This window comes from Calonectris borealis, chromosome 5 (assembly GCF_964195595.1).
Source record: "Calonectris borealis chromosome 5, bCalBor7.hap1.2, whole genome shotgun sequence".
Classification (NCBI taxonomy): Eukaryota; Metazoa; Chordata; class Aves; order Procellariiformes; family Procellariidae; genus Calonectris; species Calonectris borealis.
The window spans coordinates 47,424,514-47,494,222 of record NC_134316.1 but is presented as its reverse complement, the minus strand read 5'-3'; the positions used below and the strand labels follow the sequence as shown (position 1 = coordinate 47,494,222).

The 69,709-nt window shown below is 53.4% G+C and overlaps 2 protein-coding genes across 2 annotated transcripts in view; one reads left to right on the top strand and one right to left on the bottom strand.

The window, feature by feature from the left end:
* EXT2 (exostosin glycosyltransferase 2) overlaps positions 1-9,914 on the top strand; it is an 81,565-nt gene extending 71,651 nt beyond the window's left edge. Inside the window, exons 13-14 of the mRNA XM_075152352.1 lie at positions 704-786; positions 7,058-9,914. Of these exons, the coding sequence (XP_075008453.1) occupies positions 704-786; positions 7,058-7,196 (222 nt within the window). The 3' untranslated portion in view covers positions 7,197-9,914. The remainder of the gene's footprint in view (positions 1-703; positions 787-7,057) is intronic.
* Positions 9,915-19,925: 10,011 nt separating this feature from the next.
* On the bottom strand, positions 19,926-59,145 carry ALX4 (ALX homeobox 4). Its single transcript, XM_075152354.1, has 4 exons — positions 58,740-59,145; positions 30,513-30,823; positions 22,536-22,664; positions 19,926-20,508 (listed from the first exon to the last, which is right to left on the bottom strand). The coding sequence occupies exons 1-4, from the start codon at positions 59,143-59,145 to the stop codon at positions 20,185-20,187; spliced, it is 1,170 nt and encodes a 389-aa protein (XP_075008455.1). The 3' UTR covers positions 19,926-20,184.
* Positions 59,146-69,709: the final 10,564 nt, after the last annotated feature.

The following is a 69,709-nucleotide window of genomic DNA, read 5'->3' as shown; positions in this document are numbered from 1 at the left end:
TTTCAGGTCTGGACATTCACTCTGTACATTCATTTCAAAGTGTGTCAACTTGGAATGAGATTTAGAGGCTACCAGGCGTTACTTCAATTAGCAGGGTCCATTTTCCCATCTGTCTATCATCATTTACTGGGACTGGTGGCTGCATTTCCTAGAAAAGTCTTTAGAAGATAAAGTGTGTGTTTTTGCTGAAAACGTTTTTGAGCTGTATGAGGGCACAGCAGAGTAATTTGGCACCTCTGTGATTCGGAGAGTCTCGCAGAGTTTGCCAGTCAGCCATTAACTGGAGTGAGCAAAAGAGCGTCTGTTGGATTAACGTTACGGTGAAGTATGGGAAGCTATATTTCATCGCTGTTATGGCTGCAAGAACAAATGGTGTTTATACAGGGACCTTGGCAGTGAGAAAACAGTCATTAAACAGGAATTAAGGAGCTTGTCATCGCCACTTCTTTTCAGTTACAGAAGGAAAAACCCCTCCAAGCCGTTTTTATTGGGCCCCTGTGAATTTTGCAGTCAGCCGGGCCAGATGGAGCTGAATGGAGGAATGGAGTGGCTTTTTTTTTTTTTTTTCTTCTTTACCCCCCCCTTTTTGAGACAGCTCAGCTTACACTGCAGGCATGTTCAGAGGTATTGCACTGCTCTCTGTGCAAGGAGATTAATGTCCCTTCTGTTGATATTTGATGATATCTGGCGTGCCTTTCTGCAGGTGACCCCACGAAAGAAGTTCAAATGTCCAGAATGCACGGCAATTGATGGGTTATCACTGGACCAGACACACATGGTGGAAAGGTGAGTGCCCACCCTTCATTCCTCTGATTGCCTTGTTTTGATCCCTAGAATCTTATCCTGTGTCTCGTTAAATTAGGATCAAAAATGGTCACTGATTGTGTTTCTGTAAATTACTAATTTTGAAAGAATGTCGCATGGATTTGATCAGCATAAATCATTCCTACAGTGGATGATGTGACACTGAAAAGTGGACTACTATAAGAAGAGGACTTTAGAAGGGCACAACTTTTAGCAGTTTTGCTGTAAAGCGTATAGGACACGTGTGAAATTCAGGTTGTTGGCAGTACTTTCAGTAATACCACATTTCTGTTTTGCTGTGGAACATCAACTGTAACGAGTATGAGATTTATTTTTTTAAACCAGACAGTTGCTAGCTTACCAAAGAGTAACAAGGATATAAATTATTAATACTGTTATTTGAATTGATGTTTGTATATTGTCTTTCCTCCAAAGATTGTGAAGCACATTGCTTCCACTAATGAAGGGCATTTGCCTGCACAATCGCATGTCACATTTTTTAACGATGGCAGCATTACTATATTTTTGTGAGGATTTAATTTTGAAATGAAGTATGTTTTTGGAAAGGCAGTGAATGTTTAGAGTGAAATACAGAAAGTTGGTAAATACAAGAGTTGCATTCCCTGCTTTACAGTAAAATGGCTTCCCAGCCTTGACCGAGACACTGAACTTCCCTCTGCCTTGGCTTCTGAATGTGTCAAATAAGGGAGAGTTTCTTCACTTTTACAAAGCTGTTCAACACCCATGTTTGAAAAGGGCTATCTGACAATAAATGTACATACTAGTTATTAGGTGGAATTCACCTGAGATCTAGGACTGACAAAGGCATTTCATCGTAGGCTTCTTGGGCTGTTGCATCTCTCCTGCAAACTTTGGGAAAAATAATTTACAGCCATAGAATTGATGGGGTAGGTAACCAGGGGTAGCCATAGTGCTGGAAGAAAAGGTGTCAAAATAAAAAAAAAAGTGACCTGCATTTAAAGTAGGCCATTTCAGGTTTGGACTGAGACACATAACATGGTTATCTTACCAGTTACCATGGTTATCATCTTAACAGTGAGCTTTTTTATGTCCTTCTCTGCAGTACTCAGCAAATTTTATTAAAGTGTTGTATCTATTTACTGGCCTTCATGTAAATGATATTTATGTATTGTAATCTATGCAGTGTAAAACTGGTTAGTAGGTTGGGTGCTTATTTGCAAGAAGAGTCATACATGTGTCTGTCTGATGTGTAAACACACATTACACAACACACACAAACACATATATACTTTGGCTGATTGATTATTAACCAGGCATCATGCCAGGCATTGAAGAGCATTAACCGCCAAGGTTAGTGACAAAAGTATTTAGCCTGGATGTATAATAAGGCTGGATTAAGAAAAGGAGTATTGCAAGTCAGATGTAAAACGTACCCCATGAAGATGGTAAAAATTACTCTGCGGAAAACTTCTTAAGGAAGGGGCTGGAAGGTTTGTAGATCTTAGATGTTAGCTGAAGGGGAAGCACAAGAGGTTGTCCTGTGTCTAGCAATTCTGCCCTGGCTTACAGGATGGACTACCTGAAGCCAGTTGAGCTTTCCTGTGATCATCCTAGTAGCATTACAACAGCACACAGGAATTTTGGTCGTGAACTAGGTTCTCATTAAGGTAAACACTATAAAACAGAAGATGAAACAGTGCTTTTTGCTCCGAAGTGCATTATAATGCAGGGTAAAGGTCATGTTTCCATGTCTATAGCAGTTCTTGTATTCTCAGAGTAAAGTACCATTGACAGTTTATTGAGAACATGTTTAAACTGTTGCTTTGCTTCTCTGTAGTTTCCAACAGTGGAGATAACTGGGTTGTGGGAAATGTTAGATTGACTGCAAATCCGCATACTTTTATCTGCCCAGCCAAAGGAGTACATGCTGGGATAGAGTCTGGGTGCAGGAGAAAATCTGGGGGGGTATACAGGCTTCATTTTGAAGATCATTAAGATCATACTGAAACTGCATGCTACACCTAATACCTTCTCGCCCTGTGTGGTTATTACCTACCTTCAATATAAGGGAGTTATCTGAAAATCTGAAAGGGTTTATTTTTTTGAATCTTCTAAGCTAGCTATTCATTTTAAGTGGATAATAAATGATAGCAACTCCTAGAGCAAATTTTCCTAACTTAGCAGTGAGTAAGGCTCTTATGGCTCATATATATATATGTATACACACGCTAGCTATTTTCAGTGTCAGGAGAGAAGCTGAATGGAAAAAGTTCATGCATTAGGGACTCCTCGTCATATTATAAAAGAATAACTTTGTACAGATAACTTTACAGTGTTGGGTACCAAGAACAATACCTGGGGTATCAGGCAAGAACCATTATCAGCTTCACGGGCAGCTTCCCAAAGTGCCCAACTCCTTGGTTTTTAGCATTCAGAAATAGCGAGCAGGTAGTCCGAGCTAAGTACTTACCCAGATATCCAGGGATCAACCTACTGTTTGTGAAACAAACAGTTTATCAGGGTTGTCATGGGCATGCACAACATCTAGTGTTAGGTTTCTGGTTCACAAATAGCAGAGAGATGCCCAGCAACTGCCTGATGATTGTTTTGTGAGTGTAAAAGGTTTGAGAAGTCAGTTGTGGAGATCTGTCCGGGAGAGACATGTACCTAACCAGTTCTGTTGGGCCTTTTGTTGCTCCCAGCAGAGACAAAGGAAAGATGGTACAATTGAACTCTGTCTCTTGTTAAGAGATTTTTTTTTTTTACCAGTACTGAAGGATATTTACAGTGAATCACGGGAAAGCCAACTTGGCTATTCTTCCTGCTGTGTAATTTCTCTGAGATAAATAAGACTTCAGTCCCCAGGGTTATCGAGCTCCATCATTAAAACACATTAACTAAAGAAAGCTTTGAACCAAGAATCTCCTTCTTGCCCTAGGTTAGCCTTTACATGAGGACACAGAAGAAGCTGTAGGGAGATCTCATAATCCCTGTATTTACAGGTGCTGTGTAAGTAGCAACAAGTTTTCTGCCTTTAGCATCTTTGCATCTGGCTCTCAGAAATGGAGAACTCTGTCAAATGCAGCCTAGAGGGCAACTGCCTGTACAATAAATACAACAAAGGGCTGAGCTGCTTCTGCAGCAGCATTAACAGCAGTGTCTTATTTAGGACATGGAGGTATTTGTTAGAGTCAAAATAGGAAGCCATTCCCTTAAGAGGCAAACTGGCCAGGTAACAGTTGGCCAAAGGCTGCAGTGCAGTTTTACCCTGCCAAAAAATGTTTGGGTTATAAGGGAGAGGAAACTGATTGAGAGAGACCTTAACAGACACGAAGTTCACCCAGTCTGCCAGCGGCAGCAGGACTCTCAACTGTGAGTTCACACAATCTTAATTCCTTGTTGAGCACAACTGCATGTTGTCGGCAAAGCAAGGAAAAAAAAGAATAATTCTTGGAAGCAAACATGCCTCTGTTAGTGTGAATTTGCAAAGCTATCGACACAGCCAAGAAAAACACCTTGCCTCCATATTAAGGTGACATGTTACATTCTCTTGGCTACCTAGCTTTGAATGTTTAATGCTCTAGATATCCTTTCTGGTTTATATTGTCCAAAAGTGGCAATGGCTTTGGAATTCAAGTGATTTAGTTCAATGCAGGAGATAAAATTTTTGGAAGGAGGCAACTTTCCTTCGAATACATTTTGTGGCTTGTGTATGACATTTCTTTCATCTAAAAAAGCCTGTTTCTGATCTTTGAATTTGATATTTCCTGAGGACTAACTTTTCTGATGCAGCCAGAGTGATTAGAACATACTGATTTTTCCATTTTTCATTTTTTCATTTCTTTGACAATTAAGTGGTTTCTTGATGGTTAAAGATATTGTACTGGTATGCTTGAATGGTCTTGCCACCAGAATAAGTTTGGCCGTAGAAGGATTCCATCTTGATATTTTCTCATAAGACCTCACTTTTGATTTGGGAGTATAACCTCTGGAGGGAAGAGGTCGATTTTGTCTCCACTACCCATTTAGTTTTGTCTTTTGCTCTGAGGGTGCCGCTTAGTTCCATTTGGGACAATGGCTGGACTGATGTGGACGCCTGCCTACCAGGCAGCAGGCTGAGATAACTAACTCATTTCACACCAGCCACCAAGCAGCTGTTGCATTACAATGTCTTTCAGTCATTACTGGCAGGATTTGAACCAGTAGACCAGAAGAAGGAAAGTATTCCAGAAACCAGTGAGGGCCAGCAGCTGTGCAGACTTCTCACGCACATCTCCCCGTGCATCCACCTCCTCGCCTGTGAAGTTTTGTGCTTTTCCTGCCATGAGACTTCTCCAATACACATAACTTGGATTACGGTTAGCCACGTTTCTCAGAAGTAACAGATGATTTGGAAGTCTGACCTTATCTGAAAATCAGAAGTCTTTAAAGGTGTTGGGCATCTCGAGGAGGCAATAGAAACTGCTTAGTGTTCCTGGAGAAAGCACTCCATTCCTGTTCTCCGTGTTACCGTAACCTTTCTGTGCCCAGGGCCCAAAGCTCACCCTCCTGATGGTTCACCTTGTTATTGCAGACGTTGAACAGCTACTTGGGTCTCTTTGCTTCAGTCCCGACTGATGGCTTCTTTGCTGTTTCGGATCTGTGCTACCCTGGAGCAAATTGTGCTTGTGCCAGGTCTAGAGGTTGCTTCCCTCTGCACACGGTTTCTTCTTACACCCTGAATTCCTTTTCATTTGCTTCCTAGTCCAAAGATTTGAATCTGGAGGTAGGAAGAAGAATGAGGGGATGAGAAGGTAGCAGAAAGTGAAATATCTGCATTTACCTGTATAAATATTTTTTTCAAGCATCACCCATATGAAGCAGTTTTCTGACACGTTTCTCAGGCCAGAAAATGGCCTGAAATATGGCCATTCTAGCTTGAAACAGCTATGTAGAGATGTAGCACTTTTAACAGCCTGGGCTTTGTGTTTTCCAGTCATTTAGTCTAGTTAAGGAGGGAGTCATGGGATGGCTCAGAGGCTGAGGAATTAATTTTGAAAACCAGTCTTGCTGTCCCATCTACTTCAAAAGAGTGTTTGGGGCAGTGTTGAGCAGTCCCCATCACAAAACTGTCACACTCAGTTGGTGTGATTGACCGGGTCTGTTGAGGAAAATTATCCTGGAGCCGTCGTGACCCCCTAATGCTTCGAAGGGGTCGGGAGAGGGTGCAGTGGTTGGAGAGCGAGAGACCTGCTCTGGGACCGCCTGCAGCACATCAGCACATAGCTGAGTCCAAGTACTCATTTCTTTTTTGTTTTCCCTTTTGAGTGGCAAAAGAAATGTGACCTGTTTTCTGGTAGCCGTCTCTGTTATGTTGTGTGTTGGGGACTGTTGTCAGGATTCTTGGTGTCCGAAGTTCTTAAAAGCTGTTTTATAAAGTACGCAGCTAATGTTAGCTGAGCGCTGGCTGAGGTGAGATGAGCCGAGTTTTCCCTGCCTTGCTTCCACAGGTACTGTGCTTTTCAGTGAAAGAGTTAAAGGAGCGGTGTAAGGTTAAACATCTGTTTGCTTGTTTTCTGAAGCACATGGCTGTTCCCTTCCACAGCATTACTGACACCTGAGATTATTAAAACTGAAAGAGTTATCAATGGTCCGATCTTTTTTGTGCTGATGTGATGCCTTGCTGCTCAATATCTCTTTATTTAGACAAGGAAAATAAACTAGTTGGTTTCATTGTATAGATCTTTTTCAGCTTCACTTTTAAGTTACAGTACAATCAGTGCTGCCTGTACACTGAGGCGTGTTTATTTTTGTGGGAAAAGATAGAGCTTCTGAAGAAGCCTGAAAAAACCCAGGCTTTTTTTTTTTTTTTTAGAACTCCGTTTTCACAAAGGCTTGGTTTTTTACCTTCGTTATGAGCCAAATTGACCCAACAGTGGCCCTTTAAGAGACATGTTGGCAGTTAATCTGTTCTGGTTTACAGCATGTACATTGCTTTAAGAATGACTGGAATTCTAGGGGGAGGGAGAAGGGAAGCTTTGACCTCCATGTGCACATGTGCTGCTGCCAGCATCCCCTTGCTCGTCTCTCTGATTAAATGGATAAATCAAAGAACATCAGCTTCTTTTCAGTTCTCTCTGCAGCGAGGCTCTCTTTTTATTTACTGGTAGCCAGCATGGCCGAAGTACTTCCAAGCGCAAGAGGGAAGGTTTCTACCAGTTATGTTGGTGTGGGAGCTGGTAGCCAGCCCAGTTGTTGGGGTTCTTAATTACACTGCTTTCCCTTTCACCAGATCTGAATGCATCAATAAGTTTGCCTCTGTCTTTGGGACCATGCCTCTGAAAGTGGTGGAGCACCGTGCTGACCCTGTCCTGTACAAAGATGACTTTCCTGAGAAACTGAAGAGCTTTCCCAATATCGGCAGCTTGTAAAGGCAGCTGTGAGACAAACCCGAGTGATGAAAACAACGGCCGAAAAGGTGCTGTGAGGAATACAAGGCCCTGAAGAAAAAAATCTCTATAAAGAGCGGGTTACATCTGAGGGAGATGGGAATTAACGTTGTGTTCTGGTATGTTGTCTTCCCTTTACATTGCACAAAGATGTAATGGAAAGCTGAACAACTGCTTCTCTGTTGCTCGCAGAGGATTCAATGTATTCGTGGGTCCTCCCAGAAATGTCACACACACCCTTTTCTCCAAAGGAGACTATGCACCTGGAAGAATAAAACAGAATCTCGCTCTCTGTGGTCTGCCTGGCATGACTGACCTCTTCTATCGAACGTGCTGCAGTTCTCTGGTTTGTAAGCATCCATCCATTCAAAGCAACTGTCTGCAATGTATAGCTGCTCTCTTTTGGGAGGACCTTATTGCCTGTGCGGTTGGTGGGCCTCTGTCTTTTGAGCTTAAGTGTTGGCCTAACTAATTGTGTAACAAACATTTTTTTCCTGCCTAGTGAGACAAATGCTTATTTTCTTACGTCATCAAAAACAAAAATTTGTGTGTTGTCACATGGTTTAAAGGGAGAGTGTTTTGTTCTACTTAAATTATTTTGATGTGAATTGAGACACACAGCAGCTGGGAGGACGGTCTCCTCCAAAGCAGAGACCTGCAGGACGGAACTCCAACTGCTGCGCTTCTTCCTGCGTAAATCTCAGGTTTTCTGCTGTGTCTGTGCAAGAGACTGTGACTCTGTGTCAAAATTAGTTGTATTGTACAAAAAAGGATGTACCTTTCAGTCTTACTTTACTTTTGCTTTTCATTATCAAAACAGAGCAGTCAGGTTACAGTTTTACATTGTAGCCGTACATTGGAACAACAGCTATGAACTCAGGTTTTCACATTTGAATCCTCTTCAGCAAGCAGTGTGTTGTAGTACTTATTTGTAAAACACTTCAGTTTACAGAAATTCCCAGTTACAGCTTCGATGCGCAGGGATATGTGTACATGCAAAACACTATTAATGCACACGTACAAACTCCTATAAATTACCATTGTTGGAAGAACTGCTGGGCCTTGGCTTGTAATTTAACTAAGGAACCCACTGCCACAGCCTGCCACTGAAACATATAGCTTAGGAAACCTTTGGAGAAGCTTTACATTTCTCACAAGCATTGGTATTGTTTCCCAATACTGAAATTAACCTGAATTAGGACATTAAATGCAGCAAAATTAGAAATAAAATTGCCTGGACTGCTGTCTCTTGCCCTTCGGTATTAAAGATGATCCCCAGTTAGGCTGAGAAAGGAATCTCTGTTCCAGCTCCACTCCGGTTTGTTACCGGATTTGGTAATTGCCTGATATCACTGTGGGTGATTTGACTGTCTTTTAAACCTCCATTGCTGCCAGTTACAGAGGCATCTACTCGATGGGCTGTTTTTCTGTTACACCGCGAGCAACCTTCTTCCTCAGATTTTGCCAAACCCCAAACAATAGGACAAGTGTTAGGCATCACGGTTCACCCCCTCTCCTAAGCTGGATAGGCAGCAATGACAGAAACCAAATGAAAGTCAGGCTAGAAACAGGAAACATCTGCTCCTATTTGTCTCACCCCCACTAAGACTTATCTTATTGCCCAATGCAGTGGATGTGCTGTGAATGAAAATCATATTGGAACAATAGCTCGGAGGGGATGCTTCACTTCATAACTCCCCTGGGATGTGCCTGTAAATTGTATCGTCCGATTCTCTGGGAACGTTTAATTACTAGTAAATGTTTTTTGCTGCAGTCTTTGTTTCATTCCTAAGTTGCTGTGGGAGGGAGGTATTGGGGAGCTAGAGGGGTAGCTGTTGCAGTGACAACAACTGCTGTCTGCACAGTGGGTATCACCAGATAGAGGAAGGTTTGTCGCTCACTATTTCTCCTTTGCAGCCTCTCAGGTTCGTTCACGTGAACCTTCTTTCTGAATCTTCCTGCTGATTTATGTCCCGGTGCTTGAGCATCAGGAAATACCAGCGTATTTCCCTTGAAAAGTTTGCTTTAAAAGCTGTGACAGTGTAGTAGTCGCTTCAGTTTTGGCCATTCTTTTGGGGCTGATCTCAGCTTGGCAGGCCTTAGCGGTATGATTGTGTTTGTAACATCTTCCTTGCACAGAGTTGTGACGCTGCAGCGATTTCTTCGTTCTTTCTTAGTAAGCCAGGATTTTTGCACAGAGTCTTAAAAGACATGGAGGATTTCACATAGTTGGTGGAATACTTTTAGGTGAAGACAGCCTAACCAGCCCTCCTAAACTGATCTATAGTCTCAGGTCAGTCAAAGGCAACAGATCCTTGTGCCTGCATCCCAAAGTGTCTGAGTGGATTCCCCTTCCACAAAATGCCCAGTGACCTGTACCAGTTGTGTTTTGTCCTTTGGTGTTTTATAGTTGCTTTCATAGAGCCATCTCATTTAGATGGTAATTTGTCTTTGTTTTGTGCCACGGAGAAAATTGGGCAATTGACTGTAAAACAAATTTGTAAAATGGCCTACTTCCCCGCTGTGTTTATAATTGTCATGTTCTTGATGCAAAATCAGTAAAGGTAAGATGTACCTGTATGTCTGATTTGGAATGGGTTTGTGGTCAATCTTTAAATTAAGATCATTGTTAACTTTTCATTGTATATATGTTAATGAAAAAGGTTGCTATTGGTATATTAAAAAAGCAAATCCAAGGAGTGTTTGTTGTATTTCACTTCTCGAGCACAAGGAAACGTGGATGCATTTAGAAGAGAGAGTTGCAGCGACAGGCTGTTTTGCTACATAAATCTGTGTTAAACTTGAATATCCACAGTGTACTTTAGAAAGATGTGTCAGTATTATGTCTTTCCCATAACTGGAGTTGGATGGTTGTCTTTGAAGTAGAAGTTTGCTCTGCACGAATTCATCCCAGTCACCTTTTTGGAGAGAGTAGTTGTTACTCTAATTTTCTGCCAAGATTTGACAGTAGCATTTATCTTGGAGAAATAGGGAACAGATCCTTTCTCTTTTTGTGAAGAGAGAGAGCAAATGTTGAAGGAGTGTGCTTTTGAGAATAGAGCTTTGGCGAAGTCATTGAGGTGGTGGAGTTCAGTGTGGTGGCAGCTCTGTGGTTCCAGAGCGTGCCGCAAGCAGGCAGCGTGTGTGCGCGGCGCACCTTGCTAGGGGTGCGCATAGCAAGGGCTGTGATTGCCGCAGTGCTTGCCCTGCCAGTCGTGGTGAGTCTTAAGGATGCATTTTTAGCGTCGCCAACTCTCCCTACAACGCGTTGACTCTCTCCTTCCCCAGAGCTCCACTACCTCGTTACAGGACATGCCAATTCAAGCCCTAATGTTCTGAATTACTCTCTGCTGCCATCTCCAGCTCCTGCTCTTGAACCTCCTGCCGCCCATCGTTTTTCTGCTGGTCTGGTTCAAATACGCTTTACTGCAGCAACTAGTTTATCCCTGTCAATTATCAATTCACAGGCCTTTTAAACTCAAGGGCCTCGGAGATGCAGATATCAAAATAATTGCGAGGAGGGATTTAAGAGATGCTCAGCACTTCTGACTCACTTTGCATTTACGTTGTATTGGTGAGTGTTGAGCACTCTGGAAAAACGCTATACTGAGAGACATGAAAATGGATTTAGGTGGGCAATTTTAACGTTAAAAATATCTTCAAGGTTTGGCATGAATGCACTCCATAATCGGTGTCTGGCACCCTGGGTACTCCTCACAGGTAGAGCACCTTTTGATCAGGAAAGATCTCAAAACGCTTAATTAGTACTACATAAATCTTCTGTCCAGCCCTTTCACATGGAAGCTGCTGTCGTAACAGGACTGCAGCACAAAACAGGAAAGAAAAACTAAAATTGACGGTGCTGATGAGATGTCGTGGTTTAACCCCAGCCGGCAACTGAGCACCAGGACATGAGAAAATGGATTTAAAATGTCCTAGCCAGAGATCCGACAGAGTAAGTATGAATTTTTTCATCATTCTTCTTAAAGACTTGCATGTTTAAATTTTACTAGGACTGCTGCAAAGCGTGTTCTCTTGAAAACTAAAACATAAACTACAGGTAGTTCTTGCAATCGTGGATAGTCTCCTTCATGTACTTAAAGCAAGAAAAAAACATTCTGCAAAGTTGTATTAAATGGAATAAATGCTAGAAAGTGAGCTGGTCCAATTGCTAACTTCAGTCTGGTCCTGAAGAGTTGGGAAGAGCAGAGGAACTGCTAGGCAAGTGTTCCACTTATATTGTCTTTTCTTTTTAATTTTTAGGCTGAAAGAAATCATTTCTGTCAAAAATTGCCAGAAAACTCTGAACACAGTATTCTTTGCGTCTTTCTGTAGGATCTGAGAGTTGTCCCGTAAGCAGGTAATCACTTCAAACCTCTTGCTAACATTGATATGTAGAGAGAGATGGCATTTGCTAGAACACTTGCTTTACTGTGGAGTCGTGGATCCTTCAGTTGTATCTCAATCCGTTGGGAGTGCGTGTAGGACTCTAAGTTCTTTCTATGATGTTTGCCACTGCTGTATCTGAGCGCGCTAAATTGAGCTTCACAGGCCTCCCGCTTGAGTAAGATCAGCCTCCTACATGTTACTGCAGATACACAAATGGAGAGAAGCTGCGATGTACCCAAGGGCTTAGGAGTTGTGTGGGTGAAACCAGGATTGAACACCGGCATCCCAAGCCTGTGTTTTAGCAGAACGGCCACACTTTGTCTGAACTGTTGTTTGTTTGGAGTTTTGGTTAGCTCAGTACCAAGGTAGGGGACCGTTAGCCTTGACTTTCAGTGTCAGCATGCTTCAGCCTGCCCTGGCTTGAAGCCATTTAGAGACATTCCTGGTGCACTCTGTGTAATTTCAGCCTGATGGAAATGGCTGTAAGGCAGTCCCACCTCTGCTGATCTTCAGGATTCCCCTGTCTGCAGCTTCTTGTGGTCGCTTTGAAAGCGAGTTATGTTTCCCATTAAAGGATAACAGCAACAATTGAGGCAATTAAGTGGAGTGGCAATGGAGCTAGCAGCACACAGGGAGTTTTCCGACTGAAAACAGCGCAGCTCAAAGGTTCTTCCTGCAAGGTTGCCTGTTTGCTGTCTTCATTTGTCTGGAAAAGGATCCAGTAATTCTTCTTCAAATTTCCTTTACTCATTCTAAATGCCTGTTCACTTGCATAAATAGGAAGTGCTCCCGCTCCAGACATGCACGACAGCTCTGCAGTAACTGTGGACTGAGATCAGTGCAACTTGGTCATGGTTTCGTTAGGTCTATGAACTTGAATCAGTGCTCAGTACCAGACTGTATGCAGGGGGGAAGACAACAGATAAGATGAGCAAGGGGAGAACCAGGTGTCTATAAAGAGAAATAATCCATCTTGTGAGTATTTTTACAGAGTCATAAGAAAAAGAAAATGTCAGTTTAATTTCTAAGTCACATCTATTGGATTTTTAACCTAGATTTTAGTTGGCGGGGGACTGGAAAAAGGTGAAAGCTGGTCCATTTGACCAACAAAGGTGTGAAGAACTTGGAATGTACAGACCCGCATGAGGTGTGATCATGAGATGTGGTTGGTGTTGCACCCTGTGCTTTTGAGAATGAAGCTTAGCTCTTCTGCTCCCCGCCCCCATTCTGTGCAGCAATGGGAACCTGTAAAACTAAAAGCCAAAGCCTGGGACTGACTGAAAAGTGCCACTTACGGATATCCCCTGCCCAGTGTGAACATCTCATGCTCATCCAGTAGATAAGCCCATAGTCCCTTGGAAAGGTACCTGAGGCTCAGTGTTCCCTTCTGCATGCCCCAATAGCCATACACTCAAGAAAAACGCTGTTTCTCACCCGCCAGTCTGGCCGTTTGAAAACTTACAGGTCCTTCTTTTGTGAAACGTTTCTTTCGAAGGGAGGGCCAGGGCTCAGCTGTGTGCTGGGTGCCTTCAGCCGAAGACTGGTGGGAACAATAGCCCCTTTGCCACACTTCATACAGACAGGCAGGGGAAAAGGTTCGAAGCAGAAAGGACCGTAAAATGAGATCCAGGAATCCAGCAAGGCTGCGGCGAAGGAGCAGATTGCTAACTCGGAGCATCTGTCTTTGCCCCGTGAGTAAGTTACGAACTGAAAAGCAAGAGAAAGTGGAAGATCCTTTCACAAATAATAAACACTTGTTTGTCTCAGATTAAATGCAACACCTTTACATGTGGGCTCCAGCTGGCCATAAGTATATGCACCTTGCATGGCTGTTACCTTCCTTGCCAATGAGAAGATTATTGTACATCCATCTGCTTAAAGGTTAATAACCTGCTTTTAAAAAGAGGAAGAAAAAAGGCAAATCTGTTTAGTTTACAGGAAGAAAAAATTGTTTTTCATTAAAACTGCCCGAACTTTGCCCTGCCGCAAAGTCGTATTCTCCGGTGGAGAAGGAACACGTTAACCTAGGTGCTGTAGCCACATCTCCTAGAGAGAAATTTTTCCATGTGTTTTAAACAACTCCTGTAATGCCCGTAGGAGAGTGCAGCTTCAAGAAAAGAATGCGCATTTCTAATCTGGGTCCTGCCACTATCTAGAGTTTATAGAGAGACTTCTTAGCTCTTTGGCAATGTTCAGGCCAGGAGCAATTTCTGATGTAAACCCATATAACTAGGATGTTATAGATGAAACTGGCTTTAGGCTCTCAACAGCCTGAGCTTTGACAACATCTGGAGAATCTTTGAGTGCTTGGGGAGGGAAGGAATTTTTTCTCCTACAAGTGAGAGGAATGGATAAGCTTGCAACAGCACCTGCATTATCCGTTTCTTTGCGAGATGGAAAACAGCCATGCTCCATCTGAACCGAGCTGATGCTCCCAGCCAACTGATGGAAAGGCCAGAGGGGCTCTGCAGGTCTCGGGGGGTTGTTGGCAGCTGCTGGGCACCTTCTCAGCTCTGCCCGAACACAAAGGCCGCTTTCTGGTCCACCCCAGTGTCTGGGTGCGGGGGCTTGGGCTCTTACTGGTGCTGGTGGTTCTGTGGAGTCTGAGGGAAAGGCAGGCTCGGCTGAGTTTATTCATGGAGCGAAAGCAGCAGAAAGTGCTCTCCCGGAACCCAGCGTTCCCCGCGTTGGAATGGGGCAAGAGACGTGCCCTGGGAACCCGTGGGGCCGGGACAAGCCCTCCCCTCGGTGCGGGGAGAAGCGAAGCCCAGAGGGCTCGGTCTGCCCCGCAGCCCAGTGAGCAGCCTCTGGCTGCCGGCAGGCGCCTCCGGGGATCCCGGCAGAGCCGCCGCGGCGGAGAGGGTGGTGAGGCTTGGAGGCCTCTGCCAAAGCGGAGCTGGGAGGGGAGGGAGTGTGACTGGACCAGCGGGAACATGGGAGAAAGGAGCGCTTTCAGGGGGGAAGGTCCCCCCGCTGCCAGCCCCGGGCGTCTTCTCTTTGGACTTCAGGAGACCTCACGCCGCGGTGCCTCGAGCGCAGCTGTGCGGTAGCCCGGGGAGCTGGGTGGCTGAGGCTCCTCGGCTTCTTGTTGCCAAGTCACTTCTGCCTGTGTCAGCCGTGATGGATTACCTGCTGCCCTGCTACGGACTGCTTGGGAAGGGCAGGGAGGCCCGCAGGAGCCAGAAGCAGCAGCTCCTGAGCAGTAAGCAAGGGAGGCCATCCTCCTCTCTTCCCTGTGGCCGGGGTGATGGCCGGCTAGCGGCGATGCTCTCGGAGGCGGAGAGGCCCTCGTTAGCCGGGAGCAGGACGCTCCCGCGCCCGGCTGCTGGCTGTTAACCATCTCTTTGTACGGGGAGAGGCCGTGGGCCCGTGAGCTGCCACCTGTTGTTAATCTACCCCCGGCTAATCCATCCTGCACTGTGTCAGCAGTTCAAAAGGGCACTGTTAGTATTTTTTGCCAACTTCAATTAACGTGAGATTTTGGAGGCCCCTCTGATCACATTTCATCTGTCATGAGTCAGGAACAAACCAGCCAGATTGCAGTTGAGAGGAGAGAAGAGAAGGAGTTTATTGCAAACCAAAACAACAACAACAGCGTTCGTGCCTCCTCGGCCGGGGCGGCTGGGAAGCAGGGTACTTCCCAGCGATGCCGCTCCTTTCAAAAACTGGAAAAATAAAAACTGGCGCCCAGAAATGCCAGTCCCTACCACCTCCCAAAAAAAAAAAAAAGAAAACAAAAAAGCTGCAAGTGCAATAACTTACTTTGAAAAAAAAAAGGTAAAAAGAACCAAGCTGCAAGACTGTTTGTTCTTTTTTAATATTCCACTGTAATGAACTGGTAATACATGGCTGCATAGGCAATAACATTGCATGGCACAAACCTCACATGGCAACATCTTTAATGATTTTTTTATTCTTTTTTTTCCTGAACTTTTTTAAAACTTTTTTTTTTTTTAATATGTTCTACCCCAGGCCGTTAAGCTAAAGAAAAAAAAAAGTTTGCGTTTATACAAGGTTACAATATTTTACAACAAAAAAAACAATAATATTGATTGAGGTTTGTTTTCTTTCTTTCTCCCAGTCTCTCTTTCAAACACTGCACACCTAAACCGATATATTATTATACATTGAAAACTGTCCTTCAAAATCAGTAGTACAAAAGTCCTAGCTCTACCTACCTACCTAGCTATGTGGGGGGAGTGGGGAACCGTGTTACCAGCAAAGAGTTAAGGGGGTGCAAGGCCGCTCCGTCGCCTCCTCCCAGCTCCTTTGGGAAGCCGCAAAGGGCTGAATGACTTTCCATCCTATTCCACCCCCCTTCCCATTTGGGTTTAATTTCTCCTTCGGTCTGTTTGCTTTTTGCTGTGTCAGTCAGAGCAGCAAAATAAACACGGGGCTCTGCCTCTGCTTGATTATTTTTCAAACCTTTTCCAGGAAACTACCTTTTCCTTCGTTTGCGGAGTGTTTCACAACGTGCTGCCTGGTCTGGGTGTACTCCGGGAAACAGGGAGAGGCGCCTCCCCACCCCGAAACACCTCCACCGCCAGAGAAACCCGGCCGGCGGCCCTGCTCGGGCAGCACACCGGGTACCCCGGCCCGGGTTGGCGCTGCGTCCCCACGGCTGACGGGGCAGGTAAAGCTCTGCGACCTCACGTGTGACGTGCTGTCCCTGCGTGAGCGACCCTCACACTCTGCCCACGCTCGCGGCTCAGGCCAGGCGTGCCCCGGCAGGGATGTGTGCTCCGGCAGGGATGCGTGCTCCGGCAGGGATACACGCTCGCTCGCACGCTGCCATGGGCTCTAGATGAGAGAGAAGCTGGTTCTCCTTCACCTCGCTGTCTTGGTCCTCTTTCCCGTGGGCTCTACCCAGGTAGGTGCTGGGGCAGCGAGACCTGAGCCGAGTGGCATGCTCCAGAGGAGGCAGCCGGAGCCCGGCCGCCGGCTGGAGAGCCTGCTAGGAGCGCTGGTGGTGGGCGACGCACCCCGAGGCTGACCTGGCTCCCGGCTCGCTCCTCTCCTCGTGAGCTTGTTCAGGCACAGCAGCCCTTAGAGCGTGGACACCGCAGGGCCCAGCGAGCCCCAAGCCTGGGTCACCGCTGGTTTGCAGTCGCTGCTGAGCACCGACTCCTGCTCGTAGGCAAGAAGTGCCTCCGAGTACTCGGCACGCCTGTAAGCCGCTGCCGGGAACCCGTTTGCCTCCTCCCAGTCTCAAAGCTCTGGGACCTCTCTCTGGTGTTTCTAACCACGGGCAACGTAAGGCAGCCCCCCTGAAGGGTGCCTGCTGCACGGCCAGGGCAGGACTGCTCGGGAGGAACGTTTTGCTACCTCCGTGAGGCCGGAGAGGGCAGCTGAGAGAGCCCAGCTGCATGGGTGCTGCACCCACAGAGGATGCCACCGCGGGCACCAGCATGGCGGGTGTCGGGGCAGCCAGGGCTTGTGAGATATTTTGGTGGTGGCTGGGGATGAAGCTTGCAGCTTCGAAGGCAAGTCCGAGCCAGGGAATCGCAACTCAATGTATGGACAGGAGTAAAATAGTAAATAAGAAATAAATAGAGAAGAAAGTCATAAATAGAGTCGAAAGGTATTAAAATAATAATAATAATAACAATAATAATAATTAAAAAAGGCATCATCGTGGTAACTTGAGATTGCAAGAATAGCACTGACCCTGTGACCCTTGAGAAACGCAGTAGCCGCAGGTTGGCTATATTAAGATACATATATATATATATAAAAAAAAGTATATATATATATATATTTATACAGTTTTTCTTGTTAATTTAAACAGCTAGTTTAAAAAAACTTTTAAATTAATTAAAAAACGTGTGTAAATACAGATGCACGTAACTTAAAAACTGCCTGAATAGCTGCATTCGGAGGCTTTTGAGGGGAGGCCTTCCCGCGCGGCCCACGGGCGTGGGCGCAAGGGGCCGTGCTGGTATGGTGGCAGCACCCGGAGGAGCGAGGCAGAGCCCGGCGAGCGGGCAGTGGGGAGGGAGCCCTGCGGCAGGGGACTCGGCCACATCCCCCCCTCGCCTCGTGATGCTTTCAGGCGGGCTCAGGGCCGGGCGTGCGCGGTGGCATTTGAAATAGGTTGAGTGAGTCCAGCGTGTGGGTTTTAAGGTGAGAGAAGGCGAGGGCCCAGCCTCTGTGAATGCCAGGTCTGCTGCCAGGAGACTCTCCGCTCTCCTCACGAGACAAGGGACACAGCGCTCGCTCCTCTGGGCTGTTAAGCAGCTCAGGTGAAATCCTGGCCCCATGGAAGTCCATGAGGAGAAGCTTCCCTTTACCTTCAGCAGGGAACGCTGCTAAGCTCTTGAATGGCTGCGGCCCTCCTGCCTTCGGTACCTGCACCCGTGCGCCCGCCCCGCCGCCCACCCCTCGGCTAATGTGCCGCGGCGGCGAGGTTGGGGCAGCGGCCCCTCAGAGGGCGGCCTGCTGGCCGGGGCAGCAGCGCGCTCCCCCGGGAGAACGCTCTCGGCACCGCGCGCGGCTGCCTGCCCAAAACCTGGTGGAGAAACCGCCTCCTGCCACCGGTCCCTGGGGGGCTCCTGGGGTGCCGGGTGGGGGTGACGTGCACCTCCGACCGGTCGGCGTGGTCCTGCCTGGTTCAGTGATCAGCACCACTTCGGCACCTAAGCCATCACGCCCGATGGCTCAGCCGCGTGTTTAGGCTGGGACGTATGTCCTGGCCGCTTGTGATGGGAGAGGCCCTGGTCGTACACATGGTGCGGGTAAATGGGTGCTGGTTCCCTGTGAGTGCCAAGGCAGGCATCCCTTGGCATCTCTGAGGAGAGAAAAGAGACAGTACTACTGGTCTTTTCTTATTCCAATAAATATATATTACATTTGATTTAGCAGTGGTGTATCATTTACGTAGCGTGTGGCAGTCTAGGCACTATAGAAATACTTGTATGCCTTGTTAACCTGAAACCTGACATTTGGTTGTAGCTTATTTGGAGCCTTTTCCAAGACCACTACAAGATCCCCCAATGCTGAGCACGAGGAGGGAGGGCAGGGTGACACACAAATTTTTATGGGAGTAAAATCCTGTAGTCCCCTTGCGAATCTCGGAGATGGCTGCCCCAGCTGAAGCCATGCATAGCCATGCTGTGTGGGCGATAGCGCTCAGCTGACCTTCAGCTTCACCTTGATGATAATTCAGTGGGGTAAAAGGATGTTCCAAAATTATTCCCAGCGCTATGAGGTCATTGAAAAGCTTGGAAAAGATTTAACCTTGTGAAGGAGATCTTACTTAACAGCTGTGCAGGTAAGAGCACTGGGAGGGAAACGCAGAGGACGCATACTGATTCACGCCAGGCAAGTTCTGGTGCCTCCTGCGTCCTCTGCCAGGCGAGGCTCTGAGGGGGCTGGAGACGAGGCAGCATCACCTCATCCGTGGGTCCCTTCCCAGCCGGCTCCCTGCACCGGCTCCCAGGCGGAGATGCCCGCAGCGGCCGTGCGCGGCGGGGCCCTGCGCAAGGGCTGTCACTGCACATACCTGACCCCAGGACACGGCGTGTGAGGGATTCAGTGGCCTCGCGCAGCCGCGGCTGTGTGCTAGCACTGGAGCTGTTTCTCAGAGCAGTCTCTTTGGGGACCGGGGCATTTGCACAGCAACTGCACTCCCTTCCCATAGCTGCTGTCTCCAAACTGAGGATAGTAATTCCCAACCCAGTGAAAGCCAGGGGAAACATTTTGCTGCCCCGCCATGTGCAAAAGCCTCAACATGGACCACAACCATGGCAAAGCAAGCCCCAGGCGCTCCCTGGGGCAGCCAGCCCTGCTGGGAAGCTATCGCCTGCCGGGGTGCACCTCCAGCCAGGTGACCAGAAAGCTGGCAAAGACTCCCAGTATGGTGGCACTGTGCCGTGTTGGGAAGAGAGGCATCCCCTTCACAGGCCTCTACAGCTCCGTGCTTCACCTCAGCCTGCAAGATGGAGAGGAAGCAGGGTAGAAGGAGATGGGATAATGTTGCCTTCTTTCTACCCTCGGGTATCTTCCCAGCCCTCTTCCCCATTCAGCTGTGGGAAGTCGTGGCTACTGCTAAGAGGACGGGAGCAGCCTGAGAGGTGTCTCTTTGCTGGTGCCAGAGTCCCCATCCAGTCCCACGCCCAGGGCAGAACAGATCTGAGCAACACTGTCGACAACTTAGGAGAGGAAGGGGGGTGTGTGTGGGTGGGGGTGACGGGATGGGGGGAAGCTGCTGAAATGCCAGCGGGCTCTTGCTCTTTGGAAAGGCAGATCTGGTGTCAGAAAAAGGAGCAGGGAGAAAAAATGCCCAGGTTATTGGGGAGGTGGCGGTGAGAGGGGACGCATCGCAACCCAGATCTCACTGGAAGAGGTGCTGCTCCACAGCCTTCCTCTCCCCGCCTGATCCCAGGAAGCCGGGAGCTGCCGCGTTCATGCTGGAAACACTCCACTTACGTTAACATATGTACTTTATATACCTAGGGTAGCTAAAAGTGCTGCATTCAGATCCCCGAGGAGGCAACTGCTGTCTGGAGTCCAAGCGGATGGATTTATTCGGCTGTCCCCGTGTGCTCTCTCCGTGTCTTGCGGGCGCTGGGCTGCAGCCCTGTCATGTCGCCCAGGAGATAGCGGCGCTGTGCTCCTTCGCTTTCATCCTCAGGGCAGCGATGCTGGAGGTCTTGCGGTCCGGCTCGCTGTTCAGCTCGTAGCCGTTGAGGCCGGGGCTCATGCCGGCCGTGCCGAAGAGGCCACCCATGTGAGTCTGTCCCACGTGGCTGCCGGGGCCGGAGACGCCGAGGAACTCGGAGACGCCGCCGGCCGCGTGGGGGTGAGCATGGGGGGACATGCAGGAGGGCACTGTCTCGCAGGGGACGACGCAGGCGGGCACGGGGGAAGCGGCGCCGTTGTTGCCGATCCAGGAAGGGTTCTGGATCTGGTGGTGGGAAAAGAAGCGTCAGGCAGCGGGCGCGGTGGGATGTGGGACGCGGGCCCCTGCCAGCAGCGGCATCAGCAGCTCCCCCCAGAGCCGGCGGGTCCCCTCCAAAATCCGCATGCCAGCCCTGGCAGGGGCGGTGCTGGAGGCTGACTCACAGGGGAGCGGGACCGTGCCCCTGCTCTGCCGTGTTGTCCCTCTCTGTCCGTTCCCCCCCTCCCAGCTCTTTCTCTTTGGTTTTTTGCACCGTGAGCACTTTCTGGAGCTCTTGGCACAGGAAACCCGGTGTCATCCGCAGTGTTTCTGCGGGCCTACCCGCTGTTGAGGGAACAGGCAGAAAGGGATGCTGCGAGACCACCAGTCCGTCCTCCTGCCCCAGCTCAGGGTGGCTTTGCCTAGGCGAGAGCCTTTTTGCACCAGACAGACGTGCCTGTTGCAGCTGAGCTGCCCGCAGCCCCCGGCACGGGCACCTTCCCTGCCCCTCTCCCCAGCGGTGCTCGTTGCCTGTCGAGGAGGCATCGCCCGCCCTGCTGCAGAGCCGAGCCCTGCGGGGCCGCCTCGCGCGGCCGTCTGGGCTCCGGCCGCGTCACTCATTAAACGATACCGCAGAAGAAGAGAGGGGAGCTCAGTATTGGCTGCGGCGGCAAGGGGACAGGCATGCAGGATGAAAGCGGGGAGGAGGTGAGCAGCTGGCTGGAGCAAGAGAGCAAAGGGCCCTTCATCCCACCACCCCGCTGCACCGCTCGCCCTTGGGCCCTCTCTGCTCTCTTCCTCCTGCAAATTGCTTTTCATTTTTTTGATCTCTAGGGCTGGGAGAGGAGGGCAGTATGGAGGGAGGGAGCAGTATAAGTTACAAAGGCAAGAGAAGGGAGTGCTGAAAAGGCTGCTGAGAGTGTCCTCTGCTTGAAAAGCTGCTTTGGCATCTCTCAGCTGTTTCATAAGGGCTTCTTGTTCAGTTCGGGGGAGATGCCAAGCAGGAGAGAGGTCAAACGCTCTTGGCTTGGCTGCGGGGGAGCTTTGGTGCGGCGCTGGCTGGGGAGGTAGCTGACAGCCGGGGCATCGGGGGGGAGGACTCCCAGCAGATCTGTGAGGACAAGTCGGGTTCAGAGCATCACGCCTGCAAAACTGCGCCCTCGAGCAAATTCTGGGTGGCGGGAAGAGGAGTCGGCAGGATGGAGGGAGTGCTTTGCGGGGGCACAGCCTAGCCCTCGAGCTAACGAACGCCCGTCCGCCCTGGCAGCGTCTGAAGGCAGCGTTGTGAAAGGGGAGCTCGCCCACTCCTTAGGAGGCTACTGTGGTGACAGCTTTCCCTGGACGCGAGGTTAAGGAGGGAGGGAGCTGTGTCACCTGCCTCCTGGGCCAGGGCAGGAAGAGTCTTGACAGTCCCCTGGAGCAGCCCCAGATACCCCGGCAAGGCTGCTCCCACCCTTCCTTTGGAGCACAAACCCACGAGACCCTTGGGAAGCATCCCCGGACGTCACCGAGTGCGCTGCGGGTACCACAGCCCATCGCTGGGAGACGGCTGTGGGAATTTGCCAGGGGAAAAATGCTTTTGTCCAACCTCCTAAAGACGGGGCATGGAAACCCAGGCACGGCAAGAGGAAGCCTTCCTGGGAACTGCTGGTTTTAAGGCCTTAAATAGCCTTGAGGACCCTTCCCAAATCAGTGGGAAGTTGGCGGGGAGCAGCACACGTGATGGGCGAAGGACAGTGTAACAGGATGTGCTGAGCAGGGTGACCTGTGCCCAAAGGGTGGCTGCACTCCTCACCCAGGCTTGGTGCCTGCTTCAGCGATGGCTGCACCGGGCCAGGGCACGAGGCAGCTGGGCAGGACACCCAGCTAAATAATTCCTGGCCCGTCAGCGTTTGGCAATATAACCCCAGCCCCGGCGCTCTTGCAGCCTTGCCTGAGGGCAGGTGGATGAACGAACCCGAGAAGCGATGCATCGCTTGGGGGGGGCCGGGAGCAGAGGCGGTGTGTCCAGCAGGCATCGGGACAGACGGACCAGGGCGGGGGGATGCGCTTACCTGGGCGTAGTTCTCAGCACGGGTGAGCAGGGGCAGCTCATAGGCGGTGGAGAAGTGAGTCCGGACCTGCTGCATCTGGCCGAACCGCTCCCGCTTGCGCCATTTCGCTCGCCGGTTCTGAAACCACACCTGGGGGAGAGGGTGAGAAGGGGCTGTGAACAGAGGGGCCGGCGCTGGCTGGGAGCCCAGCAGCCCCGGGGATCCCGCTGGCCCGCAGGGCTTTGCCGGGGGGTGCTGCTCCGCGCACAAGCCCCTGCGGGAGCGACAGTCCTGCCCCGCATCCCCAGGGGGTTTGGGGCCAGCCTGCACTCCCAGACTGGGAGCACCCCGGGCAAAAGGCGATGCCCACCTTTTGGTGTCCTGCCAGTCTGGGGACATTCACAGCTCTTGCCTCCCGCGGCCCGGTTTGCCCTGGGATAACCCATCTTCCTCGCGCCCCTAAATCGGCGCTACCCGGGCGCTGCCCGCAGCCCTCGCACCGTCAGCCCGTCTCAGATGAGACGTGCGAATCATCCCAGTGTGCTGCTGCCAGGCTGAAACCAGCAGCGCTGGGGCTTTCCCCAGGCCTGATCCTGGCTATGATGGTGCCGTTGGCTGAGCGCTTGCATTTCTCACTGAACTCTCAGTCTTATTTTTCTTAACTGCTAAAATAAAAAAAACGCGTAACAGCCCTTCCCTTCCTAGCTGCAGGAAAGGACAAGTGCCCTCTACAGAGTTACGTGTCCTTTGCTATACACCGAGTTTTCTTTGCAGGGTTTGCAGCTCTCTGCTTCACAGTGCTGCTCAGATCCCTTCAAGGCAGAGGAAAGACCAAAACACTGTTTCTGCTCTTATTTTTACTGGCTTGACATCAGTGTGGATTATTGCACTGTTGTCAGCACCATTGCTCCTGATTTGCATCAGCATAAGAGAGATCAGAGCCTGGCCCAGTGTCTTCAAAGCCTCTTGAAGCTTGTGAGTCAGGGAAACACATCAATCAAGAGCCGCTTTGAAGGCACTGAGAGATGCAGGCGATCACCAGGGGCTGGGTTGTGCAGGTCACGCCAGTGCATGAAAGGAGCGGTCCAAGAGACGCTCGGTTCTGCTTCGAGTTTTACACGGTGACTGGCGGAGGGGGGGCACCGCTGACGAACAGCTTGGCCCTGCCTGCGCCCGGCCGCAGGGCAGCTCCGCTGCTTCGCAGGCAGCTGGGGAAACTAGACGCTGTTTTCGGTTTTGTGAGCTCGTGTCTTTAGAGGGTGGCAGGGCGAGCTGGGCGCTCGGCACAGGGCAGGGCGGCAGGCTGGCTTTCGGGGGGCAGGACAGTGGGGGCATTTGCAACCTTCATCAGCACAGCCAGAAGCTGCTACAGGGAGAGACAGGCCCGAGGGTCTGTAGTTTTTGGTCTGAGGTGACCTTCTTTGTGCTGGAAGAGTCGTTTCAGGCTCTCCTGCTTCAGATTCCCCCTCCCCAACCATGTAGGCAGCCTCACGCCTGCCTCTCGCAGCTCCGCGCCGCGGCCAGCCCCACTTTACGAGTGGGCAGCTGAGGGTCTGGCCATGTGCTGTGGTCTGCGTGGTGCGGGGAGCCGATGGTGCAGCGCCCGGGCGTTTCCTCCCCATGTGGGCTGCGGATGGTGTAGGATATAGGACCCTGCACCGCTGTCACGGCAGTGCCACTGGCGTGGGCCAGCCACAAGCCGGCCAGACTAACCATAGCCAAAGCAGCAACCTGCTAGGAACGCCCCAGCCCGAATCAAAAACCCTATGAGGACTTTCAGCGGGTGCAAAAAGCACCAGCAGAAGGTCCTAATGTTATCCCAGCTGAGCACACGCTGCACATGAAGAGCATCCCACTGGAGCAGGTTTGATGCCCGAGGCATTAGTCTGCTTTTCTTCTACCTCTTCTTGGCACAGCCGCTCCAGCCCAGCTGCAGGCCAGTCCCAGGGCTGGCCCAGATCGTGCCGCTTTGATCTGCAGATTCAAAGTTAGCGGTGGTGACCCGGTTCCTCCGCGGGCGGAGGAGGCCCTGCTGTGCACAGAGGGGTGGAGAGCAGGTAGGGAGCAGAGCGCTGGCTGTGCGCGAGGCCGGGGTGAACATATGCCAGGCATATGCGGCCATCCCCCCGCCTGGCGAAGGCACCGGCTGGCCTGCCCGCCAGCCCGGCCGCACACCTGCACTGCCGTGCACGGGAGCCCGAGCATCCCGCCCGGGGCGTCCGCCCGGGAGCGGAGCAGCTGAGCGCAGGCTCCCGCGGCAGCGCCCGGCTCTGCAGCACGACCTCCGGAGCCGTCAGCGCGGGGTTTGTCTGCTCGGGGCTGCCGGAGCCGCAGGGAGGTTTCCCGGGGCCAGCCGAGGCGGAGCAGGGTCTCCAGCACAGGCTTTTCCTCTGCTGCTCCTCGTTTACACATTGAATTGAACTGGTGCTGGAAAAGCAAAATGGTTTAAACGGGCAGTTCCCAAATTGCAAGCCCCACGCGGCTGGTGGGCTGGGAAGCTGTGGCAAACCACGGCGTTAGGCTGAAAGGAAGAGTCCTCAGTCCAAGCGCTGGGGCCGGGGGCACTGGAGATGCTCCCAGGGCTGGCAGTGAGCCACTGCTCCGAAACACTTGCAACAGGGTTTGGACCACTTTTTAAAGTTCTCCTTTCTCCTCTGGTCCAAGCCCTTTTAGGCTGCTTGGTGTCTTGCAGTCGGGTTTCTCCAGGCCTCCACAGTGCTCCAGGGAAAACCGGGCAGGCAGGGCAATGTATAATGTGAAGATGCCAGCAAAAAACCAACTAATCCCAAGTATTTCCTGGCTTCCTCCATCTTAGAAGACACCTGCTTTTAAACAGCAAATCTGAAAACCAAGAGAAGTCCGTTTTCCTTTCATTGCCTGTCACCTTCAGCCAAGAGAGGCTGCTGTGGGACGAGCGTGTGGAGGCTGCGGCAGTGTCCTCTGGGGTCAGGATGGGGTGCTTCGTGCAGGGATAAGCAGTCGTTGTGGGCTGCATCTCAGTGTTAACAATTAGAGTGGGAGTGTAGGGTAATGTCATGTATCTGGCTCCTGCAGACAATGCTTTGATAAGCCCTGATGTACCAAATCAGCCCTATAAAAATCTACAGAACAGAAAATGTTTCATGTCTCCATAAACATTCAGCCATATGCTGGTACCTAAATCCATATGCATACACAGCTGACGTGCTGCGGGGGGTGGAGAGGCTGGGAACGGCCTGAGACAAAGAAAGCGGGAGGCTCCTGCTCGCTGTCGCTACCCTGGCACCCCGCCGGCGCCGCCGGCCGGCCCCTGCCACCGAGCCCCCGTGCCCCGCGCAGGGCGCGGGCGGACGGGCTGAGCCGGGACCTCACCCAGGCCCCTCTGGCCATGGCCGGATGGTTGGGGACTGCACCGCTGCCTTCGTCCTCCCTCCAAGTTAAAGGAGAAGGTGACTTCCCTCTCTCCTACCCGCCCCCGCGCAGCGACGGAGGGTGAGGCTGGGCTCTGCGCGCGTGGTGGTGGGCTGGTGGCAGCCACGGATCCGGCCGTGCCCAAGCCCCCCTCGCTGCATCGCTGCCCGGCAGCGGGCGAGAGCTGCCCGCCACGTTCAAGCCTCACGTGTCCCCGCTCCCCTGGCAGCCTCACACCATCCGTTCGGCCCGTCCCTGTCCCCCCAGCTGCCTCCTCCCTCTGCTCAGCCTCCCTCTGCGTGTCTGTCTGTCTGTCCCCAGGACCTGTCTGTCCCCTCTGCCACAGGCCAGGCCATCTCCCCTCTTCCCGGAGATGGCCACCAGCCCTTTGCCTTCCAGCCTGCGAGAACAGAGCCAGAATTCATCCCTGAGTGCTGAAACTGGACACCATTTTATCAGTGGCCTGGAATGGGAAATTGGAGCCTGGGATGAGAGAATTGAATAACTTGAGCTTGTTTTCATTTCATGTTTAATTTCCTGCAGGCTTAGCTCAGTCTTTCCGCTCCTTCCACCAGCCTCCCAGGGTTTTATGGGGGAAAAGGGATCAAGATATATTACTTCTTGCTTTGCTTTGCTTTTTTTCTTTTCTTTTTTTTTCCAAGGCGGTGATTTTGCTACAGCGGAGTTTGACATTTCCCTCTCACTTTCATGCCCCCGCCGCATCACAGGGTCACCGCCAAAAACATTTCATTAACGGTCCCAGCAATCATAAGGCTGGCTCCGAGGGGGGCTGGCTGAGGGGTTATACTCCCTGGCCGCGAAGCCTCCTTCCAGCCCCATCTCTTCCTCCCCCGCAGGGCAGGCCAGGAGGCAGAGATACTCACCGCCCAAGAGAGATGAGCAGCCGGGGCCGGGCTGGCGTGGGGATGTGTGTGTCTGTGGCTGCATGGAAGGGGAAGGAGCCATGTGTGAATACACGTGTGTGTCTACCATGTTTCTCTAGTGCCACCGCCTCAGGCATCTGCTGCAGCCCCGGATGGGCTGGAAGCAGCTCAGGCAGTTGCTGGTACCGAGCAGGAGCTCTTTCTGAGGCTCTGCAGCCCCAGAGATGGAAGAGGAGGAGAAAGGAACGGGATATGCACGCTGTGTAGGACCTACACAAAAGCAGCGCTTGCTGTGCACCCTTGCAGCTTTGTTTCTGAGCCCTAGCTGCCTCTTCCTGGCTGGGTGGCTCTGCCTCTGCGCAGGGCGTATGCACGGCTCCCACTTCGGAAAACAGGGACGTGCCGCAGCTTAATACTACTTGGCAACAAGGGGCCAGGTCGTGGGGGGCAGACGGGGAAAACGTTGTATTGCATCGCAGGGGGAATTAGCTTTGACGTTGTCGGTCACCAGCACTGACGGCTGGAAACCACGGCAGGCGGAGAAATGGAGCGGGAGAGGGGCCAGGCTGCGGGATGCCACCACTCTGCAGACAGCACGGCCCGCCCCATGCCCGCTGCTGGCGTGAGCTCTTCTCCAGGCACCGAGATCTCCAGCAGCTATTTCACTAATGAAGCCTGAGCTTGGGAAAGGGATGGAAAAAACCAGAGCTGCCGCTTGCCTGTCTGGGCTCCGCGTCTGCTCCTGCCTGCAGCGCGGCGGCTGGTTGCGCTCCCCAGGGAGCCGAGCCTGGCCGGCGGGGATGACCTCCAGCCAAAAGCTGGCTCAGCCGTGGGAGGGAGCATCACACCCCAAACCTGCCGGGCGCCTCGCCTTCCCGCCGCTCTGCTTTGCTTAGTTCAGCCTTGCGAGCAGCTGAAGCTGGCTTCCATGACATTATCCCAGGACACTCGCCATCCCTCGGAGGACCGTACCTTCCTTGGGAGAGGGGCTGTTGAGCTCCCCTCAAAGCCAGTGGGGCTGCAGTAGGTGTGTGCCCGGGCACCCCGCAGCAGCCAGAGCCCCTGCCAGCGTGGCGGAGGGCGTCTGAATACATAGCGGCTATTTGGCTTGCAGGAGGAAAGAAGTAAGGGCTTGCGGCTTATTTGTGACTTCCGCCCTCTGCCTTGGTCCTGGTTGGGCCCTTGGTCCTTGCAGTAGGCGTTTGCTTCGCCGTCGGTCTCCTGGGCTGCTGCCCCATGCCCCGTGCCCGCTCTTCGGCTGTGAGCTGATGGCCCACGGTGCTGCAGTGCTGGCATGGGGAGGCCCCTGCAGAGCGGAGCTGCCCAGAGGGGTGGGAGGCCAAAGCCAAGCCTAAACAGGCTATAACACAACCCAGAGCTGGAGACAGGCGCTACGGTGATTCACGAAGGCCCCGGCCCCGAAAGCCTCCCTCCTGGGAAGCGCAGTCCTGTGCCATCAGCAGAAGAGCCCTGTGCCACCCCAGGCTGCGTCCCCATGCCTACTGGGGGCTGCCACCACCGTGCCGAGGCTGACCAGCTTGCTGACCAGCAGCCCCAGCCCCCTGGGAGCCCACATGAAATTCCCGGCACCTGGGGTGGCCCTGAGCCTTGCCCAGCCAGCACCCACAGCGCTTGGCACGAGCCTGCCGGTTCTCGCTCTCCAGTGACGGGGAGTCTGCGTTTCTACCAAGGGCACAGCAGCCCTTCATCACGAGGCGGTGGCTGGGTGCCAGCCCGCAGCCCGAGGGACGGGGTCCTTCCCGGTGGGGCTGCGGGAATGATTGAAATGCAAGTGCTTACCCCTTTCACCCCGGGTAAGTGCTCAAGCAGCCAGGCCACTTAGGCAAGTCCTTCAGTCGCTGCGGTACACGAGCCCTGTCATCGCCATCCCAGGCGAGAGGTGCGAGCTGGCGGCTGCGAGAGGAGCGGGGCTGTTCTCGGCTGCCCGTGGCAGCGGGCTGCTGGGGTGCTTATCTCAGGGCAGGGTGAAACCCCCAGGCTGTGCCCTCCCTCTGCCAGATCTCCTCCCGGCTGCCTGGGGAGGTGCCTCTGCCCTCGGCCACAGCGTTATCCAGCGGTAAAGTGGGGAAAAAACCCCTGAGATCGTGGCTCCTATGTAATGAACTTGGGGATTGCATCTGCCTCGCCTGCCCTGGCTCTGCTGGCCAGCCCTGCGCGCTGGCTGGAGGTGCTAGCGGCACACCCGGGCTCGGAGGCGAGCAGGAGGAGCTCGCCACCCTCCCGCACCTCATCCTCATTCCTGAGCGCAAGGAATTTCATGCGCTGTGCCGGTGGTAACCCGATGCTGCGCCTGGCCTCCCAGGAGACCCCATCAGCACCTCTGATGTGTCCCTGGGAAATCAAGGGCTTCGTCCAGCGGCAGAAGTAAAGAGCTGGCGTTTGTAGCGCTGCCTTCCTCTGCCCACCCCGCAGTGCTCAGCACGCTACGTGTGGGACCAACGGGAATCGCGCTGCTTTCTACTGAAACGCAGCCGTGTCCGGCCTGAAGAGAAACAGCTGTGGGGAAGAAGAGCACACCAGCCCTGCAAACCAATTTAGGCAGATACGAAAAATCCTACAGCTAGTTGAAACTGGAAGCAAACGTACAGAGAAAAATGGACTTATGCAAGGATGCTGGACTGCTTCGACTGTTTGCAACAACTGCTTGTAAAGGTTAGAGCAGAGGGCAAGCTGGGCTGCCTGGGACCTGGGAGCCTTCCTGGTATAAGGGGATAATCAGATGCCTCCACACGCCAGCTGTTCCTGAGGCTAATGCAGGTTCTGGGGATGGTGAGCTGATAAATGCTTGCAGATGGAAGTCACAGGATTAGCTAGACTGGAGGATGAGAGCCTAAGCTTCAGAGGGACCTTTGACGGCCATCAAAGCTGCGGATGAGCTGCAAGTGATGGTGCTCCTTTTTGCAAAAGCTTCTGAGCTCTGTCAGGCCTTCGGTTTAACCTTGACTCAAAGAGCAGCATTCAGAGAATCATTCACTCCTTCAGTGTGGAGTTCGACTCTGCTGGGCCCCCAGGCTAGTTCAGGGGAGCTGGCACCTGCGTGGGTGGAGGTGGTGAGACTGCAGCACGGCTGTTGGACACTCCTGCTCCTCTCAAGGTGGTGGGAGAACCTTTTTGCTCAAGATCACCAGGCTTCGTGCAGTCTCAGCGCCTGCTTAGCCAAGCAGGCAGCAGGAGCTGCCTCTCCTGCGTCCTCTCCTCGTGCTCCCTGGTACTGAATGTCCTGGTCACCTCCGCGTACCCATCTCGCCAGAAAGAGCCCGATCTGTGGGAAAGCTTGCTCCCACTCAGACTAACGAACCCATGTCTCCTGCCGAGTCTCCTGAAGAAAGTGGGTTTTGTAATAGCTTTGTTTAGGGTGACGGCGAGGCTTACCTGCCTGCTGCCCTGCTAGCTCAAGGACAAGGGCCTCTCTGGGAAGGCTGCCGCTCAGGACACCAGCCCGAATAAAGGAGCTGACACGAGTGTCAGACATGGACGTACCTCCCCGTGTCCCTGCGCCTCAGCGTACCGGAGAGGTGTGCCAGCCTGCGGCACGGGCTCTGGGTAGGGCTCGGCTGCCTGCGGGCCGTGGTGGGGCTGCAGGTGACCTCAGGCACAGCAAGGGACAACGAATTTGCAGGGCTCATGTTTTCACTCCGTGGAGAGCAGGGGCTTGTTCGCAGCTCGCCCACCCCTCGCCCAGCCCCAGGGCATCCCCCGTTACCTGTACACGAGCCTCGGTGAGGTCTGTCCTCATGGCTAGCTGCTCCCTGGCATAGACGTCTGGGTAGTGGGTCTTCTGGAAGACCTTCTCCAGCTCCTCCAGCTGGTAACTGGTGAAGGTGGTGCGGTTCCTCCGCTTTTTGCCCTTGTTGCTCTCCGAGTCGGCCTTGTCCATGGGACTGGGGAGGTCCGTGCTGGCCCTGTCCTGGGGCACTTTCACCCCGGCCTCCTTCACGCTGAGGTAGCTGCTGTCCATTCCCGAAGGGTCGGAGCTCGGCTGCAAGTCAGCCTCTCCCAAACTGCTCTCCTTACCTATTTAGGTGGGAGGACGGGGAGGGGAGAGGAGGGCAGGTTTGAGCAGGTGGGGAGGGGGAGAGGGAGAGAGAGAAGGAAACAGATGTAAATCTTTCAACCAATTAATTGGTTCCAACAATTAAAGCTGGCCATGGCAGCTGGGCAGCAGTCCCCAAGCGCAGGCAGAGGCTGGCACCACCCCGGGCAGAGGCAGAGGAGGAGGCAGAGGAGGTGGGCACAGGAGAGCTGCTGGCCTCGGCCTCGGAGGGTGCTGGAGCTCAGCTCAGGGGCGGCATGGGTGCCTGGCCGGGCTGTATTCCAGGGAGGAGGTGGCTGTTATGCCAGGGGGCTGATCGCAGCCCATGGATGCCAGGGGAAGGGGAGGTTGGGGCGAGCTCTGCCAGCTCCTCCCGGTCCCCTTCCACGAGCCTGGCACGCTTAGGTGCACGCACCCCAGCGAGACCCTCCTTCACCCTCCCACCGCCCACAGAGCACTACGTTCCTTGGTCCTGGCCGCAGGAGAGGTCTCTGAGGACAGAGGGACCCAAACCCAGGCCTCAGACGATGGTCCCCAGTCACCAGCCCATCCGTGCTCCCCTACCGAATAACAGGGTAGAAAACCAGGGGCACACAGCAGCCACACGTGGTGCTCGGTGGGATCTGTTTTCTGCTCGTGCATCCCCAGGCAACGGTGGTGTGTCAGCAGAGGTGTTCCTGACGGACACCCCGCAGTCACCCCACAGCCGAGGACCTGCCCTGCTTTCGGCAGAGGCGATGAACGGCGCGTAGTGCCACGGAAAGGGCTGTGTGAGACCTACGGAACCGCCCCAGCCTGCGTGCAGGGCAGAGAGAAAGGAGAGGGGTCTGACGGCAGCCTGGGACAGTTGCCGCCTGACTGCCCTGAGCAATTAATAATTAACGGGCCGTGACGTACGAGAGCAGTACGGTGAAGCAGGAGGTGGACATTTCAACCCCTGTAGTGAGGTGGTTCCTCTCTAAGCCTTAGCAGCTACAAGTGAAACCAGGTGTACGTGCCCTCAGCACAGGCGAAGGGTGCTGTGATGGGGCATCCTCTCCTGCCCACCTCCTGCCTCCAGCAACGGTGGTGACCCCTTCATTAGCAAGACCGCTGCCATGCCAGCCGGATCCTGGTGGGGACCCGGTGGCACGTAACACCTCTGATGGCAAGTGGCCCCGGCTCTCCCGTGCCCGCTGCCACTGCTCTGTGCAGTGGGCTGTCCCCAGACCAGAAGAAGAGGGGTTTGTGTCAGCGGCTGGCCCGCCCGGCATGTGCTGTGCAGGCCAGTGTCGCATCTGCCACATTTCTGGCTGGGATCTTTAGACAAAAACCATGGTAGCCCTACCGCAGGGTTTAACCTTGAGCTGCTACACTCGGCTCCTAAAGGTCCGGGAAGGATAGGGTGCAGCGGTACTTACTATCCGTGCTCTCCTTACCAAGCCAAGATCATGTCAACTGACTAATCTTTGTTTCAGATTCCATATTAGCCCATTTTTAAATGTTCTCAGTCCTGGATCAGGCTTTCTGGGAAACAGCTCCACCACCTAGTGATGCCCCCAGCGGGAGATTTCCCTCAGCAGTGTCATATCCAGGGTCATTAATGCCAGCTCAGGCATCTTAGCCCATGTCTTTGGAAATCCCCATTTTTTCCAGCATTCATCCCTCGTTACACCACCTTACCACCTAATTCACTGTATATTTACAGCTTAGCCCTTCTATGAACAGCTCTGTCATGGCTTCACAGCCAAAAGCCCACGAGCGGGCTTGTGAGAAGGTGTACGTACCCTCGCCCTGTTCTCACTCTCGCAGCTGAAAGACTGCGTTGAGGTGATTGGGAAGAAAACAGGAGGATGAAATGTAGCTGTCACGAGGGCAAGGAAGAAAATTGCCCGGTTAGTACAGAGGAGTCGAGGGCAGGACTGGGAAGAAGGCACCGGAGACGCAGGAGCTACCTACCACTACCACCCTATTGTATTTTCAGATTTATTGCTTTTTCGAATACCGTTCCCTCAGGCTTTTGGGGAGCTCCATGTAAAGCTCAGCAAAGCCTAATGTCGTCGATCTCAAGTCTCTTCGCTCTGATCCTTAGGAACATTTGTCAAGATTTACAGTCCCTGGGCGCCGGGGCCAGTGTCCAGGCCAGTGGCTGCCACCCTGCCTCCTCTTTGCATCCTCCGAGGGCTGAGCTGCTCCGCCGCTCCTCGGGGATGCAGGTGGACAGGCCCGTCCAAAATGCGCTTGGACGGTGCCCTGCCCCACAGCCTGGGTAAATCCTACACTATGGCCATGATATTTATTATTTTCAAAGCTAATGATAATAAAACAGTTCCAGAAAGTCTGCAGCAACTGGCTACCACCTATGAGAGTCAGTAGAGATGGAGTAATAAATAAATAGAAGTATTCCAGGAAATTTTTCTTCCTTTCTTTCCTTTTTTATTATTTATGAAGCCAGGAAGCTCAGTACATTTCCCGCCGTGCCTTTGTGCTGGCTGCCTCCCTCACTCCCAGGTCCCCTGCGACTCCAGCGGCAGCAAACGCAAGACCTGAGGCCTTTCCTCGGGACCTCCTCTGCCGTTTCTTACCCGCTCGAGCGGCTCGCCTAGCTGGGGAAGGGTCTGCGCAAACACACACACAGAGAAAAGCTCTGGGTCTGGTGTCATTTTGTTGACCGCAGAGCTCAAACTGCAGCTGGGAGCTGGGCCCAGGGCTTTCAGCAGCGATAGCTCTGCCGCAAGCCGTCAGCCCCGGGGAACAAGCGGCCGTCCCCGCTGGGCAGGCGGCAGGCGTCCCCCAGCCCAGAGCCCTCCTTGCCGGCTCGGCCGCGCTGCTCTCACGCTCCCGCGCTGCAGCAGACACGGGTTCCTTTACCTCCAGCCCCTGCGGGCGCCGGCCGGGATGAGCTGTCCCCGTCAGAGGGGCAGCGAGAGTGGGATGGAGGGCAGGAGGCAGGGAGCACGGACGGCGGCGCAGGGATGGGGCGCGTCCACCCTGGGCTGAGCATCCAGAGTGACTCTCCTGCCCTAGGACCGGGCTCCCTGACCTCAGAAGAGTCATGCTAACTGCTGCAGTGAAACAAATTGCATACATCTGCATATGGATATGCCCAGACTTCCTGTAACTGGAGATGGCCTCAAAGTTTCAGTGCAAAGTTTGGGGTGTCTGTTTCTAATCAAATCTAGAGAGACCGTGAGTTACATATTGTGAAGATCTCCATGACAAGGAGGTAATGTGAGTATCACTGCACCCTTACGAGCCCGACAGGACCGCTTGGTGCCTCCTTCACCGCTTACGACTCCATCCTTGCCCTCATAGCAGTAGAAGGAGGATATTTTCTGGCTTCCCACGCCGATACCCTGCTCTCCCAGTGCCTTGGCTGCCTGCTAGACCACCGGCACTTCCGAGACCTTGCCTGAGTCACCCTGTATCAGTCGCCAATGGGCAGGGACAGTCCAGGACAGCTGGGCACGTGGGCCCCCGTCATCACGCTGCTCCTTTCCGGGCAGGAGAGCTGCCTGCATCCCCAGTTCACCTGGAAGGGAAACGCCTTTCTGATCTCACCGCGTCTGCCTTGGGAACCCCACGGAGGAGGAATGGGGTGCAGGAAACACAGACCACGCCGCACGCGTGGCCACGCGGTGAGCCCCGAGCTGTCCAGGCAGCACACTGCTCTGCCGACACCCTTGCTAGAGGGAACGGACATTTTAACCACACTGTCACAACATTTGGATTCACAACTCGTATCTGTTTTTTTCCTGAAGTGTGCTATTTTGGGAGGGTGATGAATCAAAATCTTCTCTATGTACAATCTTAACCATGAATTTAATTCAGTGCAATGGCAGCTCGGTGCATCCACATGGCAAGGGAGCGTGGGATGTTTCAAATACGCAGCTTCGGGCTCGGCTTGAAATGATAGGTCTCCTTTGCACAGCACATACATGACAAGCCGCGACTCCGTTGTGATAGATTCCTTCACACAGAGCCTGTGACTGCAGCCCCACGGCCTAGGAGGCTGGAAGACAGCTACACAGCCAGCAAAACCCAGGGTCGCGGGCAGCCCAGGGCTGTTCCCCCCAGCCTCCAGGCAAAGAAGCCTGCAGGGTCTTGGCGTTGCTAATGTACCGCTCCAGCAGCGTCTCGTCCGAGCCGTTACGGCCTCAGTGAGGAGCCCCACGCTACCCCAGCCCCGGGGGGGCTCCGAGAGGCGCCCGGGACACAGCAGCTCATGGAGGCTGCCTGCTGGTGACCAACCCACGTCCAAAGCGCGTGGCACGGGCGGCGGGTGGCTGCGCCAGGCAGCCTCTCTGCTCCCACGCTAAGTGGCGTAGGGGCCTTCTGCCTTCCCACCCAGGTGTGGGCACAGGGGTTTTCTTCCCTGCCCACCCCCAGATCCCTATGGCTTCCTACCCTGGCCGTTCCATGGTGCCTCTCCCTGCCTGCACAGCCCTGGTCTGACTTCTACTTTTCATAGCAATGACGCTTCTTTAAAAAAAAACCCGAAATGTCTAGTGCAGATGTTTAAGAAGGCTTTTTAAATCCAGTTCTGGCTCTTAACGTCATTCTCTCAACTCTTGCTTAAATACCAGTGCTAAAATTTTGCCTAGATAGGGTTTGGGGCAGTGTATTCTACACTTCTTACCAAGGAAGATTTGCACCACAGCCCAGCCAGCACACCTCAGGACTGGGCCAGCCGTAGTAACCTTATCCAGTCCTTGTGATCTTGCCTTAACACATGCTGAAGCCATTATACTTGTTCCCAAATTGTCTGTTGCAGCCTTCTGCCTCCTGTCTGTCATTGTAGCCTAGAAGTCAGCACAGGGCTATCATTTTAAAAATATCCACATTTTGGGCGATATAGGATAAAACGGAGCAGTTGGATTTTAGACATACAAAGGCCCAAATCTTTAGGTTTATTCCTGTTCAGGAGGTGAGCTGTCTTGCAGTCTGTAGATGTAGAGAAGAGTTTAAAGATGGAGAGAAGACCCAGAATTTTGTGGCTGAATCTGGCATCACCGATTTCATTAGCAATGATCGGATACTTAATCATACCTTCACTCTTGGTCCCAACTGAAGTGTAAAACTGGGCAGCACTCATCTCAGTTGCAGGTGGTAGAAGTCTACATAAGACACAGCCATTGGCATCATTCTGGAAGCTGCAGTTACCCTTGCTGCTAAGCAGAAACTGGTTGGAGCATCTCCATTTCGACTCTGGATGAGGATGAAGACATCTCCTTCTGTCCAGCCTACCAGCGGTTCCCTTGAGTTTGCATAAAGCAGAGTGAAAACACGTCTGTCCATTTATCCTGGCTCATTTGGTTCACCCTGCAGAACCTGAAGGAAAGCTGGAATGTGCTCCAGGCAGCTCCTCTGCTCGTGGCATGGCACGCACCGTCTTCCCGCTGTGCTGAGACCACTGCCTGAATGTGCTCATCTGCATGGCCACCGTCCATCTGCTGAGCCCGACCAAAGCTGCTGGCACTGCTGCTCTGCTGCCTGCAGCCTCCTGAGGCTCTACAGCAAAGGAGGGACATAGTGAAACCCGCAGACTACAAGTAGCTGTGAAATATCTGGCCACCTTGGGGAGCTAATTACAGACAGAGCAAATTCCTACAGAAAAGCCTATTCATAGAAGGATGAAAGGAGGAGAAAAGTGTTTCTTTCTCCTGTGCTCCTCCCAACCACACCTAGGGTCCCTCTCTTTAAGAAGAGACTTATTTTTCCGGGCAGAGCATATAGCAGGAGCAACACTAAGGCCTGGAGCAGAAAAATCTCAAAAACACCTTCTGCTCCTGAAAGGCAGCCTGGGGACAATACCCAGGGTGCCACACAGCACCAGTGGGTCCACAGGCTTTTGGTGGCCCTGCAGGCAGGGCGTAACATAAGCCACTGGCTCTGCCTCCACTCTGGGTACCTCGGAGATGCTTCCTTGGGAGTCAAAACCACTTCAGCCCTGGCTGCACGTAGACCCTCTTGTGCCTGGCTGGTTACGTTCCCCTCGAGTAAATCACTGGGTTTGGGGACAGACGGCTTGATAAACGTTAACTCCAGTGCTTCTGAGAAGCTAACGTCACAGCAAGCCTGGGGAACGTGTGCGTGTGTCCGCGGGTGTGTTATTTGTTTGTGTTGCTGTTCCTCTTGCTTTTTTTCTGCACTAGCTTTTTTCCCCCCATACAAATATCTGCTTTTGAGGGCATGTATTGCTTTATTGTCTGATTAGCTGAATTCACACACCCTGTGGCTACTTGGGGAGAGCTCAGCACCATCTGTATGAAGGCAACATGCGCTGCTGCTCCTCTTTCATGTTATTTAAAGGACACTAACAAAACTGGCTTTTATATAAACAAATCAATTCTGAAAACTCCGCATAGAAGCTGTGGCTAGAGCAAAAAGGCATAGTTTATGCCCCAAGTCCTTCTTCATGTGGCACGTTCATTTGAACAGCAGGAAAGGGCTGACTAGCAAATTTTGAAGGCACAAAAATGCTTCTAGCAACCTGCTGTAATTGCAGCTCACTTTCTGGCTCCCAGAACGTGATATAGGAAAAGAGAAAGAGCAAGAAAATGTACTGCCATTGCCTCCACGGGGAGAAAAGGAAACGGCTCTGTTGGCTTCCTCACTGCTGAATGTGAGAGGAGATTATTGTTTATGCCAAATATTCTGAGGCTGGGGATCTTGGCTACCTCTGAGGAACCCACGAATTTCTTGGTGACCTGGCTCTCTCCTCTCTGACACTGAAGGTTTTCAGTGCCGTGGGGATGTGCTCTGCCGTGCCAGGATCAGCCACAAGATGGCTTTTTAAGTGACAGTAGAGGGAGGTGACAGTCACCTCTGTGCAGCTCAGGGGCAGTCGGACCCTCAGTAGATCCCACACAGGCAGCCCCAGGCTTAGGGCTGAGGGTGGTCAGCGACGGGTTTTCAGCACGCCAGGCTACGTGCAAAGTCCTGCTTGAAAGTGTGACAGTCAAGATGGGTCAGCTACTGCATTTTAAAATGTCTGTTACTTCCCACTGTAGGCATGTCTTAAACAGCTGGGAAATAATTGTGGGTTTCTGCTGTGTCCTACTTGTGTTTCTGCCTAAAACACTGCATGTGAACCAAAAGCCACCTAGTACCTCTGAACCGATACATCACCAGTGCTTGGCTGCCAAGGAAGATGGACGAGGCAGGCAAGGATCGGAAGGGGGCTTGAAAGGGCGTTCAGTTTCCCTTTAGCTCTGAATTTGATACCTTTTGGATAAGTAGTCTACTCCTTCCAAAGCAATCCTGCATTGCCTTGCCATGGCCTTGGTCACCTGAAGGTCTTGGCTTTTCTCAAGTCCCTCAGAGCCAGATGTGAGCACCTAACTGCTCTGAAGACCTGGCTCAATGCTGAATAAGACAAAATATGGAGAAAAAAAAATCAGCATCACTAATATAGGACAAAGTATTGAATGGGATCATCTCAGTCGTAGACTCATACCTAAACACAGGCCAGTAGCTGTTTATTGGGAGTTAAGTCCAAAAGGGTCCACAGACCCTTGGGCAACTGAAAGGCAGAACGGGCAGCTGTTTGCTGAAGACTCTCATTCTCCACAGACAAGCACTATAGGGGTTTTGCATGCCCTGATGCACTGACCCGATGTGGGGCTCCCGTCTGAGCTGAGTGTCACTAACTGGCTGTCAGCATCTGGGGCGGCGTCTGCCCCATCCGCCTGTCTGCCTTATTTTAGGCTGATCCAGTTCCGTCAGGATTGTGTTTCCTTTAGAAAATCTAGGTATAGCAAGGTTACTCCTCCCCTGCTTGGAAATTATGTCCAGCGGAGTTACCTGAGGATAGTGCTTAAGGTAGCCAGGATTCAAGCCCTCCCTGCTCCAGGGTGTTATGAAGTCAGGCCCTGTACCTGCAGCAGGGGAGCTCTGGGGCTGGTGGCAGGCAGTGCCGTGGAAACACTGCGGGTTGTTCAGATGTGAGTGACAGATGAGGGTGATGCAGGGCTTCGGGCTAAGCTCTCACTCTGAAAGCAAGAGCATAAACCCCCCCATCGGATGCAGATTTATGTATTCATCTCAACCTCGCCCATGCCCTTTGGCCACCGCAAGGATCTGAGCACTGTAAGACAAAAGGGGCTCTTCACTGCAGTTGGCATCTCCTCCAGAGCTTTCCCCCACAACCAGTCAGTGCCTCCCTCTTCCCCGCAACACGCTCCGGACATTTTCCCTGCAATTTCTGTCCAAGGCTGGGCGCTAGGTGAGCAGGGCATCGGGGTGAGAGGGAGGCACGAGGCACCGGTGCAACCTGCCACAGTCTCAACGCGTGTTGCCTTCCACATTAACCGCGCACCAAGCAAGGCACCACCAGCCATCGCGTATGACAGCCGGCACAAATCAGCCATTGGGTTAGAGGAGAGCGGGGGATGCTCCTTCCAGCTGGTGGGGAGGGCTGGTGAGGCAAAACCGCCTGGAGGGAGTTGAGCCTTGCTCTAATGTCTGGCTATGGCACAGTTTAATTCCCTGCTGCCAGCTTGGAGAGTGATTCACCCCATCCTATGTGTCTGTGCCTGCCCGGACAGTGTTCACGCCGTCGGTCGGTCGGTCCGTCCGTCAGTCTGTCTGTCTCTGCATTCTTCTGTCTGTCTGCTTTGCAAAAGCAACCTTTTCACAGCAGAGGCAGCAATGCATTGCTGAAGTTCAGCTGCCTCCCAGAGGTGACTTCCAGTTGCCTGTTTTGTGCTGCTGGTAACAGGGCTGGAGCCGCAACCTGAAATAACCGGCAGAGCAGAGGGGCAGGAGGAGGGAGATTAGAGCCATTTTGTCACGAGCTGAGCAAGAGCTCAGCTGCCCCTGCATTATGGAGTCCTGTTTCAAATTAGTGACAGACGAACTTCAAAAGGCTTGCAGGCACCGGCCGGAGAGGCGTCTGAGCGGGCTCTGCCTAGCTGAAGCAGCCAGCCTGCGGCCCTAATCCAGCAAGGCGCTGCAGCTTATGTGTGTCCCTGGACTACCCTTATGCTTAAAGTGAAGCGTTATGGACTTCAGACGGGCAGTCAGACGAGCCCCAACAAATCCGCCCAGCACAGCTCCTCTGCTGCTTCTCGTGCTTCCCGAATGGGCCCCCAGGTGCCCCCTGGAGAAGAACTGGGGACTCCGAGTCTGGATGAGATGCTGCGGCAGCCCCGTTGCTACCCAAGTACAGCGCATCTCAGGGGGATTTGCACGCTACCATTTTCGTTTGGAAATTGGAAAGCAGTAGTGATGGGAAAGCTGAAGTCAAAACAGAAAACACCCAAAGTTGGCTGACCCTCACTGAACCACAGAAAGGGTTGAGTTTAAACATTGGGCCAAAGTTTGGGCCAGGTTCTTTAAGAAAATAGTTCTGCTGTTCTTCAGTTTTATACAGCTGATTAGTAAAGAAAGGCCCGGACGAGGGAAGAAAAACATTCAGCCTTCCCCAAACCTGCCCGTTCTTGGAAGCACATCTAAAAGTTATTTCCATTCTGACTGCACATTGCAAAACTCAAGGTCTGGGTATTGCTAATGCTCCTACAAGCACCAGGCTTTTAGAAGTGTTCCAGAAAGAAATGAGGTTTCTGGCTACCCAACCCGCCAATTCACAGTCACTGGGGCTGGGCGACAGGCTGGCATCAGCTTTTACTGGCAGAGAGAAAGAGGGCAGCAAAATCACAAACTGAAGCAAGAAGCAGCACAACGAAACTGGGACCTTGCCAACCAAGAGCAAAGACAAAATAACTAACAGCAAACCTGACAGGGGCAGGTTGTTTCCCCAAACCTCTACACCCCTCCTCGCTCCGTTGCTCAGGTCACCCGCTGCAAAAAACGTCCCTGCCATGGGGTCAGGAGATGGGGACGGTGCTGCAATCCCGCGGGGTTTTCCTGCTGAGGAGATGCTGGTGCCCAGGGAGAGGGGGAAGCCTGGAGAACCGACAGGGTCTGAGGGCACCGGCCACCCCTGCTAGCCAGGGTCCTCGGTCCCCATGAGTCCCCCATGAGCGGTACAGGGGGTGCATGACCCCCGTACCTGACCAGGAGAGCTGTTTCGAGGTATTGGGGTGCATGGGTGCATAGCTGCGCTGCGTGGCCTGGCCGTGAACCGCAGCGTGTCTGCGCTATTGCTGGGGAGAAAGGGCAAAGAAAGAAAAATCTGTCTGAGACTGACCTGCCTGGAAACTCCAATTGCCCCTTACACAGTCTAAACAAATATTTATTTAAGTTACTCAGAATGCCCCAGCCTTCTTATATGTATCCCCAAAGAGTGTCATAAAACGTCTACAAAAAGGACTCCGTTAACCTCTGCTGCCCTGCATTAGAGGAACATATTTCAGCTCCAGTTAAACTGAAGTTTAATAAAACTCTTGGCCTCTGTGGGATCCCTTCAGCCCCTGCAGCAAGTCATCCCTTGCCCTAGCCTGGCTCCGGGTCTACGTCCACTGCTGGCATTTGCCGTGAAAGCAGCTGCCAAGGTGGGGAACCGTCAGCACCGCTCCAGCCTCCGATGGGAGCCCACCGTCAATCGTGGGTGCTACGCTCTCACGCCTTGCATTTCTTTCTGTTGGGGCCATGGGGAGGAGGGAAAGGATGTTTGAAACTGTCCCCCATTTCTCCTCAGCCCCGAAATCTACCCCCCAGCTTAGCGCACTTTTATCTCTGGAGGGTTAGCTCCACGACCTTCGTATCACAGCAGAGAGAAGGTGCATGTTCCCCATGGGAGCCAGGGTAATCTAGGTCTTTTGAATTATATCAACCGCTGATGCAAGCTGCTGTGCTCGGGAAATACTGGGAAACCCCGCTTGCTTCACGGTTTAAGTGCAATGCTTTCTTCATCCAAAAAAATATGTATGTGCAGTTCAATAATCTCCTCTTAATGAAGTTTTGTCAGCTTATCAAGGAGTATAAACAATACTACGTGCCTTGGCCAATTACTCTCATGAGACATTAGTGCAAGAGCCCAAGCACATGGTTCGCAAAGGAAAGGGATGAAAATGATTTACAGAAGCAGCGAGGCAAAGGTTTATTGATAATGAGGCACTAAGAGGAAATGGGATGAATGTGCCTAAGATCCCTCTGGTAAATGAATAATGAATAGTATTCACAGCCAGCAACTTACGTTTTTCATTTTGAGTTGAGAATAGCAAGACGCAGGGCAAATGACAGTTATTAAGAAAAAAAATCCATTAGATGATAGTACTGAACAAGGAAAACATCCACAGAAGTGTGCTCCTACTTGCGAAAGGGGAGTCATGAATTGCTCAAAGGGTAAACTGCGCTTGTCAAGTAATTCAGAGCACTACGCACTCCGAGGCCCGAGAAGAGGGGTTTCATTTCATTTGAGGACTACTTCACCTTACAACACGTTTAACTGTCACCAGGGGAAAAAAAGAAAGACGTAGGTTTGCATGAGTCAAGAGAATTTGACCTTTACTTTCGTCTCCACCTCTGTGGTTCGCTTCTGCCCCCAGACCCCACGCCCGGTGAGCCGCACGCCCACAGCGTCCGCCCACTGCCTGTGCTCTCCAGCCATGCCACCCTGACCACTGAAGTCTGGGGTCTGGCCACTGCGTTTGGTGGTGACCGAACCAGGCCAAGATACAGATCTCTCACCATCACCTGCAGCACTGAATCCCTTTATAAAGCCACTCTGGGACCAAATTTTTCTGGGGACAGACTGGACCGGAGGGGAAATTTGCCCCTCATGCTGTTGCAGCTGCAGATGGTGCCCGGAGTGGTCTTCACTGGCACTGATGGACTGCAGCTGGGGGTGGCCCCTGGGAGCTCGGCGCCACGATTACACCCAATGCAGGGACCAAACATGTCTGCGGGACACAGGAGGATGAGCAGCGAGAGCACCGTGCAAATGGCTTTTGTGCCTTTCCTCTTACTTCTTTTCTAAAATATTTCTTGCTTCCTGGGTTTTCGGGTCATATATACTGCATCCCTACCGCCGGTGCACAGTTCTCCCTTTTCTTCTCATCGTCCAGCGTGTGAAGGCAATCCTTACTTGCTGCACGGCATCCACACCCTGTTCAGCAGTGTCCTCTGGGGTTCCGGCGGCAGGCACCGGCCCTATCGGAGGCTCGCGCAATGAGCCCGGTGAGACGAAGCACCGCTATTGCTCATGTTGTACGGATGGCAAACTGAGACGGAAAGCCACCAAGCGCAGAACAACTGCTCTGAGATACCTAAGCCTGAGTTTTAAAAAGTACTTAGCATTTTCTAATATTTTTGCACCTTGGAGATGAATGTCCTGTTGGCCTCAGTATGCTTCCCAGATGCCCTGAATAACGCAATACCCTTGTATCTTTGCCACCCAGTCCTAAGCCCCCGTTCAGCCCGACACACGACACACTCCCCAGTCTTCAGACCGTTCTGCCACATCCAGATTTCTTAGCCCAGCCTTCTGCTGCTTCCCCAGGTACAGCTTTTCTTGTGTCTGTAGCTACATCAGACAATGTGCTCCCCTACTTTGCCGGGGTCCAAGGAAGGCTGGCCCATCTCCTGGGGTAAACGGCCGCTGCAAGAAGAGAGAATTCAGACCTGCCTGGAAACATGCCCAGAACACGGGAAATCTGCAGTGTATTTAGGTGTGAAAATCAAAGCTGTTGCTACTGAGTGAGTGAGAACCACAGCTCCTTAAGGCTTGTTCTTGGACAATTTTTCAGAAGAAAGGCATGAAGCACGTTTCCTACCCAAAGCCCAGCTCCACTGCGAGTCCGACAGCACACTGCTCCACAGCACAGTGCACCAGAACTTTTGAAAAAAGACATCGTCAGTTTTTTCTGACATGGAGAAAACAAAAATGTGCTTAGTTTTAGCTATGTTCTTGGAAACAGCTTAATTGATTCAGATGAACTTTAAAAAAAATAGCATTATAAAAACAGCCAGAGGCAAACAACTGCTGTGGGAGCTTTTAGGCCAAATCGTTAAGTTTTGATTAAGTTAGAAGCAACTGGAGGCAGGATTTTGGTAGGAAGTGTCAGACAGTAGACACAAACAACAGTGACTCTGGTAACACACTTCCTCACAGAGAACAAAAAAATCATGAATCTTGGAAACAGTGAAGCTCCTGGAGCACCACTAATTCTCAGCAGAACTGCATGATTACGTGAAGGATGAGGACCATGAAAATGAGCCTAAATTAAAAACTGTATCCACATCAGCTGAGCTCATGCCCTCTTTTGTGTTTGTTTCCAGTTAACATTCCAGGATGGGATCATATTGACATGAGTGACTGCAAATGTCAAGTAAACATCAGCAAATATTTACAGAAATCCTCTTTAGGAACTCGTGAAAAGGAGTATTTGCCCCAGAAACCTACTTCTGCCAGTGATGCTCATCCAACCAGGGAACAGAACAGGCTCTTATCTCATGTGCCCACTGGGTGCCTACCTTCCGCTCACCAGCACAGATCACTTTCTGCTGCCTACTTCTTGCACTGGTTGACGCACACGCACAATCTGCTGACCACAGATTACTCACAAACATCATCCCAACAACAATCCTGGGCCCCAGACAGACCTGGAAAAATCATACCTTGCTCATAGACAATTTGCAAACGTAACGCAAGGGGCGTTCGTTCCTCCTGCCCCGTCTCCCAAAATACTGCCTTAGGGGAGCCTCTGTTTTGGGAGATTTCTGATCTCCACGTGGCGTCCATGTGCTGACACAGCCCCCAGCTCAGAAGGGCTCTGTCTAAAGAAGACGCCATCCCCACGCCAGCGCCACAACCAGAGCTTTGGTGTTTAAAAGTTGCCTTTTCTAGCAAGGTGGGAAGCAATGGGAGGCCTTAACAGCGTGTGGAAAGAGCGACTGCAGGCAGGATGGCCTAGAGAGGAGAATAAAATACACAATCTAGACCATGGGCTGGAACCAATCCATGTCCAAAGTGCCGGTCTGAAAGGTACGTACTGTTCCAGAGTTTCCTGAGAGTAAGAAAGACCCCTTTTCACCCGCTCCATCTTCCTCCGCTCTTTAGAAATAAGCCTATCTGCAAGGGTCTGGAAAGAATGAAATTTGGGAAGAACAGATAAACACTTCCGATTCCAATGTCGGAGGCATTAGGGGGGCCTCGAGGCACGCTGGCCTCCGCTTCCCAAAGCATCCCCAGCTCTTGGGCTCAGAGCGTCTGCAAGGAAAGCTGCTGGGGGCTGCAGCGGGTTGCTTTCTTCTTCTCATCTCAGACTAGGCTTCCCGCACGCTGTCTTCTCGGATTTATTATCTCACCGTATATTTGGGTCATGATTTTGCAGGCTTCACGAGAGGCAAACATGCCTGTACGGGAATGTGTGATTTCTGCTGCAATTCATTTGTTCATAAGGCTCTCAGGAGAAAATACACAGTCAGACATAAATAATGGGGCTCCAAACTACAAAACTCCTTCAGTAAACACAGTTATGAGGCTGTAGCTTCCAAGAAGCCAGGGTTTTAGAGCCAAGGTTTTAGGGCTAGAGGAAACTGTGGAAGCTCTCCATCCCGAAGAAGGGGTCAGAGAGCCCCTGTGCTGCTCCTGCTGGCACCGAGAGGCTTGCCTGGAATTAGGGACTCTCTGAGTATTTGCAGCTCAGGTCCTGTTTTCCAAAGCAAAGGTGCAGCTTCCCGAATCAGCTTAAATCACACCGTTCTTCCCCATTGACACTTCCTACAGCTGATGAAGCTGAGGCTTATAAACAGGGTAGCACGACTGTTATACAGTCCAATTTGCTTCAAACTGTGGTACATACTGGACTAAATAACCTTCCCCTGTGAGTAACTCCTTTGTAAAATAAGTCCCAGCTGGGAGGGATGGGAGATGCGTGTGTGTAACTTTGTCAAGAACATGATCTGACATAAACAGAAAAGAAAACTTTGGTGCTCCATCTCCTGTCAAGAGATGGACTGTGGTGTTTTGGGGTGTGCTTCAGTGCCTCCGTCTGCTGGTTTCATCAGCTTGCCCATGCCCACACCGCTGTGTCGGTACTTCTGGCACGGGGCTGAGCAAAAGGGAACTGCTTCGCTCACCAGGCACCCCTGCAAGACCACCCCCTTCTCTGCCTCCTGCCAGCAGAACCCAGACCCATGGACCTGCTTCATCTCAGACATACAGGGAGGAAGAGCGTCGGAGCGATCAATTTAGCTATTTACATACTCGTACTGTGTTTTCCAGTCGGGCCATTTTCATAAAGCCAGATCGGGCTGACTCTGCTCCCACTGGGATGCTACTGCAGGCTTTCAGCTGCTGCTCCCTTTCCTTTTGACCTCCTGAGAAGGAGTTCTCAGCAAAGTCTTTGGTTTTAATGAAATCTCTGGGCCAAAGCAGGCCATTCCCTATTTTCCCCCAGTAGGCAACTAATTTCTGTCAGACTCAACATCCACAGCTGTATTCTTGGCTTTCGGGACCCACTCAGTCCCCCTCATAACTCCTCCTGGGCCAGGACCCACTGGCCTCTTACATGTTAATGCATGTATGTGGTCACTGCTACACACCATGGTTTATCTGCTTTGGGCTCCTCTCTCTCCATCTCCATGGGATGTGGAATCAGCCAGGTTTCTACACATCAGCCTACATCAGAAAACATGCGTGTTGCCTAAGGCAATACTCACATTTGTTTTTCTTTAGAAAAACCTGAGCTGTTCCACTTGATTTCTGCAGAGTCCAGATAGGCCAGACCAGTGCATACCAAATGGCCCAAATTTACGAGTTTCTTGCAAGGAGTGTGCTATGTTTCCTGGCTAATGTCTGAAAAGGAGAACTGGGGTCAGACTGCACTTTCCCCTTCTACTTCTCTGAAAGTCATTAAAATCAACAGAATAGACAAAGGCCTGGATTAGTCCTGGTCCTTTTGTCGTTTCTTGGGAAGTATCTGGGGGGTGATTCAGTTGCCCGCTCATAGGTTTCTGATGCCATGCAAGACACATTAAGGTCTCTCAGATGCCGACATGGGGCAGGCAGATGCCAAGGTCTTAAGGAGCAGCACTCAGGGACCAGGCAGTGTGAATGGGGGCATCTAGGTCAAGCGTCATGCAGTTGGCTCAATGCCTCCTCCCAGCACCAGCCAAGCTTCCCCTCTCCACCATTCGTAGGACACTGGGTAACTCCTATTGCATTTATGAGCATCTGACAAACCTGCCGGAATACTTTGGCCTCAAAGTCTCTGCCTTGTTGCACGCTCTTCGTGTCTAGGTCTCCAAATATGGTGAAAAATTCATCCCTTAGAAGCTTGGTTGCAGTTACAGCCTCTTGGCTCCTTTTTGGGTAAGCTTCAGGTCATTTTCTAAAGAAATCCATAGCTACCAACAAATATTGTCCGGCAGATTCCATCTCAGGCAAAGGCCCAACAACATCAACAGCAATGAATCGCAGTAAGGTCCCCAGGAGACATTGCTCAGTAGGGTTTCTCCCCATCTTTGGAGACCCACTTTTGAAATCCAACCCATGCAAGAAATGCATCACATTTCCTGTAGTAATTTTCCATCATCTGTCTGCATTTTCCTCAAAACTAGTTCTCTTTTGGCTTAACTAAGGATTTTGCAACCTCAAGATGTCCAATGGTTTTGACATCATAATGAAACCTCAGAACCTCCTTTCTCAGTGTTTCGGGTATAATGAGCTCGCATGAATACTCATCACCTATTGTTTTATTTCCTCATCTTCTGTACAACATTTCATCTTTAAATTCCAAGCTTTCTCACTATGCTACTCTGAAGAGTCTCTATACTCCAAAGCAGACACAGTTGCCAAACGAGGTTTTTTTTTTTCCAATCACACCTTGTTTTGATACCAGGAGCCTTTCTAAGCGACGCTTTTAGCGCCTTGAGCTCTGCTCTTGCAAACCTACATCTACTGGATGAAGCAGGAGCGGTTTCATTCCTGCAGACTGTGAAAGAAAGGAGAAAAAAAAGGATGAAGTCTCAATTTTTTCTTGCTGTCCTGCTGAGGGAGGTGTCTACCCAAAAAAGGCATTTGAAGAAGGCGTTGGCAGAACTAGCCTTTGGTGACTTTGGTCTTGTGTCAGTGCTGTCCCCACCCCGCGGGCACCCCCAGCTGTGTTCAGCGGAAACTGCTTCAGCTCTGAAAATGCCCAGCGGCTCTCCTCCGGCCACCGAGGTAGCTTTCCCTTCCCACAAGGAGCATGTGCAGCTTCTCTAACCCTGGCAAGTCCGCAGCTGAGCCTCCGGCAGCAGGATCAGTGCCCCGCAAGGCCAGGCAGGCTGACAGTGCCCTGCTCCCTTCCCTCGCATCGGGGAAGCGCTTTTATAAGCCTGCTTATAAAACACTGTCCGTTCCTACTAAAGGGTTGACCGTACGCCAGGATACCCTCAGCTGCAACGGAGGGACTGGATGGCCGGCCATGCAATACCTGCTCTGTTGGTCTCTCGAGGGAGGGCTGCCTTCCACAGGTGGTGGGAGACCCGCGCTACAGTTTGCTGTGGACTTGTCCTAACACGAAAGCCATTTTCACCACCAGATATCCACAGTGGAAACCAAAATGAACCCAGTAAGGCACATCCCAGATATTATCTATTAATGGTAAGGCACAAGCACCCTTTGATTAACATATTACACAGCAAAGCTCTTGCTGGCCTTTTTTTCCTAACCAGGACAACAGACGAAGTCCAGGAGCTGGCTACAAGCTCAAAGAGACAGCTCAGGGGCCTGCCTGCGGAGGCAGGTGCCGCAAACAGATTGCCCAAACCTCTTTCTTTCACATGAGCCATGTCTTTAAGGAAAACACTGCAGGTTGAAAGCCCTGGTGCTCACCGACCGGGTACCGACCACAGTGATGTACACACCGAGTGTGTTAGTTCATCGCCCACCTTGGCTATGCTGAGCATTTTCCTGGATCCCGGTGGTCCGGTCTCCCCCAGGCATTTCTCCCCAGCAAGGACACTTTCCCCAGTCCCTGCCTTCCCTCGTGCCCATCGGGTGGCTCCATTTTGGACTGTCCCATCATCTCCCTCTCTGTCTAGTTTCAATCGGCAACTGCAGCACCTGAGCGAGCATCAGCGATGCCTATAAATTACACACGCGATAACCCCTCTCTTGCTGCTTGGCTTCCCCCGTAGCCCTCCCTCTGAAGTGGACCGCTGCCAAGTGGAGGCAAATAGGTTGTTCAACCAAGAACTCCCATTTTTTGCCACTGAGGCCAAGGAAAAGGGGATTTCCAGTACAACCAGCCACAAAAGTACCCTTCCCAAAAGCAAACTAATTAAAGGCTACAAGGGAAGAGTGGGGTTCTTTGAACACGAACTTAATATCCAGCCCCACAAAACCTTGCTACAGCCTCAACTCTAACTTAAAACCAGTATCACCCAGCTTTACATGTGCAGCCTCAGGTCCCTCTGTTTCCTGAGTTGAGTTTGGGCCTTTCGGTAGATTTTTATGAGGCTCTGTCCTGACTAGCCATATATTTATAACAACCCTCTCTATCGATATTTCCCCTTCCCGTCAGAGCCGCACTTAACCGAGCGGCTGCGCTCCTGTTTGATGTTGTAGCCAATCCCCCATTGCTTTCCATCCTGCGTAAGTCCCTTTTTCTAATAGTTTGAAGCGGTATGAACAGGATGGAAATACTCTTCTCTCCAGCACAGGACCTTATACCTATATAAAGCAACCAGCTTCCCTCTCTTCCAGCAGCAGCTTTCCGACTTCTGTTCAAGGGCTGAAATGCAATATTGAAGCTCCGCCATAAATCCCACAGCATCATGGAGTGTTTCTGGCCTCCTGCACAATCTGCCTAAGTGTCTAGCAATTGGTCCATCGGCTATTTATCTTGGAAGTCCTCACTGGCATCTGGAGACGTGAGGAACACAAAACGTCTGCAGGTCTTCTGCCAATTTAGGTGGGTCTCTTCTTCCTCTTGCCTTCTAGCATTTGGCTGTGTCCTGTCTAGCTCAGACTGATATCTGGCTCCAATCTGCTTACGAAGGTTCAGACCAAATCTTGATAAGCCAGGTTATGTCTATAACACAGTGCTTCTCAGCTCTCAGGTATGGGTCCTTGCCACAGCTGTGCTCCTGACTCTGCTCCAGGATGAGGTCTGGGCATGCACCATCCCAGGGAAGGCTGGAAAAGAACCACACAGTGCTCCAGAAGGTCTCGCAGCCTCCCAAACCAGAGACCAGCACCGCAGTCCAGGCTATGGAGCGTACCCCTGCCCCAGCGTTTGACCTCAGGCTCTTCTCTGTGAACAAGAGCTGCAGAGCAAGGCTCCGTTTGGCTCCTCTTTCCAGCCGGCCACGCGGTGGGAACGGACATGCGTCAGCCTCCCGTGGGGTCCGAGTGACATCGCTGGGGCTAGAAAAACGTGATGCTGTGGGCCTCCCTGCGCTTGCGTTACAGAGCACACACGCTGGCAATGGCCAGTCCTACGGGTCACCCAAGCCTCGCCCGGCAGATCCAACAGCCTGGGACCCACTCCGTGCCCAGCAGGCTGGTACCCTGGTGAACCTTTGGTCTCCTTTTTGAGATGGTTTTCTATTCTTTCAGAAACCTTGCTGTGGCTCAGGCCTCCTATTAAGTTTCAGGCTGAATAACATTTTCCCATTTCCCCTGTTTTGTGAAACATCTTCTGGCCTGTGTCACACGCGTTCCCCAGCACCTCACGGAGTCGGGGTCTTGCAGCTGGGCCTTCGGATCTCTCTGGGCACTGTCCCAGCACACAGTCATTCTCTGATCGTTTTCGAACAAATTTTCTGGGAAAATTCCCGTTATTGCCCTCTCTCCCTGTGCACAGTTTACAACTTCGTTTTGTTTTGATTTGATTCTGGTGTGAATTCCTTTCACTTCCCACTGCTCCTGAATAGGTTAGATGTCTGCAAGCACCTTTGTTATCTGATCCCTCTTGCATCAAACGAATAAATACAGTTCCCCATTTCCCTCTTTGGAAACTGCATCTTATCCCGACACCAGTGTTATCGCTCCCAACTGAAGCAGTCAGCCAATACCCCAAGTCCTGAGGAGGCAGTTTCCACTACAGGGAGGAACTGATGAGACCCCAGGTATTTGTTTTATGCAGCGGTGTTTGCACACAAAGCACTATCTCCCTAAACACAGTAGCAATCAGATAGGAGTCATTTCAAAACATTACAAGTTTCTTTTATTTCCCCCAGACAGAAGCCTGCCCAAAATGTTTCTTCTGCCACTTCCTCAGGTTCCTTATTTCCCGTGGATAGCACTTCTCTGATGGGCCTTGACTTTCTGTTGACTCCCCCTCTTTGGTTTCGTAGTGTTTTCAGACTTTTACTGAACAAAGGCGGTTGCTACCTTCATAAGCCCCACGAAGTTGTCACTCAGCCTCAGCGTACAGCATGTCTATCAGTGACTAAGCCAGCTTACCTTTCGGGCTCCATCACCAGCTAAAAACCCACTTGCCTGACAGCTAATGAATGCAGTTCTTGCTAATAAAGAATATATTTAGAAATAATACTGATTCAACCATCTGTTTCCAGCAAGCAGATTAACTGCATCAGGATAAACCCTTAAACCGCATCTTCACAAAAAAAAAAAATTATCAGATTTAAATTGGCATTTAACCGCTGAGTTAAGCGATGCAATGGTCTTCCATCAGTGCAGATAAAGACAGACCATAGCTCATGACATACCAGCTTGTCATGGCTAAATCCTGCTGGGACCTGAAGATAGCAGCTACTAAATGTTGAATCACAGCTATTCTCAATGGAGAGATAAAGAATTTGATGCTGGTGGATTCACACTTATATAGTCCATAAAATCAGTTGCAGACCACTTTCCGTAAATCTGCCACTGGTGAATCTGCCACTGCTCATCACCCCTCCAAGATATCTCCTCTTCTTCTTCTTCCTCTGCCCCTTCTCATTCATCCCTGTTCCTTTCTCCCTCCATCCCTCTCCCCTATTCCCCATTGACCTGTCTCTCTTTGATCAAAAAATGGCCCTAGAAGTATGGTGGTGGTCACAGTTGCTCTTTCACATCATGCCTACTTATGTGACAGTCAAAATATGAAGATGATGTGCAAGTATGAATGAAAACACGACCAAGCAGAATCACCAGTATGTATAATAGCATTGATTCATCTGAACTTACATAGAAAATAAAGTGGAGGTCATTTATTTAATATATGTAAGCAGCTTTCCTCCTTTACTTATGAACTTTCATTTACAAGTTGAGGCAGCTGAGAGACATGTAACTATGGTAAATTACTCTAACGCTTTATTCATATGAAGTGTTCCCACCCATCTCTTAGTAAATGATTCTCAAGTCACAGGGGTCCTATATGAGCTGTGTAACTGCTCAGGCTTCTCCTAATCCAGAACTATTTCTCTTTTCCTTTTCAAAATATATCTACATGAAGATATTTGACGTATGATTTCCAAGTTGATTAAAAATTGAGATGATGGGATTTTTTTTTTCCAAATGTGTAGGAGTAATACCTCAGAAACACATGACTTTTGGGGCAGGGATTTCTCAGCATTTTCTGAAAAGCAGTGACCAACCCGTATCTTGTTTTGGCCAGTATAGGTTGCCCACGCTGATGAGCTGCTTTTTAAAGGTGAGACCATTTGTGTGGGTTGACAGGTTGAGCCTATTTTATGTACTGCGAGACCTGAGCATATGAGAACACACCAGTTGCTACAGCTTCTTGCACCGAATAAGGACCCGGCCGTCAGGAAACCTAAGTTCAGTCCCCTCCAAAATCAAACACGGGACCTCTACTCCGTGAGTTTTCCGACTCCGGCAGTGGGCTCCTTCTCTAGCCCGCTGAGAGCCTCCTTCTGCCGGAGACACGGCCCTGGGAGCATCACACTGATGCCACTGAGTGGCGACAGCTTGACCTTGCACAAGCCACTCGCAGGTTCTGAGTCTCAGTTTTTCTGACTGCGAAATGGGAAGAAAAGTCTCTTACTGCCGCAGGATGCGTCACGCTTTTTACCTGAGAATTGCTACGGCTACCCAAACGCCCTGAACAAGACTTAAGGACTCCAGGGAGCGAAACTGGCTAAAGAGCCGGGAACGAGGGCGACCGAATGGACAGGGCTGTGGCTGGAGATGTCCTTTAGCAGCAGACCTTGGCTCCGAGCCCCTCAGACACCACCTCCCTCTTGTAAGAGGGAAGGGAAACTCATCATGGCTTTGAACGAAGGGCTTGGAGAAGGAATAAATCTTCAGGATCTGAGGGATTGAAGTCTGCACATTAGCTCCCCTTAAACCCTGAGTGCATTTAACTTGGGAGGTTAGAAACCACAGCCAAAGAAATCTCTTTTGATTCACAACTTGTTTTGAGCAGTCACCCATAAAGCAGCCAGTGAATCACTCCAGCCAGTTAGTCATGCAACCACACTGAATGTACACTCAAAGGCAGCACAAAATAAACAGCCTGCAGCTCCAGATAACACACACACAGCTCATTTGCGCTATCTGGCATCAGCATATATTGTTAATAGGACTCCTACACCAAACCCTTAGGAAAAGACGCACTCAGTAAGCATCTCCCAATCTCTCTCCCCATCAGTATTTTTCTCGTCTGCTTCGCACTGTGTTGCTTTCAAAACAATTAAGACTAGTAAAAGTTTTAAGACTCTTTCCCTTTCCGCACCCTTCTTGTTGCTGGTACCGTCCTGCGGGGGTTACAAGCGTGCGCAGCAGAAGTGCAGGGCTAAAGCGGAGTTAATCCCGATCAGCAGCGGACAAGTCGAAAATAAACAGCTCTAGTGCGAAAAGAAATCTTCCTGCAAGGAGGGAGCGGCAGGAATACAGGGGGAGGGAGGCTCCCGGTCCTTTGACACATGAGTATTATAAACAGCTCGGGTCAGGAATCCTATAAAAGTCTCCAGCCAGATCTACCGTCCAAGTCAAGAGAAGCGCAAAACATCTTTGGAAAGAGCCGCGAATAAATCTTCCTGCGCAGCCGGGGTAAGGAGCGTGAGCCCTACCTTCGCGTCCTGCTCCCTGAGGAAATCCCGCAGGTTTCCGCGGAGGAGATCCCGCACCTCCGAGTGTCTGTTCAAACAGAGGTTTAGCCAAACTCCTGGCGAGAGCTCCCTCCCCTCCCTGGGAGGGTGCCGGAGCCCTTGAATGGCAGATCTGGTGGCCCTATTGTGGAAAAGAGAGGGCGATTGCCAGGGCGGCGTCAGCAGCACGCCGGGAGCCGGCGGCCGAGCCTGGCCGGGCAGCCGGCCCTGCAGCACCCGGGAAGGGGCCGGCCCTGCCGCCCGGCTCCCCTCCAGCTCGGCTCCCCGCCTTCGCTGGCTCCGCTGGCTGCTGCTTCTCCCTGATGCCCACCAGAGTCCCGTCCCCCCTTCCCCCGCTTCCCCGCTGGCGCCTCCCTCCCGCATTCTTCTCCCCTTTATACTCTCCTGTTGCCCCCCGCGGGGATCAGGGCAGAGCATCTCCCCACCCCCGGCACCCCCCGCACCTCTCCCCGCCGGGGTGCAGGGGGAACCCGGGCACTCCCCGCCCGCCTCCCCGCCGGCGGGAAGGAGCCCGGGCAGGAGCCGAGAGCCCAGATCGAAGCTGAGGGGGGAAGGAAGGGGGGACAGGACCGGGGCGGCCGCCGCAGCCCGGGATGCCCCCCCAAAGCCCTCTGCACCCCGCGACAGGGCGAGGGGCAGCGGCCGCCCCCCCGCGCTGGAGCGGCTCCCGCGGAGATGCGCAGTGGAGCGGGCGGAGGCCCGGGGGGGGCCGTAACAGTCCCAGATTCCGGGGCGGGGGGGGGGATGCACGGCATCGCCCGATGTGGAGGAGCCCCGCAAGGGTCCCGGGGAGAGCACATGGCCCCGGGTACCCCCTCCCGCCCCGGGCTCGGGGCTGCGGCTGGCGCCGGGGGAAGGGGGCAGATGCCGCCGGTCCTCCCCCGCGCACTGCGAGCTCCGCAAAGCCCTTGAACATCGGCGGGGGCTCAGCGCGGCGCCGCGGGGAGCCCCGAGCGCCTGGCAGCGAGCGGTCTCTCCCGGGAGGCGGAGGGGGGACCGCCAGCGAGCTCGTTCCTGCCGTGCCTGCAGTTTACATTACATTAGGGGGAGGAGGAGGAGGAGAAATGCATTAAAAGTGTCAATTTTAAAAAGCACGCAGCGAGCCTCTGATTCCTACGGCAGTTGCTTTCTGCACTTCTATTAATAACGCACTTTAGGCTGCACTTTTTATTTGCTCGCTAAGTAAAAGAAATGGTCGTTATTTGCATAACCCGGCACTTAAAGAATTTCCTCTGTTAGAGAAAGCCCGTTTCCTTTCTCCTGTCTCCTTTGAGCAAACATCCCCATCATATTCGCTTTCACTCCCCGAAGGATTTTTTCCCAGCCCGTATTTCTAGACAGCAATATACGTATATATTTGTGTGTATATGGGTATATGCATACATATGTTTCAAGACATATAACTTACTTCAGGTCCACGCAGTAGAAATAGCAAATCAGATCACTACAGCACATAAATCATTCGAAAGCTTTTTCCCCTCCGAAGCCAAGATATATAACCTGTTCTGAGGGCTTTTTTTTTTTTTCAGATTTCGGCTTTAATTGCCGGTGCCGGTCTGCGGGATAACCTGTACCCCTATTTTCGGCAGGGAAGCGGAGGAAGCCGTGCGAGGCCGCCGGCCCGTCGGCAGCGCGCAGGCGGGGCGCGAGCAGCGGGGGAGGCGGGGAGCCCTGCCGGGACCCCCCCAGGGCCACCCGGTGCCACCGGCCCTGCCAGCACCCTGGAAGTACTTCGGGGACTGCCGCTCGTCTCCTCCGCCTGTTTACAGCCATAGCTCTCCCTGGCCTATATTTATCCGTACAATGCAATGGAAGGGCTTAGATCTAGAAATAGAAGCCGAGAGCAATAGATGGCAGGCACGGGCTTTTTATAACTCGAAACGACTTGTTTATTAAAAAAGTAAAATAAAATTAAACAAAAAAAGGGAGGGGGGGGACACCCTCTCCCGCCGGCTCGCGGAGTGCCCGCCGGCCCGGGCCCCGCCGCACTGACCGGGAGCTCTACAAGAGAGGAGGGGAGAGCCGGCTGCGGGGCCGCCGTGCGGGGAGCGGCGTCCCCCGGGCAGCGCGGAGAGCGGCCCGGGCGGTGGGCCCGCAGCAGCTCCCGGGCGCAGCTCCGGGGGCGGGGGCGGGGGGAGCCTGGGCACTGCCTGGCGGGAGAGCCTGCCGCGTTGTCGGCCTCAGTTTGTTTTTTTTTCTCTTTTTTGAGGGAGTAGTGTTGTTTTTTAAATTGAGGGATTTACGGGCACGGCGTCGCACCACCCCAGCATCCTCCTCAGCCCCGCACAACGCGCACGGCAGTACCAGCACCGGAGGGGCCGCGGGGGCTCGGCGGGCGGCGGGAGGCAGCGGGGCAGCCGCCTGCTCCCCGGCTTCCCGAGCCAAAACCCTCCTGTAGCTCTCCCCACCCGCCTTGCATCCCGCCCGCGCCTTAGCTGGCCGCGCTTATGTCCGCCGCGGAGAAAGAGGACGGCTCTCTCTTCCCCCGCTCTCACCCACGCTGCGGGTATTTACCCGGGCTCGGTGATTTCCCGGTCACGGGTGGGGGTTCCCGGGGCACAACGCCTGCGCCCGGCGCGGTGGGTTTAGCCCTTTGGGAGAAGGCGGAGAGGCGCCTACGGATGCTGCAGTCGCTCTGCGAAACCCCGATCTGGCTATTATTAGCGAGACTCTCTCTTCAGTCATTAACCATTATTATTATTATTATTATTATTATTATTATTATTATTATTATTATTATTGCTATTAATTATCCTCGCGGATCCATGTGTCTCTTATTACAGCCCATCGTCCCTAGCCACATCACACGGGGCTCGCAACGAGCGTGGGTCTGGGCAGGGCCGGGCCACCCGCCGCCGACGTGGGGCTCCCACTGAAGTCAAGCCCGGAGCTCCGCTTGAAAATAAATGAGAGGGGACCCCGGCGGTGTTAAGGAGGGTGATAAACTCGTGTGGTTCTACCGGGGGTTCTAATGTGTCATCACGGGCTAAGCCGGCGCCCTGCGTTGCAAAAACCTGCAAAAACCTTCAAAAACAAGAGAGCCGGTTAGCACGGAGAGGATGGCAGGACCGGGCAGGGAAGGCACCGGGGGCTCCCCTGCGCTCCCACTTCGCCCGGCGGGAATGGAGAGCGGGTCCCTCCCGGCCGGGGCCGGGCGTCCCCGCGGGACTCCCCGGCCCCACCGTGCCCTTCCCCGTGGGCCCCGGCCTGGCCCCAAAAGGCCTCCGCGGGATGAGGCGTCAACGTGGGGTTGTCCGCCCACGGGGAAGGGGCAGAGAAGGAGCGGGGAAGAGGGAGAAACCCCCAGCCTAAGCCCCGGCCAGAACATGCGGGAAAGCAGCAGCCCCCCCAGCCAGAGCCCTCCTGCCGCTCCGCGGCCCGGCGGGGAAATACCCGTGGGAGGGGGGTTGTGCCACCCAGGTGCGGGCAGGAGCCGTGCGGGCCGGGGCCGGGGGGACGGGATCGAGCCCTGCCCGGCCCGGCGGGGGGAGCGGGCAGCGCGGCCGGGCGCAGGGCAGCCGGGCTCTGCCTGCGGTTCTAGGGCACAGCTGCCTGGCGAGGGCTTAACGCCCTTTCCCCGGGAAGGGAGTCACCTGGGAGGGGGGGGAACCGGGTCTGTGGACCTGGATCCGGGGACAGGGAGGGGTGCGGGGACACCTTGGCTGCACGCAGGGGGTGATGGACGGCGCCTGAACGCGGCCCGGCACGCCGGGGTTTGGGAGATGGGGGGGGAAGGCGCCTTTGCCTCCTTTTAAGTCTAGAGATGGGGGAAAGGGAAAGTAAAGAGAGCAAAGATTACCCAAAATGACGGTGAGAGTCCAGAGGTGGGATCGCCGGCCTGACCCGGGCCTCGGCCGGCTTCCCCGCGCCCCCACTCCGCGGTCACTGCCCGTCTTGGGGCTCCCTGGAGACCCCTGCACGGCCCTGTCCTTGTCCCTGCCCGGTCGGGTCGCGGTGGACCGGCGCATGGAGGACGGGGACGCGGCCGCTCGCCGGCAGCGGCGACGCGCTGAATCCAGGCCGGGGCAGCCCCTCTTTGCCCGCACAGAGATCACCGGGAGGGAGAGGAAGAGATTTCATTTCCACTTTCTCTTCTTTGGAAAAATAATTGTGGGGGTTTTATTTGTTTGGTTGTTGGCTTTTTTGTTGTTTTCTTTTTTTTTGGGGGGGAGGGCTGTTTGTTTTTTTTTTTTCCTTGTCTCTAATCGCCTCGATACAGCGGAAACCTGCCGCAGAAGCCTTCTAAACCGACGCTCGGAAACGATATGAGAAGCGACCCCGTTCCAGGCTGTCCTGCCGAGCGCCAGCGCAAGGGAGTGTCTTAATTGCCGCTAATGACCCGCGGAGAGGATGGGAGTGGGTTATCTGCAGCCGGGCAGAAATCAGCTAGGGGAGTGGCAATTAGGGGAGAAAGTGAGAGACGGGAAAGTGGGAGAGACCGTTACAGCGGAAAGTGAAGATTTCGGTGAAATTTTCCAGAAATTCTCTCTCTGGAAGAGGGCCCCCGTAGAGAATATTTTGCGCAGCCCGGCGGTCCGCTCTTTCTTTCTCTTTCTGTTTCTCTCCCCGTTTGCTGCGGGTTTCCCTACATTGCTCAAGAGCTAACGCTTTCCGGGAGCGCATCGTCCTCGCTCAGAAATTACGATTAAAATCACCGTAAAGCGGGACAGGGGGGAAATGCGCCTTCCCGCGGGCATCGCGGGTTCCAGACCCGGCTGGGAATAAAGATATTCGGGGGGCGGGGGAGGGGGGCACAGCGGCCCGCAGCCCCGCACCGCGGCGGGATGCGCTTCGCTTCGCCGCCGCGGCCGGCAACGCTTCTCCGTGCGCCGGTGCCGGGCAAGGTCTCCTTGACCCCGGGAGGACTTGTCCTGCCGTGCAGCCACCCCCTTCACCGTCCCCCCCACCCCCCTCCCTCCCCCGGGAGGCCCTTTCCAGCCCCGAGCGTCTCACTCCGGTTTCTCCCCCGGTGCTTCCCCCCGCCGCACGCCACGGACTCACCGTAACAGGAGACCTGCAGAGCTCCGTTGTGGCCGCTGCTCTCTTGCAGCTTGAGGTTGCTCTCCGGGGGGGTTTTGCAGGGGCCTCGCTGCATGTAGAGGTGCGGCGGCTGCTGCTGCTGCTGCTGCGGAGGGTATTTGTTAAAGGAGGCCGGAGCCCCGGCGGAGCCGGGAGCCTGCACGCTGCCATCCAGGGACTGACATTCCTGCTGGCTGTAGCGGCTCCGGCACTTAGTGCTGCTGTCACCAAAGCCTTGTCCTTTGCTGGCCAGGAAAGTAGGGCTGAACTTGTCACTTGCTTGAAATGCCCTAAAAGGCGAGGAGCCTTCTGTGCCCTGGGAGGCTGCGTTGTAGTAGGAATCCATGGCAGCCGGATCACAATAAGAAACACAAGTATCAGCATTCATTCCTAAAATTAAAAGGCCCGAGTGTCCTTAATGCGCTTGGAGGGGCACCAGGAACCTCTCTTTCTCTCTCCCTCTCGCATACACACACACTCACAGCTGGGCCAGGGAGCTCTAAGAGGATTCAGATGTTCTTGAAAGCTGACCAGATCTCCAAACCCCCTTAAGATCTCGCACAGTAAAAGGGGTCTTTTTCCTTCCCTCCCTCTCCCTCCCTCTCTCTCTCACACACACTTGCCCGCCGTCTCTCCCTCCAAACTAGCTACACTCTAAAGAGGCTCTTCTCCGCACTTTCCCCCCCACACATAGGGGAAAAAAAAAAAAAGAGAGAGACCTCTCCCCCAATTAATATGTAGATGATGACAGTGGAGGGGAGGGGGCCCAGGAAGGGGGGTGTGTGTATGTGTATGGGGGGTGTGGAAGCAGAGGGAGGTGGAGGTCACATCTTTTGCCTTCAAAAAGAAAAAAAACAACAACCCCAAAAGTTTTTACGACTAAAAAATAGAAAATCAAACGGACGACACGAAGGGATGGATGTGGGATCCGCGCAGGCGGAAGCACCGGGGACGATATGATGGTCGTGACACGCTCGGTTCGCTCCGGCCCTCTCTGCTGCTCACTGCTCCCAGCTGCGGGGACCCCCGTCTCCGGGGCCCCCTCCTCTATATTAAAGGCAGTACGGATTTCCCCCGCAGCTATATGTCTTTAAGCCTCCCCCCCCCCCATTAACCCCTTGAGGGCCGGTAGCTCTCCCAGGGCTGCCCTGAGCCGTCCCCTGGCACGGCGGTGCCGCGGTGGCCCAGCACATCGCCAGGCAAACTCCCCGCGGCGCCTCGCCCCACGTTTATCATCGTCATTATTTATTTACCTCTACCAACGTGCTCTCTCCAGGTGTAAAACAACTGGATCGAAACCGGGAGGGCGGCAGAGAGGGGTTTTAACAGGGTCACCAAGCACACAAAATTGGCCCCTGGCTTCTGGGGACTGCCAGAGGTGAACTTGCAAAAGGACAGAGGCTGGCAGGAGCCCTTTTTGGTTTGAGGGGTCAATTGCAACCCAAAAAGGACTTAAAAATAAATCAATATTCACCTTCCGTCGTCCCCCCCCCTCCCGCCATTCAACCTGATTCCCCTCCTCCCCCGGTTAACTCCTGCTACCCCTTACACTTACTCTTACCCTGCCTTCCTCCCATCCCCACATCTGGTTTCTATTGCTCGCTTACCTTGAAGTTTTCAGTAATAAAGATATTACGCAAACTACATCCACAGTTCTTCAGTGAAAAAAAAAAAAAAAAGAAAAAAAGAAAAGAAAAGAAAAGAAAAAATAAAGAAAGAAAGAAAAAAAAAAAAGAGAAAAAGAAAGGAAAGGGAAGAAAAGAAGGCCCTTAACCCCTTCGGGAGCGCGGGCCGCGGCGGAGCCGGCTGCGGGCGGGGAGCGGGGGCATCGGCGGCGGCTCTGGGCTCCCAGCGGGCTCCCCCAGGGGCCCGGCCCATGTGTCTTCCCTTCTCCCCCCGGCTTCCTCCCCCCTGTGCAGAGAGGGGGGAAACTCGTGGCTTTCATCCGTGTGTGTGTATCTGGGTGCGCGGGGGGGAGCGGGACGCGGCTCAGGGGGGCGGGGGGGAAGCAGGACGGCAGGGCGGGGGTGCGGCCCCCGGGGCGACGGCTCGGGGGGGGCCCCGTGGCCGCCGCCGCCGCCCCCCAGGGCTTTGTCCAGGACCAGCAAGACCAGCACCGCCGTTTTCATTAGCGCGGATCTGACAAGAACAGCCCCCCCCCGCCCCTCGCCCCCCAGATGCAGAGGAGATTTCTAGCGAGGTCGTCGTTAAAACCAGCCAGAGACGGATTCATTTACTAGATTTCAAACCATTTCGCGAGTCTCCCTCAGAGCAGCGCGGGGCTCGCTCAGCTTTCTGGTCCAAGAAAGCTTTCAGCGGATTTGCCTTCCTTATTCTCTTTATTACCTTGCTTAATTCTTTCCTCGTCTTTTCTCTCTCCTCTCCCAAACTCCCCCACCCCCCCACAACCCCCACTCTCTCCCTTCTCCACGACTTAATAAAAAACAAACCAACTTAATGCATGAGAATCTTTCTAAAAAACACTTTGGGGCGGCCAGGGGAGCCGGGGCGCTGCCGGTACCACAGCCTGCGAGCAGGCTGCGGGTACCGGCAGCGCCCCGGGTCCCGCATCCCCGGCTCCCATATCCCCGGCTCTGCCATGCTCATGGAAGAGAGTGTTTGGGTGTGTGAACGCTTTAAATACGGGTTTTCCAGCCATTTACTTCCCGAGCAATTATTTTGGCGAACGAAGAAGCAGGCTGAAAGAAATGATGTGAGGGCAGTCCTCGATGCTGTGGCGTTATATTCGGCCTCGGGATTTCTGTTCGGCAAAGTTAAAGAACAGCAACAAGAACAACAAAAACTAAAGGGAGAGACTCCGGGATCGGGCAAATGATCTTTTTTTTTTTTAAATAAATTTTAAGTTTTTTTTTTTTCAGAAGCGCTGCGGTGCAGGAGCTCGCAGAGGCACTCCGGCTTGGCCGAGCCAAAGGAGGGCTGCCCGGGGTCTTCCTCGGCCGGAGCTCTCCGCCAGCCCTTCCTTGCATTAAACTGTAACGAAAAATCCATTAATTCCCAATCAGAGCTAATCCGCAGCCCCGCGGAAAGGACCGCAATAAAACCCTCTCTCTAATGGCCAATTTGTGTCCCTGGAAGCGGGAGGTTAATTCGGGAATCGTTACCGAGGGAAAGTGTGCTCGCAAATACCTGACAATCTGGCGGGGGGTGGGGGGGGAATAACGGGGGAATCGTTTTTCTTGACGGTTTTCGTTTTGGTTGGGTTGGGTTTTGCCTGAAATCCTCTCAGCAAGTTTGACGGGGGACTCTCCCAGCCCCCGTTAACTGGGAATGGAGCTTTGTGAACAAAAAAGCAGACAGGGAGCCTGCAGCCGCCCTCCCCGTTAAACGAGGCGACGGCGCTGCGTGTCGCGGCGCTACCGGGGCGGCCATGTCCCTCCGCCGGGTCCGGCGGTGGGGTTCTGTCCTCCCGGTCTCGCCGCACCTCCGCCGGGAAAGCTGCCGGCTCGGGGGCGAGGGGAGCATCCCCGCCTGCGGGAGCAGGGGCAGAAAGGGACACGCATCACTTTGAAACCCGATCTCACCATTTTTCTTCCGAGTGACCCCAAACCTGCTCTGTCTCTACACCAAATGCGTCCAAAGAAGGGCGAAAGAGCGGCCGAAATGTCTGCGCTCCGCAGCAACCGGTATATGCGCTTTATATCGAGGCCGTTTGCAGGTACAGTCGCTGTTGGTTTTGGAAGGGGTCAGTCCCGAGGGTCCCTTCCCACGCAGGGCTGGGGGGCTGGGGAGCCCAGGTGAGAACCAACTGGTCCCGCGTTTAGGGACGGCAGCTCCCACCGAGCAACTCACTGCTGGGGGAATCGCCCGGGTCTCCAACTCCGGGCGATCCAGGTGTCCCGTCCCGGCGACACCCCCGGGAGAAGGGAGCAGCCCGGGGCAGCCCTGCCTGGCTTGTTTTCGAGGAGCCGTTTCCCTTCCACCGGGGCAGGAGCGAGCATCGCTCCCGGGGGAGGACCCGGTGCGAGGGGCAGGCGGTAACGGTCGGATTTTACATCTCGATCTCTGCAAGAAAAAAAAAATCTTTATTCCCGTGCGATTTAGACACTCGGGCTTGTGTCACGACCAGGGAAAAGGCAGAGGTGCCCGCTGGTCCCTGCACACCGCGTGCGGCGGCGGGGGGCTGCGGGGAGGCGGCGGGGACGAGCCCGGCGCTCGCAGGGGGCCCGGAGGAGGAGGCAGGAATGCGCTTCTCCACTTTCCCAGCCACCGCCGGGAGAAACCCGCCGTGTCCCCCCCCAAGCCTCCATCGTCCTCCCCCGGGCTCCGGCCGCTCGGGGCCGGCCCGGGGCTGGTGCCGGTGGCTGCATCCGGCGCGGCGGCGGGGAGGCTGGGGCGAGGCACGGCGGGGCTCCGGGGTGCGGGGTCCAGCTCCCCAGGTCCTCCCCGCTCCGTGGGGGGGGTGGGAGAGTAAATACCTCTGTTCAGGGAGTGGGCTTATTTCACTGGGGATGGAGAGAGAGGGGGATCTTTCACACCGTTCCCTCCCGGCTCTTTGGCAGAGCCCTTGCTCTTGGAAACTGCCTCCACTTTGTTTCCCCATTGGGTTGGTTTGTGTGGTCACTTCAGAGCTGCGGGCTCCTTTTGTACCGGACCGAGATCTGAAGGCGACCTATTTATAACACCACTGCTGGGGGGGGAAGAGAGGGGAAAAAATTATTCGCGCTAATCTCCCCCAATTTTTTTTTTTTCCTTTTTCCTTTCCAGCAGGACGAAGGTTGCATCTTTATTTCGGGAGCGGACCTTGCCCAGCGACAGTCCCGCTGGTACCTGCCGCCTTGCGCTCTAGCTCCCGCCGCCCGGAGCACCCGGGCTGGGGCCTGGGCGGGCTTTGCTCTCCTGCCCTCGGCGCCTTTCCTCGGGAATAAACGTATATGTATTTATATGCGACGTCGACTGTTATTAAAACACGTTCGTCGTGTCACGAAGGAGCTTACAGAGAGACGGAGCTGACCCACTCCTCTCCTTCCCCGGGAAAGCGAGGGAGGAGGCTCTGAGTCGGGGCTCCTGCTCCTCCGGGCTTGTGCGGGCAAAGCTCTTCTCCCCGCGTCGTCCGAGGTCCCCCCGCTGCCTCTTACCGCCGCTTCAGCAAGGCATCGAAGCCTGCTCCGGAGCTCCGCTTCCCCCAGGCTCTCGCCCCGCAGCCCCTCTGCCCACGGCTCCCCCCGACCCCGCTCCGCAGCCCGGCCCGCCCTGCTGCTTTGGGGACGGTTTGCTCCGTGCGGATCCATAGGTGTGCATAGCCATGTGTGCATGTGTGTCTATACATCTATATGTTTTCACCAAAACCGGGCACCTGCTTTGTCCCTCGGGTGCCGGATGCGGGACAAGCCGAACCCGGGCTGCCCTCCGCGGCCGGTGCCCGGGCTGCACGGCGCGGGCGGAGGGCTCCGGGCTCTGCGGCGAGCGAGGGCCCCGGTGTCCGCTCGGAGAGGGGGGGGCGAGGGGAGTTCCCCCGGCCCGCTCCCCGCGGGGCGCAGGGGGCGGCAGCACGGGGGGGGCAGAGCCGCCACGGCCTGCTTCGCTCCCACGGCCCGCGGGCAGCCCCGGCGACCCGAAGCCGGTCGAGCTCGGGGGACTGCTCCGGGAGGCAGGGGCTCGGTTCAGGCTTTCTAGCAAAGCTTTTTTTTTTTTTTTTCCTTCTTTTCCTCCCTTTTAATTTTTTTTTTTTCCTTTTAATTTTGTTTTCTTTTCCGGGAAGTGCCGCGCTCGCTTCCAGCTGCAGGCGGCGGAGGGCATTTATTCACCCGCTCCTGCACGCAGCCGCCGCGGCCGGAGCAGGGCGGCTGGGCCCGCTCCGGTGAGGCGCGGCCGGGCGGCAGCAGAGTCCGGGGTCCCCGGAGCAGCCCGAACCCCGCGGCCCCGTCCTCCCCCCCACCGTCCCCAGAAAAACATGGAACCGAAAAAAATCACTGGGGGGCCCCCGATGACGCCACTACGTGAGAGCCAATGGGAAGGCGGAGCAGGGGCGGCCCCCGAACCCCCGCGCCCCGCTCCGCGCCCCGCGCCCCGCTCCGCGCCCCGCCTCGGGTCCCGCCGGGCGCGGCGGAGCGCACCCAGCCGGCACGGGTACCCCGGCCCGGGCTGAGGGAGGCGAGGGGCGAGGCTGAGGCCGGCGGCCTCCCTCTGGCCCTGGCCTGGGCTTAGGCGGTCGCGCCGGGCTGGGTTAAAGCCCTGCCGCGCACTTCGTCCCGCTTCCCAGCACCGCGATCACGATCTAGGGAGCGTGTCTCTATTTAATATGCCATCCCAGGACTGAAATTTTCAGTGGCTATCTGTGAATTCCTTCCCGCGGGGAAAAATCCACTTGCTATTCATTGCCTCGATACCCTCCGTTTGCGTGTGACCTTGCCAGCTCTCGCTCTGAAGTCAGGGGCTATTTTTTGCTTGAATCAGAAGCCCCGGAGCAGGGAAGGCAGAGCGGCTGGCAGGCTCTCCGGGCTAGCAGCCGGGGTTGCCCCGCGGCTCCTGCCGGGATCTCCCCGGGAGTGTGCACGGCAGAGCCCGGGGGAGCTGAGGGAGGCGGCGGGCCGGGCGGCTCGGCGGCAGCGGAGCCCGAGGGATGCGGTGCCGCGCTCCGGGTACCAGCCCGGCTGTCCCGGGGGCTGTGCTACGGGACCGGGAGCACCCACCGCCCCAAGCGCCTAAAGTCGGGCTCTGCTCCCGGGGACAGGACAAGGGCAGCCCTCGGCGCCGGTGACCTTTCGGGGGCCGGGGCCACGATGCGCTGCGGGGGAGGCATTTCCCCATGGGGTGCGCCGGCCTGGGAATGTCCTCTTTGCCCTGCGCACGAAACAAAGAGGCCGGGGAGGAGGGGGCTCCGAGCCGAAGGCATCCAGTGGCAGTTGGTGCACCTGTCAGCGCGGCGAGAGCGGCTCCCCCTGACCTTTACGAGCAGGGCAGAGCCGGGACAGCTTGCGGGGGGGGGGGGACACACGGCAGGCTGGGGCAGGCGGGGAGGCCGAGCGAAGGGGGGCTGCAAGGGAGCTCGCCCCCAAGCCGGCAAGCCTGGTGCTGAGAGCCGGCCCCTCCACCCGGACCCCGGGGATGCCTGTGTCCCAGCCCGGCGACCCACCTCCAGCATCCCTAAGTGAAGAGCAGCTGGTGCCTGCTGCCGAGAGCGGATGAAAAGCGCTCCCAGGGAAGCGTGGATATTTTTAATTACAAGTATGAGGCCCTCAGGACAAGGCGACCCCAGGCCTCGGAGAGGCGGCGGCAGACCCGCGCCCGTTTCCGCGCTCCGCGGTGCCCGGCTCGGCGCCCCCCGAGCGCTCGGGTCGCCGCGATGGAGGGGCCGGCTCAGCCCCGTCCCCGATACCGCCCGGCCGTTGAATTTCGTTTCTTCCTCTCCTTGCCTTACGCTCTAACAGATATGTTCACCCCGGGTGGTTTGTAAAAAATCCACCAGATTTCTTGTAATCTCCAAGCAGCTCCCCAAAACCATCCCTAAACCAAACAAGAATAGATCTCCTCAAATAAAGCCACTCCTGATCCACTGCTAAGAATAATAACCGTTATGATTTTTTTTTCCTGATTACAATCGCGTGCCAATTACAGAAACCACAGCAACGTATTAGGCGGTCAGTGCACCATGCACAAACCTATTTTCCGTGTGATTTGCGCCGATATCTACTGACCCACCACGGCTAAGGCGCTCACGGCAATGGCTGCAGCCTTCCTCGGAGCTCCTGACCCGGGCGGGGAGCGCCCGGGCTGCGCTCCCACGCGTGCCCCGGGGCCACGGCAGTGGCTTTACCCTCATCCCGCTGCTCGGAGCGCCGGTTTTCAGGATAGTAGTGCCGGAGGAAACCCCCCTTCCTTCAGCAGGTTCATTCGGGGAGGGGTACAGGAAGGGAAACACGGATTTTTTGGTGGGGGACAGAGTTCAGGCAAGCCGTGGAAAAGTCCCTTCCAGAAATGTCCCGAAAAGGGAGCGGAGCAGGACAAAGGGGGGATTTGCCAATAACGTGCTCGGCTTCTTCTCACGGCTGCTTCTCTCGGGACACTCCGCAGCCTGACTGCCGCCCCGCCGCCCCCTCCCCGCCGCGTTCCCAGCGGCCGCGGGGGCCCGGGCTCGGCGGCCCCGCCGCGGGCACACACCGCCCCGGCTCTCGGGCTGCCCGGCCCCGCCGGAGCTTCCCGACCGGCTCAGCTTTCCAGAACTGTCGGGTCTCGCAGCCGCTGCGGCGGGATCTCCGAGCAGATGTGATTCCTAGCAGGGGCTTAATGCCGCTCTCCGAGACTCCTGGACCATAGCTGTTACTTTTTCTTTTCTGTTACTCGTTTGGTTGTTTATTTTTTTAAGCCTTCCAGGAACGCTGCTTTTCCTTATTTTTTTGGTTTTTTCTTTTTTGAGCTCCCACAAAAAATCCGATCAAGGCTGATTGTGTCAGAGCCGTGCCTAATTAAGGGGGAATCGGTTCACAGGGTTCGCAGATTCCCTCCACAGGATGGCCCAGGGTTGCTCTCTCTTACAGAAAGCATCCAAGAAATTTTGCAAGCAGTGGAGTAGGCTGAGGGGTTGCCTGGATGTACATCCCATGAGGATGCCACTTATTTATTATAAAGTCTCACACTGAGGGAAGCACCCTTATTTTAAGACAGAGAAACTGAGTCTCAAACAAGTGATTGCCCAAACTCACACTAAGCTACAAAATCTATTATCTCCTGGGGGCTGGGAAAGAGCCCAGGAGTCCTGCGGGTCTCTGCCCCTCTCTCCAGCAAGCAGCTCAGCAGCACCAGCCATCCTCCCAGCTGAGAGCTCAGCCAGCCCTCGAGTTTCAGGCAGAAGTTCCTTGTCTACTGACAGACACAGGGACACAAGGGGCTGGGATTTCCCCAGGTCCTGAGCTTCTTCAGCTTCCTGTGGAGCCAGTGAAAGCTGCAGCAGCTCAGAGAGAAACCAGGCCATTGTGGTTTGGACTACTGAGTCAGAAACCCTGGTGATGTGCACCCAATCTCCAAATTGCATGGCCAACAATCTTGCTCAGCCACAGAAAGAGATCTCTGCCCAGCAGCCATCCTCAGCTTTTAGGGGTCATCCTCCCATGAAACCTTCTCATCAGGACACAACTGCAGCCAGGACACAAGAGAAAGTCACTGGGAAAGTTCGAAAAGGAGAAGTGTCTGAACGACATCTTTAGGAAATTCACTATCAAGGCAGGAGCAATGACCCGCTGTGACTTGTTATCTTTGGTGGCTTAAGAAGGACAAAAAAGAGGGAGTAAACCCAACAGCAACAACAATAACAGCAATGAAACAAATGCAGAGCCTCCACAGCCATTGCAGTCTGGGATGGAGACGGCCTGCGGCTGTGCTGATGCTGGGACAGGGCAGGAGGACAGTCAGACAGACCTTCCCCAAGTTAGAAATGACAGTCCGGTCAGCTGAGCCCCAGGGCCACCTGTGTCCTCCCTGCTGCTCAGATTTATAGAGTGTAACATTTTAATAAAAAACACACACACCTCTCCACTTTGGTGCATTAAGAGATTTCTAGCAAAACACAGTAATGTTGCTATAAATTTCCCTCCCAGCACCCTCACAAGTAATAACTCAAGCCCTAGCATTTTGTATTTAATGTTTATTTTGATGGCTGCATTCCAGAAAGAAAAGGGAAAAAGAGGCAAAATCTACTCAACCACTCTCCCCATTGCTATTAGCCTGATGTTTTCAATAAAATTTAGTGCAAACTGGGAAACAAACACTTGGAAAAAGAAAGGAGGAAAACAAGCACACTTGGGCAAAATTCTCCTAGACATCTGCCAAGGCCTGGGTTCAAATCCTGGCTTAAATTACAGATGTCCTGCCATGGGTTCTCATTATGTCCTCCTCCTTTGGCATGTTTGAACTGCACCCCAGGGAGCCGTACCTGTGTTAAGCAAGGCTCAGTGGTGGGATGCTCCGAAGGATTGAGACATATGGAGGCTCGAGGTTGAAATAATGAAGTCTGGAAGTTAAATAATAATTAATGGCCAAATAATGCAGGGCAGAACACTAGGGGTGCTGCCAGTCATGTCTGAAGTACATGGCAGAGCTATTTAAAGCTTTCAGAGCACCTGCTTCTCTGTGAAGCCACCAGTCCTTCACTTGCGCCAGCACTAAGCCCACACTTGCCACCAAAAAAGGACGAAACCATGCGGACAGATGGTGGTACACCCAGACAAGCCACCGGCATTTCCTAACCAGCGTGATGGTGAGAGATGACTCTCGACTCCGGTGAGAGTAGCTTAAACCCTCATACAATGGTAAATATTTACCCAGATGCGATTTAAACTTCTGATTGCTTACCCAGAAGTAGCAACCCTTGCATTTGACTTGATTCAGATGTGGTTAACAAAAATGTGCTGAGAGCAGCAGCACTGCGTAACCAGGTTGCTAACTAAGGAGAGATGTGTCCCGGGCTCGCAGTGAATCTGCATGGGCTAGGCCTGGAGAATGCGTGAAACTCATCTTTGTGCATCAGACCAGAAGAAACCAACGGGTTTAAGGAGTAACCAGATTTAAATGTTGCAGAAGCTTTTGGGTTGCCCTTTCTGCAAGGCACACTTTGCCTTGCATTCCCTGTCCGGTAGCCTGGGCACATGCCAGTACGGCTGTGCCTCTGCCTTTGTGTGTATCAATCCAGTAGTGGCTAGGTCTGGATTTTCCAGATTTCCTTCTCTTCCCAGATCACTCTAGATCTCAAGCAGATTCAGAGACTGACCATATTGCTCCTATGATGTTTCCCTGAACCGTCAGTGCCTGCACAGAGCCCTTAGGCCGGGCTCCACTGGTCCCTTAAAGCTTACCAGCTCAACCAGTGCTTCTCCTGCTCTGGTTTCTGTGGTCTCTGAGTACCTATGTACAGTATTCACTTCTCCCCGCTTTTCAGGAGGGAAATCAGAAAGATTCATTGCCCTGGGTCAAGGGCACTGAATCTTCACCAACCAGTTCTG

Coding starts and splice junctions, on each gene's coding strand:
- ALX4 (XM_075152354.1), bottom strand. CDS start 59,145: ATGAATGCTGATACTTGTGTTTCTTATTGTGATCCGGCTGCCATGGAT. Junction 30,824..58,739: donor TCTGCAGGTCTCCTGTTACG/GTGAGTCCGTGG, acceptor CCACCTAAATAG/GTAAGGAGAGCAGTTTGGGA. Junction 20,509..22,535: donor GTGCTGAGAACTACGCCCAG/GTAAGCGCATCC, acceptor TCCCACCACCAG/ATCCAGAACCCTTCCTGGAT.